The following is a 60065-nucleotide window of genomic DNA, read 5'->3' as shown; positions in this document are numbered from 1 at the left end:
TGTTGGGCTTTCAGAGGCCAGAATGAGCCTTTAGAGGCCGGAATGAGGCCAATGTGGGTGACATAGAGCCATCAGAGTCTAGATCAGAGCTCAACCCGAGTCGGGCCCTGCTAAAGTTAAGGGTAACAGCCCTCAACCAGCGCAAGACACTAAGAGATTGACATCTGCCGGTCCTGTAGCTCAGTTGGTTAGAGCGTTGGACTCCGCGTGGTGAGAGCACGCGTTCCCGGTTATGACAGTCTGGGTTCGAAGCGCGACGGGCGCTCGACATTTATGGGCCTCCTGACAGGTATGGTTGCGGTTGGTGGCAGGCCGTAGCCAGGCGAAGTCAGCGAGGGGACCGGCCGTGCGCGGCTTTGTGCGCACGTTAAACTTTGGACTCTAAATTCTGCCATAGAATCGGAATTACGCGATCGGAGGGTAGAGGGCAGGGTCATCGCAACAAGCTTCGCTTAGCGGTGGCTCTCCTTGTGAATCCTTCCCATCAAAAGGTTCGGACTAAATTTATAAAAAAAAATCTGCCCTTTGAAAAATGTTACAAACGTTAAAAAAATTGACAAAACATTTTGTTTTTGATAATCTTTAGTGGCCCCGGCACCGACCAAAGGAAAAATACTGTATGCCTACTGCTGAAATAAATTGTACACTTCATACAGAGCTATCGATGTCGATGGCTTTTTCACGTTTTTTCTTTTCTTTTTTAGATTGCCGAGTGTGCCTAAAAAGGCTCCCTCACATGGTAAAAGTGGCAAAGAACCGCACCTGGGCGTGGGTTAAGTGCGTCACTACTGGGGCCCCTAAGGTAAGGGTGGGGCCCCTTGAGCAGGTTTGGCCTCCCCCTTTTCAAGATCCTGGATACGCCACTGAGAAGCCACCTAACAGGCGTGTTCGAAACCGCAGGAGATGATGATGAACGGGTTTATCGAAACTTGATTGGATGAGCCTATCGGTAATAGCGATTTTAGTGTGTGCATTTATTGTTCATAGTGGTGTGAAATGTGGTTGGGGTACGACCGACAACCCGTCGGGGCGAATTTCGCACTGGGGTACTCAAAATTTGAAGAATTTAAGACGTTTCCATAAGTTTTGAAGGTATGGATAAGTTCTAAAAATCCGGTTCTCCTTATCCGGGTCATTAACTCCATATGGTCCAGGAAAGCTGGCACACTACCTTTAAAGTTTGAAATGACTCGGCAAGCGGACAATCGGCACTCGGCCTTGACGTGGTGAGAGAAATCGACTAATAGTGATCTGCGAAAGCGTACCATCTCACAATTAACAGCGGATGAGTCACCTGAACCAACACCATGCGGTCAGCCATCCAAGGCTGACTCGTGCCACGAGCAACACAGTAAACTCTTACCGCACATGGTCATTTCTGACGTGGGCATAACCTTGCTCCATTTATGAGTAGTTAAAAAGCGGCTAGCCAATAATCGACAGCTTGCGGCAAACTTTTTTGTCATGGGGACCGTGGGAGTAATTAAATATCAATCATATGTTCATAGTGCAATAGCATCTCGGTTTACTCTGTAATTGACATCCAACGCCTGCAGTGATGATGGCATAGGGTAAACCACACGCGCTCCGTACTCACCCCTAGTTGGATTGCATTGGACCGCTCCGAACTGTTTACGCCTTACGCAAGTTCTGATCGCGTAAAGATTGTGTCACATACGGCACACCACCGGCCGCCTGACCTGACCCACTTATGGCATAAGGCAAACCACGTCCAGCCACGATAACCAAAAGCAGCTAATATCGGTAAAGTCAACTTAGGACCGGCCGGGCTCCTTCCGTGCTGGCTAGTCGGGCGGTGGAGCGGCTCGGGGGGGGGGGACTGGGTTTACATTTACAAGGCTGCGGAGTCGATGAATTTTGGGCAACACCGACTCCGACTCCGGCTTTCAAAAACCCACTCCAACTCCGACTCCGCAGCCCTGGTTTTCAAGGCCAGGTGCGACTGCCATAGCGTACGGAGGCATCGACTGTGATGACACGCAACACCATGTAGGCAAACGTACTAGCACACTTGTATATTGATAAAGACAAGTAGAAAAAAAAACGGAACAAATAGTGCATGGACGCGTAATGCTGGGCTCACCAGCCCCAAACCAAACCATTTGGCCCGACTGGTTTCAGTTTCAGTTGGCCTTGGAAGCGGCGCCACAGGAGGCTAAAATGACATTGAACGATTTGCGGGAAACCTATCACACAGATCGCAGACACCACTGTACGGAATTCATAAAGTTACGCAGAACCTTGCAGCGTTATCGAAACTTCTAGAACCAGAGGCCTCTTGCACCAAACTACCTAGCTAGGTAAAATCGAAAAACCGGTTTCAGAATAAGCTAATCTAACGGTGGTAAATTTGTTTGCAATAGCCCAATACATAATCCTACATGTGCTTGCAAAATTTTGCATGCAAATTGTTACATTTGAGACTTGGACTGGGTATACGATGCAAAATAATCCAAGCATTGGTGCAAGAGGATTTTGGTGCAAGAGGCCTCAGTTGTCAAAATTTAACTTAGGGAAGTCAGGCATATATAAGCTTTGGCTTGGTCACTCCTAATCTAGTGATAAGCATTGGAAATACTTTGCATTGCAGCAGTCATGATCTTCTTAGCATTCAATTGTTATGAATAAATGAAATTCCCGCGATGACCTGACACAATCCACATGATGTGATAGGTAGGCACTTGGAGAATGTTCCCACGTACGAACATACTTCAGGAAAATCAGTCCATCCTTTGAGGCTGCATGCCGACGCCAGACGTACAGAGGCCCCTTACCCTAGGAGAAAAAAAACTTATCCAGGCAATAGGATATCCTTCCGGACAAGCCGAACCCTTCTGACGCATTTTGGACGTAATGTACGCGGTAAACGACTAACGACGATGATTGGTACACTCGGGGGCAGATTGATGTTCCACCATTCCCTACCCATCGGGCTCCCATGGCTCAGCACTGGCAGCTGCCAGTGGCAGCACTGGCAGCACTGGCACGGGCAGGCAGTGCTGAGCAGTGCTGAAGGCAGGCAACACTGGCAGCAGCCAGTGCTGAGCCATGGGATCGCCCGATGGGTAGGGAGTGGTGGAACATCAATCTGCCCCCGAGTGTACAGTAGGTCTATTAAAAAAGTCCCCGGCACCAGTGGGCGCTGCCTTCGCTGAGCCGAACCCCCGTCTGCCTGTCCCATATCGCGCCGGGCTCAGGTCAGGTAGGGTCAGCGGGACCGCTCGGTCCGGCCCGCGGGCGGTGGACGGGCGGCCGGTAACGCTTTCCGCCAGCCAGCTGTAGAATCCAACAAACGGGACGGCCACCGCTCAGCGCGCGCAGCGAAACCGGTGTTTAAGAATGGCAGTAGATGTTCATGGCCACAATTACCGGGGTTACATGAGCAAGTAAATGCGTATCAGGAACGGATTTTCCTATTCGCTCACCATTGTAGTCCGTTTGTTTGTAATGCGTATTAACTCTGCTCATGTAACCCCGAGCAATGATTATAGAGATAGTCATTGTTAGCCCGTGCCCCACAGGAATGCCTAGACTCTAACGCCATGTTGGAGGGGAAATGGGGATTGAGCATCATTCTTATAACTCAGCTTTGGGCATTTAAGTGGCATTCGAAGTAGCGTCAAAAGTAGCAAAAAGAAGAAGAAAAATACTTCAGCCAATTTAAGATCGGGTCAGAACCAGAGGTCATGTCACCAGAGGTCATCGGTGGTAAAATTTTGCTTGGACAGGGTGCGTTGCGCGCACCGGTGCATTGGGTTTCCAATTTCCATGGAAATATCAACAGACTCGGAAGCTCGCAACGCTAGCGTGGAGCCGAATTCATATCAACCGCCGCAACAATGCAGCAGCGCAGCGCAGCGAGCTGCAGCGTGGGGCCGTGAAACACCGCCCAGGCCCCCTGTCTCCCCCTAATTCCTGTCATCCTTCCCACTCTGAAATCGACCGAGCCTAACCTAACACAACAATCAGCTCGTTTACCGCTATGTCTGAATAATATTGTCGGATTTAATCAAGGTGAACGGCTTAGCACGTAAATAACAGCAACTGCCACCATCGGTATTATGAGAAAACCAATTGCTTTTCCACAAACACTTACAAGTTTTTAGCTTAAAACTTACTCGAAATTAATTTTACCAGCCTCGTGTTCCTCTTATCAAAACGCTTCGAATGAATCAAAAGTTAATCTTTAAAGGTCATTTGAAAAATTTGGCCTATGTTCAAAGACATGACCTGACCAGAAATGGTCATGATGCATAGCAGGATATTATATCCGTATCGTGGAACTTTACAAACACTTCAGATGATTTCATAACTTAAGCATGTCTATCAAAAATAATTATTACATGGCTCATATGTAGGCTGGGTGTGTGATCATGCTTACGAGTATGTTGAACGCAACTGATAATTTTCTGTTGGCCACAATTTCTATATTTAATTTATCCTCCCGGATTTCATATTTTTATTAATGACACCTTGACGATGTCGAGAAAAAAAACGCTTAGGAGATTTAACAGCCTGAGATACATACATTCAGTATAAGGAAGGGTCAAGGGTGCTAGATTCCTTCCGTTCTCGTTATCTTCAGGAAAAAAAAAACAATCCGCATCGCCCCTAGTCTTCATGCTTCCCTCTCTGGACTGGAGGTCACCCCACCAGCCAGCCTGTAGTTGATGTCGGATCAATTCCAGGCAGAAATGTGCATGGATCCGAGTGATGGATCTATGATCTCAGTGGATCTCGAGGCAAATTGCAGGTTCGGATCTATGATCCCACAGAATCCGGCGTGAAAAAGTATCCTGGATCTATGATCTCACAGGATCTGACGATAAACCAAGAACATGGATCTTTGATCTGAGTGGATCCCACCATGCATAACATTTGGAACCAGGTTTCCAAGTGTTTTATGTCAATAAGTGCCATAAAACTATGGATTATGACGTGTTATCACATTAAATCACTAAATAAGAACGTTTGTGAGTTGCAACGAGTGATCTTTGGGATTTCTGTGCTGACCAAAAATAAATGAGGATCTGTGATCCCACTGGATCTCAAGCAAAAATACTAGACTCGGATCTATGATCCCTACGGATCTCTCGATAAATTAAAGAGCTGGATCTATGATCCCCACGGATCCGAGATCAGGATCCGTGGGATCAGATCCCAGATCCATTTTCTCGGATACATGCACATGTCTGATTCCAGGACAAATAATCCTCTTCGTGGTGACGGTTTGGGAGACGGCTGGACCGTCCCGACAGGGCACTCGTCCCACGGGAACAGTCTCGGTTCCGCAGATCACTGTCGCTGGCTCGCACAACCTAATTACTACACCAGAGCATAGTTATGTCATAGCTCTGCAAGGGCCTTTTCAGACCGAAAAAGATGGCTCCCAACAAAACAAACAATTTTCTCATTTAGTATTGTATCTCATCAAACACCACATGTTTTCAGAGTGTTTATTATGCGTTCCGTCCAAAAAAGCGCAGTTCAATTTTCTCCCATTGACTTGAACGATCTCAAAATTGACCCGGCCTTTCTGTCAACAATGTCGAACTTGCAAAGTAAACGTTTCAAATACATAGGTATAGTGTTGCCCATTGAAATCGCTGAAAGTTCTAAAGCGATCAGTTAGTCGGTGTATTTAGATTGATGAGCACAGGAACTTTCCTTGAGGTAAGGTCACTTGACGTGACCTGGTGTTATGACCTTGAATTGAAAGACTTGGCCGGGGAAATGGGTCATTAGAAATCTTTAAATGCTAGATTTTAACAATAATTACAAACACTATCCCGGCCAAATAGTGAGTGAGAAGGGAGCGATCCCCCAACCCCATGTTTAGCTCCTATAATTGAGCTAGCTGCTAGAGCCTCGCGGAAAAAACGAGCGTTTGCTTCGTTACGTGACGCAGCGACTGGTACCCCATTTTAAAATATCAGTGACCTCTTAGGGCAGGTCAAGGGCCCCAAGGCATTCGATCGGTTTTTGGTAAATAACCACAAAAATTGTCGCATTATCGTCCTTTCGATACAATCGTGTTTTCTGTTCTCAGACGCGTCGATTTACATGCTTTTTTGTTTAGGTGAAGCAATTTAGGATGTTTACCTGAGGTCAATGTCATGTTAGGGCAACACAGGTCACGAAGCTGTTGAAAGGAGGACATGTTGCATAACATTTGATTCGGCAAGTCTTGCAAAGTCCATTGATGGCTGTCCCGACTGGCTAGCTCATTTTGATCGGGAGTTATTGACGAAGCACTCCTATCACTCTAGTGACGTCAACGCAAGGTGAACAATGCAAAAGTGAAGCATTAGACCTTGCCAAGAATGTATGAAGTCACGATTTGAAGTGCTTGAGAGTTGAGGTATAATTTTAGCTCATTTCGGACGCCAAGATTAACAGTTTCCATATTTCCCCATTATGCTTAGGTATATGACACTAAGTGCATTGTGGATTTGCATCATTTTATAACCGACAACCGTGCAGAGGTTTACTTAAGACGCCATGGTTAAGTGACCTGACCTGAAAACGTGGTTGATGTCAAATGATCCGGCTTGAATCAAATGCAAGGCATATGAAATGTCAGCCTTTTATCATCAGTGTGCTTTGAGCTACCGCAAAAAAAAATACGTGGTGGCGGCATTCACCCCTTCTTCTCGGCCGGCAAGGGTTAAACCTCGCTTCGAATTATTGCAGATAATGATGTGACCGAAAACAAAGCATTTATCTGTGTCTAGGACTCTAGAACGGCCGCTGACTTGTTGGACAAGATCCCCAGTCTTGATTTGCTAGATGGGAATAAAATACTCGGTCCTGCCCAGACCAATGTCTCCCCCTATATCCTATCATCCTCCCGGCTCTGAAATGGTCTCATTGGACCGAAAGGGCCTAACCCAACAAAACAAACAAAATACTCGGTATGTGATACATATATAGTATATACCCCTCGATTTGCCCTCGCGCTAAGTCTATTTTAATCATCACTGTCGCTTTTTTTATCCGATATGATGCCGCCGCTAAACGGGTTGTTTTGTTTGCTTGCTTGCGTTGAATGGTCATTACGGATTATTGAAGGATTGTGATAAAATAGGAATGGGGCGAGGGAGGATATGCACTGCGTCTGCAGGTGTTTAATTTAGATCACAAAGGCATCATTTCCGGCATAGTGCAGAGTCACTATCTTCCCCCTCCTCTGCACTGCGGCATCTCTGCGCCCCACACACGGCGTCCTCACTCCACGGCCGGCCGCCGCCAACTGACCCACTCGCCGGGCGCCGCGACCTGACCCGTGTCGCTGCCGCGGCCTGCGCAATAGAGTCGGGGCTGGCATCCGGGGGTTCGGCCGGCCGGCCGCCTCTGGAGCGGGGGACTTTTTTAGTAGACCTACTGTACGACTCCACATCAGAGCGCCCGCCGTTGCGGCCGACCCGCCTCTACGACAGTGACAAAAGACGGATGTGACGCATGCCAGGTGACCCGAAAACAATGTGCGCCACGGGGCGTGTCGTGACGGGCGCTGGTGGTCGCGGGGCTCGGCCGGGGGCAGAGTTGCCACAGCCTGGTTAGGTGCGTGGGCGGGTCCAACGAGCGTGCATGCGTGTGATTCAGGGTAACTCGGGGGCAACAGCCAGTTTGCCATTTGACGATTAATCGAATGTTTGCTCACATATAAGCCCACATACAAGAGGTCGAAATTCAGTTGAGCCGAGAGAAAAAAGGAATGGACGGAGCGATCAATTCAACTTGACAAACCATAAACTCAACACCAATTCATTCCGCGAACCCCCGCCTCCCCGTCTGAAGACGACCTACACTCGGCGCCGACACGCACACATAATCCACTTTAACCCACTATACACTGTAGTAGACGGCGATAGCCCAGGGCGCGGGCACGTATGAGGTGACAGGTGTGTACGGTGTACCCTCTCCCCCACTCTCCCTCACCATTCCTCTACCCTATACGGCTCGGCCCTTTGCGTGCCGCCGCAGACCGGCATTTCCGGCAGACTGCGTGAGCCGGGGAGCTTTACAGGTGAATCGAGCAGGTGAGCCGAGACAGCGAGTGTGCTATGTCAGCAAGGAGTGCTCAGAGATAGTCGGTACCACTGCTTAGATAGTCTGTGAGTGGAGCAACGAACAAGTGAGCTGGCATTGGTGAGCTGGGCTAGAAAAAACAGGACCCAAGCAGCCTGCGGAATTTCTCGAAATACCGAAAAACAAAATGTTTCAAGTGAGCTGCTCTCATTACAGCCTGCGTCCAATTCAACCAACAGATGCCAAAGCACCATCGCAGATGTCTCCTTCATAACCCAGTTCGCCTGGTTATCTGGATCTAACAGAAGGAACATCTCACAGATCGAGCAGCACACACCGTCACACTATCAGACCGTCACACCGCCACACGGTCACGGCGTCACGGTGCGCAGCCGACGTGACTCAGGGCGGCTGGAGCGTGACGGGCAGACAGGGCGGCGCGTGCGCCCCCCCCCCCCGCCCGCGGCTGAGTAACACCCCCCCCCCTAACCCGGTGAAACGTACCGGGTAGTCAGAAAGACGCACAATGGCTACCGAGGCGTGCGCTGATAGGACTCATAGCTCCATTATAATTGTATCACTGAGGGAGGCGTATAACTGTCAATGCAATACATCGACGGCCCTCACAATAGCAGTTGAACATAATTTGCGCCAGTCAGAACAATGACCAGTAGCATAGCATGCATAGATGCAGCTGGTCGAATAAGCACAAGTGGTTACAGAAATCCCGTCTCCGTGCAGACTATAGACATAAAGGGAAGACGACATCTTGAACCAGCCGCGATTCCAGTGTGGCGCTGTCTGCGGTCGTGGATAGGTACTGGATTGTCCCACACACCAAGCCGGGATCGACTCTGACCAGTGGCGGATCCAGGGGGGGGGGGGGGGCCATGAGGACCATGCCCCCCTTGGGCCTCCTGGGGGGCACCATCACGGCAGGGGCACCACAGACCCACCAAGGGCACCACAGGCCCGCCAGGGGCACCACAGGCCTGTCAGGGGCACCACAGGCCTAGCAAGGGCACCACGGGCCCGTCAGGGGCACCTCAGGCTTGTCAGGGCCCAGGGGCACCACAGTCCTGCCAGGAGCACCACAGGCCTGCCAGGGGCACCAAAGACCTAGCAGGGGCACCACAGGCCTGCCAGGGCACCACAGGCCTGTCAGGGGCACCACCGGCCTCGCAGGGGCACCTTGGGCCCGTCAGGGGCACCACGTGCCTGTCGGAGACACTTCAGGCTTGTCAGTGGCACTACAGTCCTGTCAGAGCCCAGAGGCACCACAGTCCTTCCCGGGGCACCACAGGCCTGTCAGGGGCACCAAAGACCTAGCAGGGGCACCACAGGCCTGTCATGGGCACCACTGGCCTCGCAGAGGCACCTTGGGCCCGTCAGGGGCACCAAAGACCTAGCAGGGGCACCACAGGCCTGTCAGGGGCACCACTGGCCTCGCAGGGGCACCTTGGGCCCGTCAGGGGCACCACAGGCCTGTCAGGGGCACCACCGGCCTCGCAGGGGCACCTTGGGCCCGTCAGGGGCACAACGTGCCTGTCGGGGACACTTGAGGCTTGTCAGTGGCACCACAGTCCTGTCAGAGCCCAGGGGCACCGCAGTCCTTCCAGGAGCACCACAGGCCTGTCAGGTGCACCAAGACCTAGCAGGGGCACCACAGGCCTGTCAGGGGCACCACTGGCCTCGCAGGGGCACCTTGGGCCCGTCAGGGGCACCACAGGCCTGCCAGGGGCACCACAGGCCTGTCAGGGGCATCACTGGCCTCGCAGGGGCACCTTGGGCCCGTCAGGGGACCACAGGCCTACCAGGAGCACCACTGGCCTCGCAGGGGCACCTTGGGCCCGTCAGGGGCACCACGTGCCTGTCGGGGACACTTCAGGCTTGTCAGTGGCACCACAGTCCTGTCAGGGCCCAGGGACACCGGCGGCCTAGCAGGGGTATCACAGGCCTGCCAGGGGCACTACCGGCCTAGAAGGGGCATTATCGGCCTCGCAGGGGCACCATGGGCCTGTCAGAGGCACCGCGGGCCTGTCGTTGGCACTTCAGGCTTGTCAGGGGCACCACAGTCCTTCCAGAGGCACCACAAACCTGTCAGGGGCACTTGCGGCCTAGCAGGGGCACCACAGGCCCACCAGGGGCAACATACACAAAAATTAAAAAAATAAATAAATAAACTGAAAATAGGGCACCATCAAAATGAAGTGGCCGAAATCCTTTGAGTTTTTAATTTTGGGTATAGGTAGGGGCACCACTTCGATTTATGGCCCCCTCCTTGGAGTTTTCCTGGATCCGCCACTGACTCTGACTGAATGAGCTGAAAGGTCAGTCTGTGTAGATGCCCTGTCTGCTGCCTGGAGACTGCCTGAAGGTCCACTCGCTGTTTGTAAATGTAGATGGTCCGTCGTCTGGGACGCCTCGTCTGTTGTCTGGGATGGCCCGTCTCACGTCTGCCGTCTGAATATCGTCCGTCTGACGTCTCGGATAGACTCTGGCGTCTGGGATGGTCTGCCTATCGTCCGTCAAATGGCTGTCTATCGTCCCAGGATTAGGTATTTGCTTGTCTTTGGATCGTCCGTTTGTCTGCGAATGTCCATCTTTCGTCCAAGCGTCCAGCTGCCGCTGTCAAGGTTACTGATTCCTCCAGCGATCACGGACGTCGATCAACCACCGTTTGCGATAGTGCCAAACCACTGCATCCTGTGTACGCCAGCAGATTCCATGAACAGTGAATTATACGTGAGATAAGACGCGCGTTATTCACATCACAGTACTGTCAGTAGTCAACACCATAGGAAAATGCTACAAAATACATACCAAAAGAGTAATACGAGTGAAGGAACGGGAAATGTCCTTATCGGTGTTTCGTTCAGTATTGGGGGCAATCCCACGGTGTACGGTTTCAGTTCTCGGATATTAGTACAATCAGCAGTCTCGTATGCAGCAATCACCGGTGTTTCATTTACACGAAAACACCATGAACTTCCTTTCAATGCTCATCACATCAAATCAGGGGCGGAGTTTCCTATACAGTTTGTAGGGCGGCTGCCCCAACCAGCTTGCCATTCTGCCCCACTGCAGTAAAGCGTCTTGCCCCACCAACATAAGCTCATTTGTAGGACTTTCTTGCTTTGCAAATAAATCGTCTCGCGTTGAGGAGCTTTGGAATATTTGTGTAATGCAATATGTAGATTATCTCTGTTATGATAGGAATTGTTTCAGTGTAGCATTTAATTCAACCAATCGGATATCGTAGGTTTGACGACTTTTGCCCCACCAATTTCTCAGGAAAAGCTCCACCCATGCATCCGATCATTAAAAGCAATGGATTGAACAGGCCGGGGAGCAGAGCACTAACGCAAAACAGCATACCGCAGCGCAGCGCCAAGCTATGGAATGATGCAACAAACAGCTCTGAGACAAAGTTCTGATTTATCATCTAACCTACGTCACGAATGTACCAAAAACATATCACTCACCCCATGGGGAAACAGAGTAAAATTTACCACTTACGTTTGGCACGGCGATGGTTCTCTGGAATGCACCATGATTGTTTGTACCTACGCAATCAGCCGGCTGGCTTGGATATTGAATATCACCTTGGCTCCAGGGAGCCGAAATAAGCGTTAAATGATTTGTCGAGGAATTTTCGTGATTGTCTTTAAACGGTTCTCCCCATTTCCTCGACGTAGCCAATATTCGACACCATCAAATCAAACAAAGCACACCATTCCGAGGATACCTGCTACCAAACTAGTTGCATCAGGTTAGGTTCGATCGATTAGAACCGTCCTCGTTACAAGACTACGATCTTAGCAAGTCCAACGACACACAATCTCGGTCTTTCTACACACGCATTAGCACGGCGTAGTCCGATACCGCTGGCACAATACCGTCTGACGCATCAGCAGAGCTCTCCTCCGCACAATGATGCGATTCTCCGGTCGTAAACCACGCGTGACCGAAACAGCAGCTCCCTACTGGAGGCTGATTCAGAGCTGAGGTTGACGCTACCACGGCTCGGCGGTCGGTGGTGAGACACGGTCAGCACAGCTGCTACCAGCGCATGGTTTGGCCTCTAGACCCTCGGCCTCCAGGGGCAAGGAATGACCACAAGGGAAGGTCAGTCTGTTACTGGACATGACAGCTGGTCGCACTGTGAGGTGTTAGCTAGAATTAGACAGAAGAGACCTCACTTCACCCATCTGGTAAAAAGTGGCCATCGCGCCGGGCGGTGAGCGTCCAGGCGTGGGCGGTGTGAGCATTCGGGAGGAGCTCACCCGGGAGCCAGCGCCCATCGCTCACACAGCGGGGTGTCGCACCTCTAAGTCGCACCCATCGACATGGCCCGATTCAGGCCTTACAAGGTGAGGAATTCGAGAGTTCAGGGCCAAGTGGGCACCCACAAACGCCATCAAACACCATCAAACAAAGGATGCCGTCAGCGACAGTTGAATTAATTAAATTTGGCCTAACCAAGATGACATCGCAGGGCATGTTTTGGGTCTAGTCAACCCACAGGTTGCATAATGCATATCACATGAGCGGACAACGAATAGCTTTTTAAACAGGAAACAGAAAAGCAGATGAGTCTCGATCACCGTCTGGTCGCGAGGTGTGAATAAAAGAGTTAAGTCTAGTTAAAAAAGTATTAGCGTGTGGTACACAAAAATAAGCGGTGAAACGTGGATTTTCATTGCTTTCCTTACGTAGTTCCTTACGTATTTTCATTGCTTTACGTATTTCTCTCATACGCTTGATCGCCCGCTCCGTGTCACAACTCATCAAAGCAGCCAGCTAAATCTCTAGCCCAGGCGTGGCTCGGCGGCCGCGGACAGTCCATATATGACGTCAGAGTGGGCGGGGACGGTCCATATATGACGTCACTGGTGGACTGAGCCCCATCCCTCCCCAGTTCGCGGAGAGCTCCAGAGTCAATATCCATTAGTGACGGTCGTGCAGCCGGCACAGCCCACGCAGAGGGCCGGATGGACAATGTCAGTGACTGCTCGCGCCGAATGAGCGGTCACGAAGGGTCACTGAAGGTCACTGATGGTCAATGAAAAGACTGCTGGAGTTCAATGAACGGCCACGAAGGGTCAGTGATGGTCAATGAAAAGTCTCCGAAAGTCTCAGAATGGGCGGTAGAGAAAGGTCAGTGATGGTCACTGAAAGACCATTCAAAATCGATGAAGGGTCACTTGGCCAATAACGGCCAGGAGCGACCACTTACGACTACCAAAGGTCACTGAAGAATCACGACTGACGACGAACGCTTTCGGCCAGTTTCAACCACTGAAGGATCACCAAAAGGACCATCTCGTAGAGGACTGACCGGAAGGGGTCGTCTCGGTCGATATTACCACGATGAACATTTGGACAGTAATGGATCTGACTGGCATCGTACCACGCAGAACATGACAGCACTGTCACCTCGTTGGACAGCGGTGTCGGAACTGGGTGTCAGGTGTTAGATGAGTGGAGTGATCACCGGCGTTCAGCACACCGGACAGCCGGTCACGCACGCTAAGTCGAACGGTGGCGGTGAGACCCAGTGGCCAGTTCATTATCAGCCGTGGAGACTGCAGAGCCGTCGCTAGCTATTGGAAATGTGTCAAATTACATTAAATCAGACATGCATTACAAAACACGTGCAGTGATGTCCAGCTCATGGCTTTTACATAATGAACTGATAACATGTGTCGCATATTTGAAGCCGAGTGATTGCATCATCCGCACATAATAGTCGAGTTAATTTGGCCGAACACAACCTGTAAATGATGGAACTTCTAACTATGTAGTTGGTATATTCCTGAGTGTCAGTCACTACCTTTCATAAATGCACTTCACGGAATATAGCCAACACCTATCCATTGATAAATATAACTTAGTCTGGAGTGGATACTGGAAATTGAACACACCAAATTATCAATCCAAGCGCCTCATATTGCTCTCATCAGTCTTCAACACGCGCTTTTTCATGCATCTCAACCTCAGGAAGACAGCGAGGTCATCGGACGTCGGCCGAAGGAAGAGGGGGGGAGGAGGTGACTCGGACAGGGCACGAGGGTGGCACGCGCACAGGACAGGGAGCAAGGTAACCGCAGCCTTATCGTCCAGATGGCCACAGCGCCGACAGCGCCACCACGCGGCGGCGCGGCGAAACACGGAGACCGGGCCTTGAGGTCAGGCTAGCTAAGAACAGAGGGCGCTGACCTAACGAATGGTGTCAATCGAGCCGCTATATTCCGAGGACTGTGATTCAGAAATATCGACAGGATGAGCGACACGTCAATTACGGATGTGAGCAGAGTATATAGACCAACATGTGAGCACATGTCTGGAGATGGGATGGCAGTGGTGTGGACACGAGTGGAAACATTCGCTCCTATCAGACCCCCACATAACACTTGGGACTAATGAGCTCTATTGCGTCGAGAAAGATACCGAAGCCGATTACCCCAGTGAGCAATGAGTCGCATAAGATGGATATTGGAAATGCAACCGCTCTTTCGCAATAAGTCCTGTATTGGGTGCCATCGTCAGTGGACAAATCAAGTGCGAATGTCATTATTTGCGACACTTTTGCGTGAAACGAGGCAAGACAAATGCCATTTTGTTATCCAACAAGAGATTGGCAAACGGCGAGCCCATCTCCTTTAGAGCATTTAGAGTAGTCACTAGACCAGCAAAGCCAGCAAATCCGAATATGATATCCATTTCCTTAGGGACTGGCAGTACTATCCACTTCCAGCAACGTCTCCTGAGTTTTGCGGTCCATATTCCATTGCCCGGAAGGGCATCGCCCCGCGGTGGTCATCCCACTGCCTTTGTACACCACCGCCCGTCCCTGGAACGTCCATTCATTGTGCGTTATCTGTCCCAGTGCAGCTTCCTTCCGCTGACTCAGCGGCGCCGGAGTCCTCGTGGCCGGTCGACGACGACCGCCAGCTGCCAGCCGCGTGACCCGTGTGTGACCCGCCCGAGACACGTGGACACACGGGGACACACGTGGCATCGAAAAGACGACACGTGACGGGGCACTTGTCTTTGGAACATGGAACTGGATATAAAATACGATTGTTATTGAAAGGTTTGCAGTGGCATACCGAACCGTTCAAAGGATGGGAGTTTGAAGTACCGACTTTGAGCAGAATGGAAGACAAAGACGTCGCAATAAAGGAAACCACCGAAAGCTGAGTTTTAAAAGGCTCTCCTTCAGCCATGGAGTTGTGACCATGAATTTGAACGAAGACCCACGACTGAGGGGCTAGCCAGCCCGGCAATATCCATTAGAGGTCATTGATCTATGCCCACGAAGACGGCGGCACGGGCATCCCCCATTCCGTGACAGTACTTCCACGTGATGCTGGCTTTGTGCTGAATTCCGGTGTGTTCATAGGCGAACTTTCGTGCTCAGAGAACCAAATACGGCCATAGAACAAGAACTTATCCATTAACAATGGATGAAAACCGCAATGTCGAAACAAATTACCGGAATGATGATAACGGATTCGCACAAAACAAGAGTAAGAACGGCTTAGAGCTGTCAGACCAGTGTTTCCTCAACCCAAAGTACAATAGCGGACTAGTAACTGAATTTCATTTTCTTTTCATGATCCCTTTTGCTCCCAACGAATACCGGTCAGCGTCTTATATGGTCGGATTACAAGCACCCTGTAGAAAAAGGGCAAAAGAGAATTCGCAGGTAAATAATCAGCATATGAACAAACGCCCATAGTTTTCTTAAAACGTGGCTTCGTTCGAATGAGCTACACGAATTGTCTTTTGTTCGTCAGGGGTCAGAAGAAGTCAATAGTTTAAAATGGCAACAATATTTGGCGAGAGGTGCGGCATGGTATGCTACAATTTATTGCTTTAATATTATATAGCATATGTTCGTTGTTAGTTAGTTAGTTATGCAGCTGCCAGCTACCGCAAAAAGATGGACTAGTTATACTGTTGGGTTGGACTATTCAACTGACAGAAATGCACAATGCACATTGCATACATATCTACGCCATCTATTCATATGCAAACAAAAAATTAAATGTACAAACCCTGTATTTTGCAAGTAGGTAGAATCGATGCTTCGATCAACCACGCACTAGACCTTTGAATCTCCCTGAACACCCACTAATTATCACAGAGTATCACAATGTGACTGGCACTATGTGAATCAAGTTCAAGTACTAACCAATATTTAGCAACGAAGATGATTGGCGCTGCTCGCTCTTGCTATTCCGTGCGCTTTTATATAAAAAAAATACATCACAGCCAAACAAGTCGAAAACAGGGACGTGGTGCGGTGCAAGATGTCAGATGTTGTGTCACTGAATGCGATTCCCCTGTCGGCGTTTCTACTAGGCAATTGGCTGCACCATCGTGATGCAATTCTCAGCCGTCATGAGCCCAAAAAGGTGTGCCCAAACCAAAGTACCACCAAACTAACCGAAGTCAAATGCTTCCTTATCTCCTATTCTTCACGAATCCACCCGGTGATTCCAAAATAACAAAAAGGCGCAAATAACGAGAAAAACAATCCAGCGTATCTCCCAGAAAACCATTTCCACAGCTGATCACACCATCTGAGGAAACCAGCGCCATACAAGCTGCATTACTGCTATCAGCTGGACAAGAGATCTGCCACGTCGGACACAGCAGTATCAGAATAACTCCGGTAAGAACCGTGTGCTACGTGGCCGGTAAGCATCATGTGTCATCTGACCGGCAACCAGTGTTTTATCTGGTCGGTAAGCACCGTGTGTTACCTGTCCAGCGCGGTTTCAGAGCGACTGGTCCAGTACAGACGAGTCCACGGGCAGCCGACCCGTCACCACCGTATAGAGCGCCGGCGGACCCACGTCGGCCAGAACGGCCGCACACAGGGGCACTCTGTCCGTCGGCACGGCAGATATCTCGGCCACTCGGTCTTCCGGCCTGTCAAACAGGAACAGAGACATAAATTAGATATTGTTGATTATGTGCATCAGATGTTTACATCTCTGTTATTCAACATACTTGTGGTAAAATCAGGTCAGACAACACGCCATAAAGCCAATAGCCCAGCTGTCTAATTCTAGCCATGATCAGACTGGTGGAAAAATCAAGCCACGTAGCTTAACAATAATGCAGTCTATAAGCCGTCCGAGACAACAACATATTTTTTTTTACATAAGTAAGCAAGGAAACATTCCATATAATAAGCCAACAGTTTTGCTCCAACGCGAATCAGTCATGGTAAAATCGGGCCGCGTAGCACGCAATTACTGTAATCAATAAGACAGTCGATTCGTCCTTACGCAGTACAACATTCCACCTAACAAAACACGTGTAACAAAATGTCGATTATGTTACGGAATAGATTGGTCACGTTCAAAGAAGGACCCGCCGCATAACTGCGTGCCCTGGCTTCAGAATTAGAAAGCATTACATAAGCACATACACACACAGACAGACTGACAGACAGACAGACAGACACAGAACCTTGAAAAACACCCGGACATGCTGTAGATAGCCCAAGTCGAAAGCAAGGCGCTACCATCAGACGATAACAGAAACTTTAAAACAGCAAGCCGCATCACCGTGTGATAATCGCGATGCTATATGCCCGTTAGTGATAACTTTCACCCGCCAGCTCGAGTCCGGTATAGCCCTAAATTGCAAGGTAATAATGGAACTGTTCACAAGCGCGGCTAGTGAACTTGGTAAATGCAGCGCATCCTTCAAATGGGATCAGTGCAGCCAGCACAAGTCCAAACCAGGCTCATGGTAGAGTACAAGTTTTACTGACAGTTATGTAATTTTTCACCGAGTGAGGATAAGTAAGTCAGACCATTCTCAATTTTCTTCTATGTATGCTTCAGTCAAGCTTACAGCGGCTTATGTGTAATAGCCCATCAAATTTGAAAAAAAATCGGAGGCTTTCTTACGCAAGCAACTCAACTTCAATACGTACCACCGCAAGTAGTTACAAGGACGAACAAAACATGACCTAAACCTCCCGAAACTGCACCTTCACAGCACGAAAAGATATATAACCACACCTCGTTCCGTCACCAAAAGACCGGCGCGGCTTGCCGTGTATTTCCGGCCTCCTTACCTGACGATGAACACCCGAAATTCCGGGAGCGGGGGCGCCGACTTCCGGAACGGAGCGTCCGACGGATACACGTCATAGACGGGCTCCGGGCCCGGAGCCGGGGGTGGGGGAGGCGGGGCCAGCTGCAGCCGGGCCAACAGCTCGGCCGGGGAGCCCCTCCAGCCGGGAGGCACCAGCGACTCGGAGGGTTCCTCCGCGGACGCTGGTGTTTTTGGCGATGCCGCCAGTTCCGCGGCCTGCAGGCAAAGGACAGTCGTAAGCGTTTCGTTCAGGGACTCCAGAGCCTCTGGGGAAGAGTCGACCCCAGAAGAGTCACATCTACAGCCGACAGCCATCAGCCGAGCATCAGAACATTTATCGTAATTATCCCATGGAACTTGAGGTCGAACGAATATTGTTTTTATGGTAATTAAAAGGTATCTTGACATGATAACAAAACATATATTATCAATGCAGAAACTATAGCGATTTTCCTTCCAACACATTTCAAGAAAACTACAGTACTTCTGTTGCATCCGAATACAAACTCTAAAAATGCTTCCCATAATACATAAAAACGTGAATGTCACTGGCTCGATGACAAACATTTACCGAGGCCGCATGCAAAATCCTAATACTAGTAGAACGGAACTTATAGCACAATGGCTCACTTATTAGAAATCAAAGTCAACAAACCACAAAACTTCTTCGTGGCGATATAACTGACTCAAATATGGTAACGGTGAACGGAACAATGGCAATTTATGCCAAGAATCAGCTTCACAAACCGCAGTTTCCATAAATTGTACACAATTGATATTAGGTAAGCGGCAAGCGGATCAGCGAAACAAAGCAAGACAAGATTACTTTAAACTCGTAGCTAACCGTAGTATACTACTGACAAAGGTACTGACGATTCAACACATTTTCGGATCACAACAGGGCAGGGCTGGTAGCTAGGGTTGGCCTTAAGGAGAGCTAGGACTGATGCTGGGATTCTGGTTGGCATTATTGGCGTCTGGACTAGGTTGTTCACCGGTTCTGCAGTCTGCTCTGCATGCCACCTTGAAATCCAACACGGTATTCGTCTCCCCGCTATTGTGACCCCATCCGCCCGGCCTTTACCCGCACCCACCTTTTGTTTGAACTCTGCCCAGTTGCGGACGGGCGTGCCGATCACCGGCAGACAGCTTGGATACCGGTCCCCTGGTCTGTTCTTCTTGGAAAGCTCTAACAGACGGCCGCGCCGCGCTGCAGCCAGGTCAAAGGTGTACCAGTGGTTCCGCGGCTGCACACCAGGCGGCAGCAGCTCCGCCGGCGGCGCTCGCAGCATATAAGAGTCTGCGAAGATCGGTACGTGGGGGAACAGACAGCGTTCAGCGCTGAAGTCGAGTCTCTTGAGCGCCAATAGAGTACTATTTTCCCTTGTCGGTGAGGGAGGAGCTCTCTGCTGATGCTCGGGGGTGACCACCGCTGCCGGACTATCGCCGATTTCCATGGCAGTTGCTCCTGTGTGGTCCCCGCCAGTAAGGTCCATTCCATCCACCATTACACTGTCCAGCCTGTTCTCCGGAGCCGTGGCCGCTGAGGGCGGGTCACTGCTCTCTGCATCAGCTCTCGGCTGCTTCGGCTCCGGGGTGACCGCTCCGCTCGAGCTGCCACGCTGATGGCGCTTCGAGCTGCGATTGGCGGTATACTGATCGAGCCGGATTTTACGTTCGTAATCTGGAACAGCGCAGCAAAACAGCGATGACTCAATGAAAAAAATGTGGATGACAGCTATTGTGAGTAGCTAGTAAAAATGATTAAAATCGCTGAAGAAAACACACGATTGAGCACCAGGTAAACTCCGATAAACGCAATCATTGCATGATAGGCGAATCAACAATGGGGGCTTTCGCAACACAAAAGGCCGTCCTAGTGGCATTAGGAAAAATGTTTGGTCGCCTGCCATGTAGCTGCTGACTATAAGCAGCGTTCGCTGGCACGGGTACGAGCCGGGCCGGCCTGCGGTGACCGCCACCGTCCGTCGCCTTACCGGTGGCTCGGTTTTGCCGCGTGCTGGAGCCGTGTCGCACTGGCCGGTACCCAAGACGGGTCAGGTGCGCATACAGACGGTACTGCCGCTCTCTGTCGGGGTCTGAGGAGAGGACGCGAGCGCGAACCTCCTGTAGACTGCACGGCTGGCCGTCAGAGGTCATCTGGATCACTCCCTGGGGTAAAAAAAAAGAGACGGGAATTGGAGTTAGACGGGGTCGGTTTATATAGCAGATGTGGGGGATTCAGTACCATCTCCAATAGAGCCTGTTTTACACATCCAGCCTGTCCTACCTTCACTTTAAAAGAACACTCCTATAACAGACATTGTTTGTTCTCAGAACACTCGCCCAACCTCTCTCGATAAACTCTCATTCTCTATACCCCCAGACCATCTGGCAAGAACAGACATCAGACAGAAAAAAAAAGAAACGAAAAGTGCCATGAGGCTCGCAAACTGTACAGTCCACAGCAGAAGTAATGTTGGGTTTCAGTCATGGGTATGTTCTGCTTCTGAAGCTTAGGAACGATTAGCCAGACTACAGTGAAACTTTGAATGTAGCTTATATGTATCGTCACCCTTGCAGCTGCAACTTTAGCTATTGACATCTTCTTTCCGGTCACTCCGCATTAAACAATCGCCAGTCAAAGCCAACCGTTGAGATTGGTAAAACCCTACATTACTTTAGCGGTGGGCTGTACCTCAACAACACCTGCTCGTGTATAACGCAATATCAGGGAGCGCAGGTATGTGCCTTGGCGCAAAAATATAGGCGCGCCTACTCAAACATGTCAGATGCTTTGCACTGACCACTTCGCCATTGCTAAGGAGTGGTGAAGCTGGCTAAAAATGCTCAGCGAAACTAAGCGATGGGCGCAGAGGTTCGGGTCGAGCCCTGTCCGGCCTTTCCCGGTGAAAGTAGTCAGTGACCAGCGAGGACCGTTTGACCTTGAACCTCCTGTGCCTATGAGGGCCCCTGTCTAGTGGCGCACTGGGGTTGGCATGGCACACGCGACTGGCCGGAACAGCCACAAATGTGGACAACAATCGCAGGTAGCCCGGGGACCAGGACAATGCGGGCAATGACGCACCACGCGGTACCAGGCCGTGCCGCAAATTCTGCCCCCAAACACCCGATCAGCAGTTGACAGATTCGACAATGCGAGAGGTTCTTTGAGATTGTTTGGAAAGCGTGTCGGAATGCAGCCCGCTCGTACAAAAATCCGATCAGAGTGGAGCTACTTTGGGAGAAACGGCGCATTCGTGTTTACTAAGAAAACAGGTGAACTTAAATGGCATGGAATCGATGAAAGTACATATGCTCTCCCTTCCACGCAAACCCACAAACCACAGAGGATAAAATTGGAACATTTCCCATACGCGGCCACAGATGAAGAGCATGATAAGGACGACGTAACTAAGTGCAACAGTCGTTATTCGACAACCGGAATCATTTATTTAGCCAGGGTAGAGTTCAAATATCAATTTGACTAGCAAGCCAAATATTTAGTTACCGGGCTCCTTATAGTCACACAAGCAAAGGCCAGAACTTCCCGACATAATCAAGCGTCAGCATTAGGATCATCTTACCATTTCACAGAGCATCACGGCCTCCTCCCAGCGGAGGAATTTGCGTCGCTGCTCCTCGTAGCCCATGTACTGCCAGAACTTCCCCGGGACAGCGCTCAGCTCTGCTCTGTCCTCATCCCGGAGCCAGGCGGCCGTCACCAGCTCTGACCTGGGTCAACAGAGGTCAGCACAGGTCAGATGAGGTCACAGGACACACTGACAACTGAACTGGAACTACAGGGGTCGGCACAGGTCAGCAGCAGAGGACACTAGAAGTCAGGGCGGAACATATGTGAAAAAGAAATATTTGTACTTTCTACTTTCTAGACATACCGATAAGCCGATAACGATGCACTATCTAGCGGTCAATGCATGTTAGAAGTACCAAGTCGATGACAGGTGGTCGCTACACCATGATTTCTAGCACACATAGCCTTTCACTGACGCACACTGACAGAACGGATCGGCATTCAGTTTGAGTCATTTGCACGCACCAATTTCCTCACCACGTCAACATATTCAACCGGTGATTGCAGTGATTGTTGTGCAAGCAAGCCTATTATTACATTTGGATCCTCTCTAGTTAGCATCCATGTTTGCTTAGCTGTGTAACTGGTTTTAGCTGGCCCAAAGTCCCGACGCTGTCCCGTGAAATGTCCCCGCAAGGAGCGAAGCAACCGGTTGCATATTTTCGGTGGTACATATGGCACAGGCGTCCAAGCCGGAATTAGGAAAAGTGATTAACTTGTTGATAACGGCGGGCGGTGCCATGTTCTCCTGAATCTTAACGGTGATCATCGCCATCAGGTTACAGTGACTCACGTGGTGTCCAGCTGTCGCGTCGCGGCGGCTCAGTCCCGGCACAGTGGGCTGGATACCGTTCAAATATGGCTAACAGAGCACCATCATTGGTATACTTCATAACGTTTTATCATGCGAATCCGAAGGAAAAGTCGGCGCAAATTTATCCCACCTTAAACTGCAACAAGTACATTCAGCGGTGCCCTTTCTAAAAACGGTTCAGTTTTCCGCTATGGCAGACACAATCTAAATAGGATGCATTACTTTTAAAAAATGCCGCTAGTCATGACCTGACTGGCAGACCGCGGATATGATGCTCATGCAATGGCGGACATGCTCCGCTCATCGTCCCCCCAGCGGTATCCCGTGTCCGGGGGTAGATCCTGGTGGTTGCATGCCCACTAACAGCTCCGCTAGGCGATAACAGCCCTACATGCCACTCGGCGCATTCCGCGAGCATCCGTGTGACGAGTGTGTCCCAGTGTCGACATGGTTCATACACGCGCGCTAATCCACGTCATTTTGCGAAGTCACAATATGGCATGACTGGGAGGACAGGAGGCAACAATACATTGTTCAAACTTATAACTATAGGTTCCAATTTTATAATAAAACGATTTTAAGTATCATGAGTGATAGACGGGTCGCAAAAAGGTCTTCTTTTACAGGCCGCTCCCTGGCCGCTTTGAACAGCATGAGAACTATACCTAGTTAGTAGTTAGCACTTTAGATATGGTGCTCATTCCAAATCGTTATTTTAGGCATTATTCATTTTTCCATTAGTAGCTCAACAGCTGCAGCTCCTGACTCATCAACAAACAATGACAAAAAAATGCTTACATGATAAATCAAATGACTTCAAAAAACGTGAAGAAAGGACCGATGATGCACAAATTGTATCACAGAACTGGCCTAAAGGAAGCATTTCAGAAGATGACAATTTAGTGACAATTAAATCGTTAAAAATATTGGCATGAAACTTAACCAAAGTTTAGGTATCTAATGAAACAAAACCAACTCATCAGTAAAACCCATGAAGGCACCAACACTGGCAGCAGCCCCAAAACAATGTCATTACCAGATATGCAGAGCCTGCCTTCAAACACTAACCGTTTGACGACCAGCGGCTCGGCCAGCAGGCTGAAGAGCTCCTCTGTTCTGGCCCGCTCCTGCTCGGCAGCCAGCCAGCCGTCCTCTGGTGGGGGCGTCTCGCTCCACTTCTCTCCCGACTCTGGCAGGCTGCGGGACCCGCCCTGAGCCATCCGCAGCAGCACCTCTGGGCTGGCGGTGGAGACAGGGATCTCTGTGGTAATCCTGGTCAGTCATAAACAGAGGAGCTGGCTGAAAAATGTGCATCAGATTTAATGGGAGAGTGATGACAAAAGCAATAGCCAATAACTGCAAGTTAATCTCTAGTTGTTAAGTTTTCTCTTTTTTAAGTGTTGAATATGTTGATAATACACACCTTTGCCTTAACTGTTCAAATAACTTCTTAACCCGGCCAGGCCCCGGGGGTTATCCCACCCACCGGAGCCCGGGGGAGGGGTCGTCCCTCGTCTAAATTCGTAAATAAGGGAGTCACGGAAACAAAAGTAGTACCAAACGAAAGGTCCCTACGAGACGATTCTAAACCACTTAAAATGTTTGACCTCAGGTCCATTTTCAAGGTCAGATGTCAAGGTTAAAGGTAAAAGCCGGCAAATGTGTAGCGATCTTAAAGTGCCCATTCTACATAGAGGACAGCGGAATCCATACAACCGACTTAAAATGGGTGTGAAACGAAAGAAGAGAAACAGGGGATTCCCAAAATCCAAAAATGAAAGGTCAAGGTCAAGGTCATGCTCAAAAGTGACCTCAAACTTTTCACTTTTCGAAAATCTTGCGTAATAAATTCTAAGGTGTTTTGAAATGTTTTGAGGCTTATCCGGTACCTATTGGTGCTTCATCTTACGATACCAGGCTGCTCTAAGTTCAAGGTCACGGAAAATTATCCTTTCTAGAGGCTATTTCACTAATTCCAGTTAGTAATAATAATTAAGAAAAAAAATTATCCAGAGGCTCCAAATGAATGTTTCGAGGAAAACAAATGTCATTTTCGTGATCAGCGGCTACGAATCCATCAGAATAGACCTCTTATGTGTCAAGGTCAATCACAGGTCATTCGAGGTCACATGAGGTCAACACAAAACTTGACCTATTCTAAGCAAAATATATATCATTCGACGCGGATTGACGAGGCGAGTGCGTTGGTACCATTTGCGGAGCTTTAAGATTATTTTTTGTTGAAATTAATTGTAAAAAACTAAAACAACAGACTCAGGGTCATTGACCTGACCTCCGACCTCAGTTAGGTCAAACGCTACACAACCATGCTCGAGATTTGTCTTTATCTCAAACTATTTTGGCAGCTATTTGAAGTTCACGTCTGTGACGCCGAAATTTGCCGTGCAGGGGTCTAGCAAAATTGACCCTGTGATGTCATCAAGGGACCTAGGTCTAAAATTTTTGCTTCGGAAGATGCGGAATTGATGGGAGAAAAGGTACTGAAAGTTTCACTTTCCTATTCCTAAGCGTTCGGGAGCTATCGCAAATATTCCCCGGGGGGGAGGGGGCTGGCCAAAACGCCCCCTGGGCCCGCGAGCGTTTATGACTGGAATCAGGCATCAGCTTCTTCATATCAGATTTCACATAAATGGACAAATGGACATAAATGGACATGCCAAAACTCAACATACTTACCACCAAATTCCACTTATATAGGGTTTCCCTGCATTTCCTTACCATTATCATAGCCCATGGCAACATAACACCATTTATCATTTACCATATGCCAGTTATGTAATAGAAGGGTTGAAATTACACCAAAATAGAGCAAAATTTATAAGAAAGGTTGTAGGTGGGTAGGTTGCCCATTAGTAGGATGTAGGCATAGATAAACAGGTTTTAGGTATGTCATAGGTTAGAAGGTTGTAGGTCTGTGGGCACGTTAGGTCAGGTTGGAGTAAGTTTTGGTCCTCAGGAGACTTTATATAAATTTTATCATCACATGAAAATTTGTGGTGTTTTTGTCGCTCTTCTTGAGTTAAAATTCTGCAATGCTTCATAGTTTCTTGTGCAAACATTGAGACAGCATCATTGTGTTAGTGCATGCACATATCAAGGGAGGGATATTAAAGCTTAATTTATCATGACATCAAAAATAATCATCCATTTGAGCAGTTCTGGCATTTGTTCAGAAAAAGGTCTGATCGTCAGTTGTGGCACAGTTGCTACAAATATGCAACAGCAGAAATTGTAGCTTGTAGATTGTGTTTTTAGGGCCTTGGTAGGTTGAAACTTGGTTGGTTGTAGGTTGGTTGGTAGGTTATGGGCTGGTAGGTTGTAGGACATAGAGGTTGTCGGTTGGTAGGGCATAGACTGTAGGTTAGTAGGAAGGTAAGGTTAGGCCAGGTAAGATTTTTTGTATTTGCACCACAAGTAAGGATCATATTTAGATTCAGGATGTCAAATAATCTAGAAATATGCCAAATATATGCTTGAGATTTTTAATTAGCATTTACCTCCTTTTCAATTTAGTTCCCACGTAATCGGTTTGGTATATACTGAAATAGGTAGTCATAAAGCAGGCGTCACACTTGTTTTTTGCAGCCAGGCGCTATGCCTAGAGATGCTTTAAAAGCAAACTAAACCAAACCTGACCAAACTTGACCTAACCTTACCAACAACCTACAACCTATACCCTAAAACCTACGATCTAACATACAGCACCTGTCCTCGGTTTGGTTGCAAAAACAATTGTGATGCCGGCTTTACTGCTACCAAGAAATGGATTCAGAAAGCATAAAATATTCATTTTGATAGGTAAGGGTTTGTATGGTCACCTTGATTTGATTGCTACTATCCTCACCTTGCGATGACGTCTTCATCCATTTCAATTTTAGATATTTAACACCTGAATGTTTTGACTCAATGACTCACTGGCCACGGCATAATCACTTTTCAGTCCAAATTTATTCAGATTATTGCTTCTGATGATGTTAGGAAAAGCCCACACAATGTGCCCGTAGATGACTATATCAGTTAGAATTATTTTTCATATGAATCATTAATTATTTGATAATTATTTGAAAATGAAGAAAAATGAAATCACCACGCGGCTACACTCTGCAATGTTTGTATGGATTTGCACATTTAGGATACTATTGTTCTACTATTCTAAATGGAAGCAAATGATTTCAAGTTGCCAGGCAACCGTGAGGAAATCGCCAGCCAAACAAAAATACTGGCTAATGATTGGTCTATTTTTGCTCGTTCGACTTATTTACAAGCTAAAGAACAAGAATACTTTGTCAGCAAATGTCTCATATGAACTGTTTATGTAGCAGTTCTAGAAGATTTTCAAATAAAGGTAAGCATTCAAACATTTCAGTTTTTAAAGTATTCCGTGAACAGTGAGACATGAGACAATTTTTTCATCAAATGTTACTGTGGTCTGTGCATATGATTAAGGCGATAGCCGATAAAGGCATGTTTATTGCGCAGAGTCATCAGCCCCTTCCATCGCTGCGCTGCTCCCGCGGCAGTGCCCGTTCCTCAATCTTCCGTGGCACTGCCCCCCCATATCTAGGTAACCGAGAGCTCGCACCTGTATCCCTGACCCGGTACGTACCCCGACCCCAGTAACCCTACCTGGAGGCCCCGTCACGGTACCGGCTACCGCTGCCCCGGTACCCCGGTCGGCGGTCTCCTATGTCCGGTCTTCCGGGTCCCTGTAAGTAGTACCAACCCCTACCCACCTACCCCTGTCCCACTCCCGGTAGCCTTGCCTCGTAACTCGTAACAGGTCTGTCCCCTGCTTCAGTACGTACACCTGCCTTAGTCAGCACCTGTCCTGGTGCTCCTGCCCCTCAAACGGTACCTCTGCACTTTAACCCACCCTTTGCCCTCGCATCCGCCCGCAGTGTCCTTGCCTTTATACCTCTCCCAGCCCGTCCGGTGGCTCAGTCGGTAGAGCGTTGGACGCGTGGCGAGAGCACGCGTCCCGGCATAGTTCGAAGCGCGACGGACGCTCGATGTTTATGAGCCTCCTTGTGGGTATGGTTGCGGTTGGTGACAGGCCGTATCCAGCCGAAGTCAGTCATGGGGGAACGGTGAACCGGCCGTGCGCGGCTATGTGCGTACTGCAGTACGCACATAAGCATGATTAACGTTAAACTTCGAACTCTTAATTCTGCCATAGACCAGGAATTGCACGATTTGGAGGGTATACGGCGGGGCTAACGCACAAGCTTTGCCTAGTGGGGGCACTGCCCTTGTGAATCCTCTATTCAAAAGGCTCGCACTAAATTAAAAAAGTAGGTAAGTACCAAAGCTTGGTACCCTTCACGTTGACCTGGTACTGCAGGTGTCCCAGTGATTGCAGCTCTCTGGGCTGGCGCCCTATATGCCAATGATGCCTTGTCGGTCCCCTGCCCGGGTACATACTTGCCCAATGCCCTGTCTGGTGTTCAGCGCCTTGATGTCCCTCGCATCTGGTGTCCTCCCTCATGCTCCTGCCGATGTCTCGGCACCCATTACAAGCTTATCTGATATAACAGGTGCCTCCTGCTTCTGCCTCGATGACCGACCGGCGACCGGTGTCATGCCCTTGACCGGTGTCTCCTGCACCTCGGTGTCCGGTGACGGTGTCTGGTGACCTGTGCCTCCATCTCTGGTCAGTGTCCAGTCATGTCTTTATGTTGTGTGCATGTCATCGTATCGCTCCATCGGCATTCAACGTCCCATGTGACCAGTGGTTTCCGCATGCGATAGGATGAGCGATAAACGATTAACGATAATTATCGCTGTTAAGTACCTAAATCGGTTATCGTTATCGTTTATTGCTAAATTTTCAAAATTATCGCTCATCCACTTATCGCAAGTTACAAAAATTATGAACGATAAACGATGAAATGTAAAACGGGATGGTGGAAAAATGGAAGACAATCGACAGTGTATGCCGCGCGACAGTATGTGTGCGCAACCTGTTGCCATCTGCTAAGTGTATAGATCTGCAAATAAACTTTAAGTACACTTATTTAAGCTGTATTTCTTATCGCTTTTGTTGTCGCTGTTCAAGACAATTATCGTTATCGTTGAATCGTTTATCGTTTCGTTACCGCTGTTAAAAACAGATACCGTTATCGTTTTATCGTTTCGTTATCGCTGTTAAATAAACAATTATCTTTATCGTTTCATCGTTTCATCGCTATCACTGTTAATTTTTATATTTTTATCGTTTATCGTTTATCGTTATCACAAACCTGTCTTATCGTTTTATCGTTATCGCAGGTCCGAAAATTAGTTATCGCGGAAAGCACTGCATGTGACGTTGTCCCACGTCCCTATGTCTGCCCGTATAGGCAACTAATTAAAAATAATTTAGTGCGGCAAATTCGTCGGCCCTCTATTACGTTAAAACTACCCACTGCCTTCACTTTTTTAGCTTTCCAGCCCCTCGCCTATCAGTCAAATAATGACATGTGATGGGTTTCCAAGTCCCAACGAAAAGTCACCTATAACCGCTTAGAAAAAAAATCACTTCATACCTACCTATCTTTTCATTCGTGGTTTCCACCGACCTATCTGTATTCACAGATGGCTCATACAGCATTGTGCGCATCGTGCACCCTTCTGTCATGACCGGTCGAAGTAAAACCGATACATGTCAGGCATCAGTCCCACGGACACCTCGGGCGGCGTGCCGCGATAGCCGTGTGTCGAGCAGGAAAACAGCGCCGTCCGCCGCTCCCGACCAGGAAAGTTCCCGGTCGCTGCCAGTGGATCCTAGGAGCTCCTCGAGCGGTGCGGTGGGTCCATCCCAGGGCTGCAGCCACCTGCAGTTAATTCGTTGGGTAGCCGCACAGCACAGATCCCGTTGCTATCTGGGTCCCTCGGATCAATCAATGAATCACCGTTGTTGCGGTGATCAAACTTGACATTTAAAATTTAAAGCTTTTTGGTGAATGTGCTTATGTATAGTCTCTCTTCAAAGCACCACAACACGGGGAAAAGAAGTATTGGTGAACCAACCAACGGTTAAAATCGGTTCGGCCTTCTCTCCCCTTCGCCACCCCGATATCCTCATCTATTATATCGTCAATGTAAAGTGGCTCGGTGACTCAAATTTAGCAGCCTTCTCTCGGTCGGCTTGATGGCACAAGTGTACAGTGTACTTAGAACTTAAGGCCTGGCTACACTATGCGTTTTCTGCGTGCGTTTTTGCAGGTTTGCGTGTTTTGCGTAATATCGTTCTAGGAAAAAAGTTATAAACAATATAATTTTTTCTTTGGTTATATACAAAAGCTAATATAACTCTTATGTAACTAAAATTTAAGGTGAAAAACATCACAAAAACGTAATATCGTTCTCTTTTCTAGAACGATATCACGCAAAACACGCAAACACGCAAAAAACGCACGAAGAAAACGCATAGTGTAGCCAGCGCCTTTACACTGTATGTGTTATGTGTAACCAATAGACCATGCTTATTGCTTATATAATGTTGATCGTCTTTTGAGATGTACGGGGTGTCCCAAGAAAAGTTTACCCAGAAAATTCCTTCGAATTTTTTGTTTTTAATCCGACCATTATAAAAATTGGCATTTTTCATAGCCAAAAACACGGCAAACACGAAAAACATAAGAATTATCATTCAGGATATAAAATATCTTTGGGAAAACGTTTTGTATTAACACATTTAATTTCGACACATCCCGCAGACGTTAACGTCTGTGTTTCAAACCAGGACTCAATCATCATCGAACTGATAATGATAGGTATGGTTCACATTAAACAAGTAGGTACTAAAAAAAATAATGACAAGAATGATGCCTGCAGGGCTGAACTGAGTCGCACACTACTAAAAAATGTCACCAACAAGGTCTCCCCATGGGAGGCTCGTCGGCCTAAGGGCAAATGCCGACTTAACGCCTTGCTGAGGCTCTGAGGCCTCAGAGCCTCAGTCCATGCTATTTCTTCACAAAAAAACGGTCCAAGCAAGATCAAAAGTATCCGTCTAGCCCTAACCTAAAGCCAGTACCTACAAACAGAAAAAGGGAAAATAAAAGTGAGGGCCATATTGCATAATAACATTTGGTGTGTCTTAGCAAAACGAATATTTTTAGAAAATTTCATTCACAGGACATATTTTACATTTGACTCCTTTGAGTTCATGTTCGGCAGTTCAGACCACACTCCGTCTAAAAAGATCTGAACAGAATGGGTAGTCTCTCGAGCGGGGTTTCTGAAGATTTGCTGAAAGAGCGTCTTTGGCTGCCGTGCCTATTTTAGTGGGTCGACTAGTCGTCTGTGCAGTTCCGCAGGCGTGCCATGCGTTCAGTTGTGTGTGAGGAGTCGAGGGCTGACTGTTCAGCGGAGCCTGTCGCCTATCTCGACTTGAGGGTAGGCTGTACCGCAACACGCGGGAGCGCTGCGGCACAGTCCGGCATCTCAGTCAGATGATACTCGGCTCTCTGCGACCGCAAGACCGTTCCATTCCAGGCTCTGCGAGTCCTATAGTTAAAGGGACCCTCCCACCTTCAAAAAAGTTAATGAATTGGCATGAAAGTGATGTCGCTCGGTTCAGAAAGAGCAAAAATGAATATCTACCAAATTTCATCGAAAAATATTCACCGGTTTTCAAGATATTAGACTTTTACTTTTGTTTACTTTTTGGGATCTCCGCTGTTCCTAGCGACTTTATTTGAAAGTGCGGCATTTGTTGCGCGCAAAGCAGCATATACCACCGCGTGCTGCCAAACGTTTTAGTAAAAGATTTAAAAATCGTTAGATCTCCGCTGACGTCACAAATTCTAAGGGGGCATACCAATGCATTAGCCCCTTAGAATCCGAAAACTGCAAGTTTGAAATTCCATATCTCCGAATTAAAGCATTTTTCGATGTTGTGAATGCCCAAACCGGTATTTTCAGGCCATGGCCACCAATTTGGCTATCTCAACTCAAAACTAATGTTAAGGTGGGAGGGTCCCTTTAATTGGTTATTTTTCACTTATGGTGGGTAATTGAACGAGAGTACCTATTGCTTGAAAGGCTGGGAAATGATGAAGTTTCCTTGTGCCTAACTTCGATAATAACCAGCGCCTAGATTCACCAACGTTTTTGATGGTTAGCTAAATTTTATTTGCATTTTTAGCATATGTACAGGGAGCGGTCATGTTTACCTAGGCGTGTCATCTTAGAAAAACAATGTTTTATGTCGTTGCAAAACGACTTCTGCTTCTTAAGGCATGGCTAGTTATTAGATAACGCATGAGCAGAACTGTTTGCAACAACCAACAACGTGGGCTCATTAGTCGCTAGGCGCAGCATTCACCTCGGAAGCATCGGACAGAAGTTTATTTTTCCTCCTATTTCAGACGCCCTAGTCTACTTGCCCAATGCCCCATGTGTCCATATGCTAGTTCAGCCTAACCTATAACTGCAAGTGCGTCCTAACTCCTACGGAATCGTCGTGTGTATCTGTTTTTGCGTATATGGCCTCCCTGTTTGTCACCGAATGAGAACTACCAAAAAAGCACTTAGATTTAAAATATATTCGTGAAAACATATTCATGAGCACAATTACATGCATACAAATGACGACCATCAGCCGTATGGCATCCCGCATACTATTTTAAATATAGCTTCAACAGAAGAGACACACATCCTCAGTGATGCAAAATAGGCGGATACACGATGTTGTCAGGGATGCGGCACTCGTGGGCCGAGCTGGAGCGGACCCGTGTCGGCGGGGTGTGGGTACAAATTTACAAGACATTGCCGTCTGACGCGGCTGCGCACAGGGCGCCGACTACCAGACGACTCACAACAGAGTCACGGGGCGGTGCCTCCCCTCGCGGCGCGGCACCATCAACCGTGGTAGTAGGAGTGACTCCTCAGGCCGGACAGCGCCCTCCACAGGGAGCCGTGAGAGGGCGTTCGCGTGTAGTGGGGGTACTGCGCCGGCGCCGCGGCTGCTGGCGGCGGGACGGGCGCCGACGTCGCGACGGGCGACGGCGTCGCGACGGGCGCCGGCGTCGTTTTAACGGTCTTCCGGACGCTGGCCTCTGTGGAGTAGTAGACGACCTCTGCGGGGACGTCTTCCGTCGTCGTATCTGCTGAGGAGGACTTCCTGGACTTGGAGTTCTTAGACGAAGATTCTGAGACGGGCTCGGCTTCAACAACAAAGGGTTCAGGCTCGGTTGTTTTAGCTCCAGTCTCATGCTGGAGCTCGGACTGAAAGTTCTGCCCGTCCTTTTGCGATGATTCGGTGGTGGGCTCTGGCTCACCTCTTCTGCTGCTTTTTGATTTTCTTTTGGGCGCCGCCTCGGTCGTTGTCTCTTGCTTAGGCTCAGGCTCTGGCTCTGGCTCTGGCTCCGGTTCAGGCTCTGGCTCAGGTGTGTTGGTCCTCCTATTCTTCTTTCGTTTTCTCGAGGACCATTCCGTGCTGGGCTCCGTGGTAGGTTCGGTCGTCGGCTCGGGTTCGGGCTCTGTCGACTGCTCAGGTGCTGCCTCAGTTGTCGCCGGCTCAGACCTGGACTTATTCTTCCTCTTCTTTGACTTTCCGGTCGTGGTTTCCGGCTCTGGCTCAGTCGTCGGCTCTGGCTCAGGCTGGGGCTCGGTAGTCGGCTCTGCTTCGGTGGTGGTCTCTACCTTGTTTTTGCGGCGTCTGGGCTCAGGCCTGTTTGAAGATGCGCTCGGACCACTGGGATCTGACGTGCTACTTTCGCTTTGGATGGACTCTTCGGTGGAAGCGCTGCTTTTGCTTGCTTTGCCTTCTTTAGTAGTTTTCGATTGATTTTCACCTGCCTTAGATGCATCAGACTGGGTAGCTTCAGCTGGTTCTTGCACTTCAATCACAACGGGTTCATAGTCGTAAGCACTTGGAGGAGGTCGTGCGATAACTTGGAAGCCGTATCCGGGGTAGAACACTCGTGCGTCGTTTTTCAGATTGAAAAGCTGCCTCCAGAGATGTGAGTGCATTTCGCGGAAAGCCTGAACTTCAGGACGTCGCTGCACTGGCGTCGTGCTCTTTGATTCAGCTTTGCTGACCTCGAACAGAGGTAGTATCCCTTCTTGGACATGGTCCTTGGAACTTTCAGTTTGGCTGGCATCAGCACTTACATTTTCAGGCGTGGTTGTGTCGGTCTTAGTAGTTTCTTGTGTTCCAATACTGATTTCCTCGGCTATTGGCTTTTGATCCTGCTTTCCAGCATTTGGTGTTTCGACGGCCGCTTCGACAATTACGGGAGGAATCGTTGGTGCAGCAGTAGTGAACTCAGTGATCAGAGGAAAATGTTCAGATAGGGCACTCTGTCCCACATCAGCAGGCAAATATCCAGCGATGGGCTTCGGCCTCTCTTCAAGTGGACGATCACCTGCGATAGGTTTCGGTCTTGCAGCAAAGTGGGGAGGTGCTTGGACTAGCTCTTGGCTGGGGACAACCCGTCCATCACTGGAGGCTTCCGTCTGCTCCAATGATACTCCCGCAGCACCCAGCCGACGAGTTGCCAGAGACGGTTTCAGTATTTCCGCGGCAGTTAGTTGGCCATGAGCATGTCCTGAAATACTGTGAGATAGACTAGCAGGAGTTTGGCCAGTGGCGAACACAGAAGTTAGAGGGTCAGGCGCGGGCGTCGACTGTTCGACTGCTGAAGTCGTGTCCCCCTGTCTCTCTTTTGCTGCCTCAACCAGATCAAACACACTTCTCAATAAGAGTTCATGAGCTCTTTTAGCGGCAACTACTTCGGGAAGGTTGCGAATGTTGTCAGGCAGTTGTTTGAAAATGTCGCTGATGCCGAAGTCTTTCGCAGCCTTCATGAAGGCCATGTCTTGCGATGAAAGTCCAGCAAGCTGGGCTGCCATATTGGGTTGGCTGATATGGGTAACAGCTTGTTGAGGTTGTTGGAAGCTATTGGGCAGATCGCGGTGTGGTGGCTGAAGAGTTTGATGAAGTGGTTGAATCAGTTGACCTTGATGCTGTTGGGTTTGCTGATAGAAATCAGCTGTTCCTTGAGTAGACTGACTGGGCTCCTGAGGCGGAAGGAAAGGTTGCTCTGGGCGCTGGAAAGGAGTATGTGTAAGAGCATCATGAGGACCTTGAATGTCTTGCTGACGAGGTTGAGATGGCAGGAATTGTTGTTGGGACTGTTTGTCAGTGCGCGAGTCAAGTTGTTGTTCAAAGCCAAAAGTCTGCTCAGTGTTCTTGAAGGGGTTAAAAGTGCTCGGTAGCTGAACCTTACGCTCATTAAAGACAGACCCCAGTGCAAACGGAACGTCCTGGAGATCTGCCGGCAGATTAAGGTATGCTTGATCAGCCTCAGATAATCCAGCCTGAGAGGTTGGCTCCCCTATCGCAAGAACATCTTCACCCTGAAGCTCTGCCGCCTTGTCGGAAAGGCCAGCAGCACTGAGAAGCTCAAGAAGAGAGAAGCCTGGTTTCTGGGATAGCTGTTCTTGATGCTGCTGAAGAGGTGGTACGTCAGACGATACCGACTGTTCCAGGGTCGGTGGCTGCGTTGTAGTTGGCGGCTCCATGGCCTTTTTCATGGTGGCTTTCATGGTGGCCTCATATACGTTCTTTGCTCGGATGAGCTCCGCAGCAGCGAGGTCCTGAGCTCGCTTTCCAGCAGGACCCGCCACTTTAAGAGAATCTTCATACGCGGCATGCGCTTGAGCTAGCTCAGCAACAGCCTTCGCATGAGCCAGCTCGGCGTCGTCTATCTGGCTGCCGGAAACTTCCTGACCTGTGAGTGCGTTTGGCTGTGATACATCTTCAGCACCGCCAACGGTGGAGAGAGACAGCGTGTCCTGGGTAGCCGGTGCCACTGGCTGCGACACTGCTGCATGCTGTTCTGAAATAACATCGGCTGCAGGCTGCTCTTGCACCACGTCCTCTATGGGCTGCTCGACAGGCGCCTTGAACGCTGGGAGCTGGATTTGAATGGGTTCTGTGCCTGAAAGGGTGGCCTCAAACGCAGCTCTTGCCTTATTCAATTCGGCAAGGGTCAGTTCCTGTACTCGTGCACCTCCAGGACCCGGCACCTTCAGAGATGCTTGGTAGGCTGCATGTGCTTGAGCTAATTCAGCCAAAGCCTGCGTCTGCTCAATGCTAATCTGGCCGTCAGCAATATGGGTCATCGCCTGCTGAACGGTTTTCGAAGAAACATCAGATCCTCCTTGTCCAATGACAGATTGAGGAAGTGTTTGACTTTGTGGAACATCCAAGGTTGCTCCAGCAGCAGTCTGCAACTCCACCGAGGACGTTCCAGGGGTAGACTGCGCTTCCACTGGCGTCCCTTCTGCCTGAATTCTTTGACTTTGACGTGCTTCGTCAGCAGCCTTCAGTGCAGCTTCATATGCCGCTTGTGCACGAGTTAACTCAGCCAGGGCAAGAGATCTGACTCGCTCACCGGACGGGCCAGTTATCTTCAGTGCGTCTTGATAAGCTGCATGGGCCTTTGCCAGTTCAGCCACGGCACTGGCCTGACGTTGATCCTTTGCTGCTGAAACGGCCAGAGAGGCTACGTAGGCAGCCTCATCCTCTGTGGGCTGTGAGTCGCTGCTGACTTCGGACAGAGCGGATGGTTCGGCATCCTTCGTTACCGCCCCACTGGGCACACCAGGGAGTGCGCCTTCGATGGAAGCAGCGGGTAAGTCCAGCTCCTCTGTCGCTTGAGGTCCCGTTTGAGACAAGGTGGCTGTGGATCCCAAAGAAGCTGGAACGGGAGCCTGTGATTGAGGTGTGGAAAGGCCTTCCGGGGCATCAATTGACTCAGGAGCTTTCTCTACGGGTTCTCCGGATGTTTCCAAGATGGCCTCAAAGGCAGCCTTAGCCCGGAGCAGTTCAGCCTTAGTCAAAGCCATAACTCGCTGTCCTTCAAAACCAGTTGCTGTCATGGCAGCCTCATAAGCTGTTTGAGCCTGAATTAAGTCAGCTGCAGCCTTCGCTTGTTCTTTGTTCTTGGGAGCTCCTGTTGCCGAGAAAGATGCCGCGAAGGCAGCTTGAGCCCTGGCGAGCTGTGCCTCGCTTAGAAGCGGACTCTCTTCAGGGGCATCTGTTGGTGCCGGAGCTGTTGGGGCAGCCAAAGCTGCTTCATATGCTTCTTGCGCTTTTGTCAATTCTTCAAGAGCCAGTTCTTGAATTTGTTTTCCTGCAGCTCCTGAGGCCTTCAATGATTCCTTATAAGCAGCATGGGCCTGAGCCAGCTTGGCAACAGCCTGTATTTGTGCGAATTCGGCTTCAGCCGACAAGCCACCGCCTTCTTTCTGCGATTCGGGTTTCGGTACAGCCTGTTGGTCCCCGGGAACAGTTGGAAGAGGAGCCGGTGCGACAGCCGGTGTAGGTGGCTGCTCGCTTGGACTTGGTGAAGGAGCTGTAGTGGGCTCTGGTGCTGGTGGAGAAACTTCTTCACTAGCCAGCTTTGCGGCAGCTTCATAGGCCTCTTGTGCTTTTGTAAGATCGGCCAAGGCCAGAGCTTGTATTCTTTCGCCCGCTGGACCAGGAACTTTGCGCGCTGCCTCGAAAGCAGCATATGCTTGGTTAAGCTCAGCCTCTGCCTGTGCTTTCGCCAGCTCAGCGTGACTCGGCCGGGAAATGACTGGCTCAGGAATGGTCGGCTGTTGTGCCTTCGTGGCTGGGAACTGATCTGGTAGGCTTGTGTGCTGAGAGGGCTCGGGAGTTGGAAGAAGTGGGTTGGTATTGAGACTGATCGCGGAACCAAGCGAAGATTCCGTCGGGGCAGGTGCTGCTTGGCTATTGACTGGACTGGGACTGTCACTACCAGTGACAAGTGCAGCGTTCTGCGTCTGTTCTTGGTTACCTTGGCTTAGAAATGCGGCATAGGCGGCTTGTACGGCTTCCAGTCCTTTTACGCCCTCTAAGTCTGCTAGAGACAAATCTGATCCAGACGACCCTAGGAATGCCTCGAAAGCAGCTTGGGCAGCATGGGCAGCCTCAGATACCTCGGGATCTGCAGAAGCAGGCTCTTCAACAGCTACAACAGCAGGCTCTTCAACGATCACAGCAACGGGCTTTTCTACTGCTACCACGGCGGGCTCCTCAACAGCTGCAGGGGAACCCATTGAGGCGAGGGCAGCCTGCATCGCTAGCACGCGCTCGATTTCGCCCCTTGTGGACTCCGAAGCGGTAGACAAGTCCAGGACGATGCCGGTGGACTCGCCTGACGTCTCCGGTGCCGCGGCCTCGGGTGCCGCCGACTCTGGTCCGCCGGCAGTGATCCCCAGCGACTCTGCGTACGCGGCCAGGGCCTCCTGAGCGCGCTGGATGTCCTCAGCCGTCGGGTTATCGACTTCGAACAAACTGAAAGGGGGCAGGCTGAGCTCGGATGGCGATGAGGCAGCGGCGGGGGCGGCTGGCGCCTCACTGGTGGTCGGGGGACTGGGGGTGGTTGCACTGACGAGGTTACCAGCTCCGGCTCCGATGGCCCTGGTGCGGTGCTGAGAGCCCTCGGCGGTCGCTCGCTGCAGCTGCGCGAGATAATCAGCCTCGAACTGAGCATACACGCTGGGGTCGGCAGTGTAGGCAAGCGGCTCCTCGATACCCGAAAACCCAGCCTGCAGGCCAGGCACCGCAGCGCCAAGGCCGGCGAAGAAGCTCGGGTCGAAGGGCCCAGTAAAGTCCTGTCCTTGCGCTTCAGGCTTAGGAGCAGCCGTCGTAGTAGTCGTCGTTGTCGTTGCAGTAGTAGTGGTTGGTTCTTGAATGGCGAACTCTGTCAGACCGGGAGCTTCGGCTGCGAAGAACTGAGCCAGCGCAGAATCCGAGAATCCATTATTGGCGGCCCAGGTCCAGATGTCTTCAGCCCCACCTGCAGCGGCCTCGGCTTCTGCGGCGAGAACGTCGGTGCCATCGAGCGCCCCCGAGGCTGCGGCTTCAGCCTTCGAACCCTTCAGCGTGGGGAACGTCGGCTTCTTCTTCTTCAGTGGCTTTGGTGCGAAGGCGCCGATTTTGGTGGCAGCGGCGGCCACACTGCCGGGGTTGTTGAGGGCGTCGAGCTGCGCGAAGGTGAGGTCCGCCGCCTCCTGGGCGGCCTGCGGCAGCTGCGGAGCCGTCAGCGACGGCGGCGTGGGATTGCTCGACCAGGGCCAGTAGAGCACCGTGGAGGTGCCCGGCCCGGCCGCTGGGTTCGGCGCATTGAACTGGCTGAGGTCGAAGTAGGTAGAGGGGCTGAAGGGCAGGAACGGGTTGGCCAGCGGAGAAGTGGCCGGCTGCTGCTGTTGCTGCTGCTGTTGCTGTGGCTGCTGCTGCTGCTGACCAGGAAACCTGAACGGCACCGCCCGCGCGGTGGCTAGCAGGCACAAGGCCACCTGTAAAAGGCAGAAACAAGTGTCAAGTGCCTCTGTTTTCCTCTGATCAATAAACGAGTGCGGCATCATGCCTCTGACTGGCCCTTCCCACTGCTATTGTTCCAGGCCTTATGAAGACCGTTAAAGGAAAACACTTTAAATGATTCCATAATGGGTGAAAACCATCACATTATTGTACCTACGATAGCCTAAATAAGTACACAAAACTTGATGTGTTTCCCCACCGGTCTATAGGCGAATGCATAGTTTCCTTAAATTCAATCGTTGCTCATTCTTCCTATTCATGAAATGTCTTAAATAATTGACAATGATAAAAAATAAGATAAAATAGATAGTGCACGCATTCCTACCGACGAATGCGTCTTATTACATAAAGCGTCGAGTGATCGCCTGATCCACTAGGCGCTGTACGGAAACAGTGCGATCGATTCCCGAGCCGTCTATGTGCAGTCGCGTGTCACCAGGAGGGTGCCCGTTCACCTTGGTTTGCCCGCCGATACCATCTGTCGGCGGGGCCGGCCGCCGCCGCTGCCGTCCGAGCCGGATTCTCACCGACAGCCTGGCCAAAACAAATAGTTCCCGGCGGCCGAACGAAAAATACCACAAAGCTTTTGGTCCATTTTTTGGATCGACTGTGGCGGACAGAGCCAGCCTGCCTTATGGCGCCGTCCGGTGTAGCGTGACACGGCTCCTATTGTCGGCCGCATTTTGAGTCCATCTTTCCTCGTCGGTCGGTCGGCCAGCCCGTTCCCGGACCCTGGCGGCCACCGGCGGGTTGTGTCGGACCGGCCGCACCGCCGCCACCGAGCCTCATCACCAGGAAGGTGAGATCACCAGGAATATGCACCACTGACGGCCTTGCTACGCATCAATGGCACTCGGCGTGCGGTCAATTCGGTACAATCCCGGAAATTTGCAGGGTAATTAGCATAGTACGCACGCAATGCCACATATGGTCAATTGTAAATGGCTGGCCATGGCCCGGGTGACCTTCGTCAATCAAGCTAGAGTCTTGGTATTTTCCTAAAGTACGTAAAATAAAGACTTCAATGCGTTAATTATTCGATGTATGTGGCTTCAATTTAGCAAAATGTACAACCCGACGGCTCAAACTTAAATATAATGTTATATGTTATGTCATTTTTATGTTTTCCATGCTAGTTATATAAAGGTCAATTACACTAGAAAAGCGTCTGAATAAACGAGCAAGCTGAACATTTTCATCTTTCGTAATCAAGATTTGTATGATCTTTTATATCTCTCATCCTGAAAACAAGTGATAAAAACTCAAGCTTACAATATTGTTGACTAACCAAAGCTTTCACTCAAAACAGTTCTTACTTTGCTAGTCTACAGTCCTCTGGGCATGGGCAAGAAATATTTTCGAATAGACGGGCCAATTTGGAGAGTGGTGCTTAATGTGCTCAAGCATTGCAAACGGTGGCCCATTAAGCCAGAGTTGTACAGTCTGCCACCGAACATCCTCGTAGATCATTTTCGTCAGGAGAAAGCAGCGAGGGCAGAAACGGCTCAAATGGAAACTTCGCCACCGTTCGCCACACGCTTCCTACTAAGCTGCATAATGAGTGATTCACATTAAAGTAGCCCTTTTGTCTTCTATTTCTCTGACGTAACGAACACAGACGGAAACATCAGTAGCTCACAATTGTGTTAGGTTATTTCCTCGTTTCTTCTCTCCGTTAACATATTTTTTAGCATTTGCTTTCCTTGTATTTACAAGACTTCATTGCACAACAGGGCACAAACAATATAAACCATGAGTTGTTAACAGTGATCCAATTTTATACAATAAGGTGTGGTTCTTCAAGGATGGAAAATCAGAAAAAAGGTGATTGATTGATGGTTAGAACCGTTCCCACGGATAAAGCCTTCCGTTCGCGTTAGCTCAACAAATGTCGCAATCAGTGAATATCTAACAGACAACTGTTAACGACACTACGCAGGCCAGGTGCCGTCTGCGTGGCGCCGGGCGACCATCATGGAATAGGTAAACTTCGATTGTGAATATGGCCACAAAAATAAGCTGGCACCCGTGACTCCTACCCCTACACTTAACCCGTGATTCTGTATACGGCCACTGCTGGTTGACCATAAATTTTAATTTGGATGATTTGGAACATCTTTAAAATTCATTGAGCATAGGTCAATGAATTTTGTGTAACGAGTTCAAATGAAATGCAGACAAATCAGTGACGAAACAAAACTTGGATTAATTTGCAAGAAACCACTATCCTTATTCTTTTTCAATTCTACCCAATCGAATATCTATGGCGACAACAAGCAAAAAGCAGGTGGGATTTTTTTTTTTTGCTTTAAGTAAAACCATTATACCTCCAGTCCAGATGTTTATAAAAATATCACTTACTGAGAATCCAACAATACGCTAAAGCAAGTTTATGTTCGTATTTTTCTTACCAAAATGACCGATTCTCACATTTGCTTACACATTAGGGAGTCAATCAAATAAACTGGAACTGCAATATTCGCTTTCTGAGATCTGCTTATTTCTGATAACTGCCTCAGACATGAATATTTAACATTAATTAGAGCATATATTCATGGAACTAAACATGAAACTTGTATGAAAAAGACATACGTATTACACAGCAGTAATGTAAAAATACGTTAATCTAATTGAAGTTCAAGTAATATCGGCAAAAGTAGTAGGTACCTAATTAAATGCAAGCATTGCTAATTTTCAAAAATGAGAACAAATATTAAAGTGAACTTTTGCGATATTCGATGATATTCGCACTGACATTTCTTTTCATACGAAAATTAGAGAGGTAATGATATTAAAATGCCTCGTTTGATCCATTCTCTTTACTGAGATTTCATTTTGTATTGCTGATTGGTATGTTTTTTTATTCATGCATCTAATTTGATGCAATCAGCGAATTATTGTCTGCTAAATCAAAATCACATAGACGTCCATACATATAGCATAGCATAGCAAGCCTCCAACGGCTCCACTAGCTTCGCATGGCTTTCCCACGCCATCGCTCAGTATCTGGCCTTTCTGGATGCGCCTCTGGCGTGTGCCGCTCTCCGGGAGCGGTGATTGGTCATCTGCCGCCACTCTGGGACGCTGATTGGTCACATCCGGTCACGTGCCGCCTCTCCGCGCTGTCACACACACTGCACACGGTCTCCGAGGTGCCACGGGGTTCGCGCGCGCGCGGCACTTACCGCCAGTCGCATGGTGGCTGAGGATGGCGAACTGACTGCGGCGTCGGCCGACCGGGCCGTCTATATATGGCCTCGGTAGCGTGCCGCGACACCCGCGAATCCTCCGGCCGTCACTGGGCTGATGGCCCCCGATAGCCAGTGGCGACTCCAGAGCCAGGAAAACGGACAGACGGAGCACTCCCGGATCAGACCGAGGTCCTCGCGCGCTCCGTCCTTCCCCACAGAGAGAATATCGTCCAGCGCGAACTCTTCAGCCAGCCCATCTTCTTCTCTGGCCGAAGCGCGCTGGTCAGCTGATATGGTCACAGAGTCGAGAGCGTCACACCCCTGTTGCAGGTCCGCGCGGTACCGGAGGCGCCCTGGGAGCGTCCTGGTCCGCCCGGTGTCCGGTTTTCCTCCTGTCCACCCCTGCACGTCCTGACTGGGCAGTGTCGACGTGGTTTGGTCAGGGCGACCGACACCCACACTAACTGATACTGGACACACTATCAGGGCTTCATGAAAGGGAGGCAGCTGAAACACAGTTCAGTCGATTAAAACTGCACCCGACCAGTCGCACCGTAGCACCCAACTCAACTGATCAGCCACAGAAAGAGTAAACGCAACCGACCAGCACCGCAGGGGCAAACTCAACCGACCATCCACAGAGGGAAGTAAGTTAACTGATCAACCCCAGGAGGAGACGACTGAACTGGCCACGGTACCAGTCTCTAAAGGATCCAACTCAAAAGATCAACCCCCAAAGAAAATTATATTATTCGGCCCAGGAAGAAAACCCACCCAACCGAATCACCAGGAGGCAACTCAAACGACCAACCACAAAGAGAGCAAAGTCTCCCGACCAGCCAGAGACGAAGCAAACTCAACCGACCTGTTACATAACGAGTAAGCTCGGGCGATTAATTCCAAAAGGATCCAACTAAAAAGACCAGGCCGCTGGCTAACTCAGTTCGAAACCTCAGTTCAGAGCACACCGCTCTCATCCACACTGTTCTATTGCTCAGTATCCTTCGTTGTTACATGCTGTCCTTAGGACAGAAGTTTTAATGCTAGGAGCGCTGTAACTTATAGTATATCAGAACATAACGAATTAGTGCTAACAGATATCACGCTTAGTTCCCTTTCATGCATACCGTTCTGATGCTAAGTGCTTTTATACAGAGTTATCAGCAAAGACGCGCGCGGCTCATCAGGCAGAAGATATCTATCATCATGCCACTTTATGCGTTACCTCTGCCACTCTGTGTACGAAAGAACTCTTACTTCGCAGAGGTAGGCCTTTCTTTCTTGCTGAAACAGTCGATGTTATAAAAGAAGCTTTTTGCCGCTCCAGAGGGAAATCGCCAATCGTTAGCAAAAGATAAATCGCTTCTTTCAACCAAACCAATCAATACTTCTTTACAAGTTTTGCTGCAAATGTATCAAACACTTTTTGTGTCGCCGTATGTTTATTACTTTGTTTATATGAAAATTGCATTTTATTTAGATCAAAGTCATTTCAGAGTAAAGTTTCGTTCATTTTATGAAAAGGTAACTGGAAGATGACCACCTTGCCTGTGCCATGTCTAGTTAGCTCTTCAACGGCACCACATGTCTTTAGGGACGGTGCCCGTTTTCAGTCGCGACCTTCCTTTGCACGGTGTACAGGCCCACGTTAGCAATAAGCAAGTGGTGAGGCTGGTGACAACCACCGACATCTGTGAGACTGTCCGGGCTGGGTGATCCTGTGATGTTAACCGATACTCAGCAGTCGCCGGTGAGACTGCCGGTACTCGTCTGTTGTTGGTGAGACTGCCGACACCTCTCATTCACCGGTGAAACGGCTGACACCCCTCGGTCGCCTGTGTAGGGAACGACGACGGCCCGGTGACGGGACATCCGCGTCCCACCACGTGCTGTCAGCGGTGGCTAAAGGAAAGGACGGGGCACTACCACGGCACACCGGGAAACAACCGACCTCGTTTGCGTTTGACAGTGCCGAATCAGATAACGCAGTTCCATTGCGTGGAATGAGCTCATCCGTTAAAATATGTAGCGTAGCGGTATCTATTCGGTATGTGTGATTGGGAAATCTAACTGTTCAGTTATCATAGTATTATGCTGGTACTATTGAGCATTGTTTAACGACATCAAATGAAATGTTTTGATTCAGACTTTTGTTTTCTTTCCTCTCCCAATGCATGAGCAGATTCAGGATTAATCTATATTTACATTGAAAGTGAAGCATAAGTGTCTATTTGTCTAGGTGATAACGATAACATCTACTTGCCAATTATTATTTCTTTAACTCTATTATTAGATACAAATGATACTGATAATGAATATTCTGCAATCTGCACGAGCAGGTAAGAAGATGCTAAAAAGCGGAAAACAACTGACCCCGTTGATAGCCTGATGCCGGTGGTTTCGAATATTCCAGCAGGGCATTTGTATTGTCTGGGCCGTTATTGTTGTGCAACACCTTCTCGTTTATCCAACCTGCAATGCCCACTCGTCCTTCCTTTGTTCACATTCTGATTGCATTTCTCGGTACTGTCGCTATCATTAGCTGTTAAGGCACTCCTTGGAAGAAGGAAGGGGAAATAATTGAGTCGTTTGACGCATCGGTGACCTTTGTATTACGCTGAGGGCTCAGAGCGTCAGCAGTCGATTGTCAAGGATAATCAGTAACCCTATCAAATGCGTCAGCGCTGCTGATAAGTGTGGTATCATTGCTGATCAACAGACATTACTAATGCACTCTGGGAAAGGAGTACATGCACATTGGCTGGAGCTGCTGCAGTAAGTATATTTTTTATGCTGCATCACTACGGTGAAACATCGGTCGGTGCCAACCGCCACGTAATTCGAGCATTACAAGTGAAAGAGAAGTTCCGTCATCAAGGTCATCATCACGTCAAAGACCGGAAAATAGAAAACATTAAGCATGCCTACTGTGTCTTGAGAACGTCTCATTAGATACCGGTGACTTTGAACATTAAAAAAAAAAACTTAACATGAGCTGGTTAGCTTGAAGAAACACAGCCTTTCATTTGCTCTGGGTTGATGACGAATCTCGTATTTTTTCACAATATCTAGCATGTGTGATTGCTTTCCAGCATTTGCTTCAATGCCATTTACGCTCAGTGATACCTACCTAGAGGTCACCCACGGTTGAATGTTCGGAATATCCGGCCTTGCTTATGATAACTCCATCAAAAGTTTGTGAGGAAAGCGGGATTGTTACAATTGGGTCGTAGCAGGATAAACGTACGTTGGATTTTAGATACGGCTCTTTGGCAACATGCAGCTTGTGCACGTATTTACGGACCTCTTGCTTTGCTCTAATCTGTTTCGCTTTCCTCTATCTGGCAATCTTCATCGATAATCTTATAGTAAGCACTGTAAGTCATTAAAAATATTCATGAAGTCGAACTTTCCGCTGTGGTTGATACGGCAGGTCTGGGCATCATTCAGTAGCTAAATGACGGGCTGGTATGTACGTAGGGGAGAGCGGGGCCAGTTGAACCACTTTTTATATATTGACATGCACAGCGAGATCTAGTTGTCATATCGAAAAATGCACAATGCCATGAAAAAATATGTTCTTTTGGCTTTATTTTAAGATATGTAAAACTATGTTTCAAACATATTTTGCTGCCAAACGCACGCTTATAAAACAGCTCTACACCCGTTTCAAATGACCCCGATGCGAGGGTCAATTGAACCAGCCCATGGGGTCAATTGCACCTATCCTTAACAATGGGATGTTTTCCTCTTTAAGGCCACTTTCTTAAGGAGATATTTTGTCCGGTTTACTTTTCCAAATGCTACATTCAATAGGTCGTTGGAAAGCTAAAAGTGCAAAGTTCCTCATAATAGGTGACATAAAGTACATAGACTATGGTAAAATGGGCGGATGAGGAAAATGAGAAATATCTCAGGCTATAGTGTGCTTTCAAGCAAAAGGCTGGAGAAAAAGGGGTCAAAAATTGAGCTCTATTAAACTACTATTTCATTTTAAAAGCTCATTTCAAAGGTGGACTATTTCCTTTAATGTTTACAGCCCCTGAACAATAACCATTGCAAAGGTCACCGGGGTCCATTGAAACGGCCTGTGGCCCTGTTTCAACTGACCCTCAGAGAAGCGTTTCAATTGACCCCATCCGCTCCCGCCATCTCGCACGCGCCGTAAAGCACCTGTCAAACGAGCTGGAGGGACGGCATCATGCTGAATGAAGGGCCAAATAAAGTGTTATTCCGGAGCCAGGAGTTCTTCTTTCAGCAAACAAAGGTATATGAGATATCACAAAATATTCATAAAAACGATTTCTCCCAAACGCCCCTCAAAAACACAAAAACAAGTGTCAAATCAAAATTACCGTCCGTTTGCCGCCTAAACGCCGTTGACAAAGGAAGTGGTCGAGCGCGGATGCGCAGTGGTGTCGGCAACGCCATATGTTGCATACTGTTGAAAATAAAGCCATGTTTCATCTGACCCCGTGTTTCAACTGGCCCCGCTCTCCCCTATCTTCACATTAGTGTCATGCGGGGCAGCTGATGTAGATAGCGCAGGTGTAGTTACCTACCACCTACCTTGGTTGTTTTCTCTTTTGGCGGAAACACGGTCTCGACTTCCCCTCCTCGCTCGCCCAGGTGTCTGCGTCTGCCGATTCCTTCTTGCGTAGCTGAAAGACGCCCCGAGCGGAGGGGAAGGAGACTTGGGAAGGAATGGGGTGACGGTGGGGCGGTGGGTGGGTCTGTTAGGATCCTAGTTTTACTCTCGCTGATGCACGTTGGTGTGGAACTCGTTCGGCGTAGGAAGACTATGGTGGTGATGTTTGCCAGCGTTGCCTTTCTTTCACGGATTTGTTTTCTTGTTGGATTTTGCTGCTCACATATCGATTCACACATACATCACTCGCACTCAAGACTGAACAGTGAACATTCAACTCGACTAATGTGCCCCGCGCCCTTGCCGACGGCTCGCCGGCGGGCACCCGACTCCGTCTCCCGGCCGGCCCGGGCGCGGCGCCGCGGCGCGGCCGTCCCGGTTACCTGACCCGGCCGGCCAAAGGTCGGACCGGCTCCGGCCGCCGCTATCAGCCCGCGGCGGGCCCGGGGAGGGGTGTTGTTCTTCCTAGGGGTCGCCGCAGTCTGCCCCGCCGCAGTCTGCCCCGACACTAATGTTCCGTGATTATCGCCGGCTCTAATACGGTCCCATTAGTGTCATGCGGGGCAGCTGATGTAGATAGCGCAGGTGTAGTTACCTACCACCTACCTTGGTTGTTTTCTCTTTTGGCGGAAACACGGTCTCGACTTCCCCTCCTCGCTCGCCCAGGTGTCTGCGTCTGCCGATTCCTTCTTGCGTAGCTGAAAGACGGCGTGTCTGTCCCGTGGCAGCGCATATCCATCGACGTCACCCATCACCGCGGACAGAACTACCTCACCGTCATTGACTGTGGGCCATCGCGCTTCTGCGTGTGGCGCTCGCTGCGTCGCGCCAACGCCAACGAGAGCGTTGGCCACCTAGAGCAGCTATTTCTCGAGCGCGGAGCCCCTGAGGAGATCCTGACAGACAATGACACGGTGTTCCGTGGCCGTCAAATGGCTGTGCTCGCGGCGCGGTGGAGAGTGTCTCTCAGATTCCGAGCTGTCCACGAGCCAGGCGGGAATGGTGTGGTGGAGCGGTGCCATCGGACAATCAAAGTCATCGCCGCGAGGCGCCAGTGTACCGTGGCCGAAGCGGTTCACATTTACAACGTGACCCCGCGCGATGGAGTGACGGCAGAGTCCGCCCCGGCATCCGGGGTGTATCAGTACACCGTGCGGGATTGTATTCGGTCCGCGCCGTCTGACGCCGCTGAAGCTAGCGAGCGGCACTCACTCGTGTCTGACGACCGGTGTCGTGTTAGGCCGCCGCTATCTGACGCCACGGAGGCTGTGGGGTCACCCCCACTTGTATCTGACGGGGCGCGTCTCAGAGTGGGGGACAGGGTGTGGGTGCGCCGACGTGGGACACGCTGCACAGATATGTCACGGCGCGGGACGGTGACGGGCTTGGTGTCGCGACGGGTAGTCGAGGTCGATGGGGTCCCATGGCACGTCAGAAACGTTCGTCACCGATGTGACCGGCAGGACAGCGACGGGGACAGTGACAGTGTCGATGACGGCGACGGGGACAGTGTCGATGACGGGCCGCCATTGTACGTGGACTGTCAGTGGGAGGCAACTGAGGACGGCGCTGACGCGGTTGTAGACAATGGACCGACCGTGCGTGCTGTGCCTGAGACACTGCAGCACGCTATGGAGCAGACGGGGACTGAGCCCCCTGCAGCCGAGCCGGCTGTGGCTGAGCCTCCTGCAGCCGAGCCGGCTCAGGTCGAGCCGGTGCTGCTGCGGCGGAGCGCCCGCCTGCAGAGTCGGATGGTGCGTTAGTGGTGCGTACTGCAGTGTGGTCCACTGAAAATGTACTAGTATGATTCTTGAGTATCAGGTGGGGTGGCCCCGGCTGCCGCCTGTCCGCGGGCGCTTATGACTCCGTTGCTCTGGGCGGCGGGACGGCGACGGCCCGCCCGCAGAACGCGAGGGTTCGGAGTCGGACCATTCGGAGAGGCCGGAGCTGCTGGGACTGCGCCTCCGTCGGCGGCGGCCGCGGTTCTCAGACGAATGTGACCACCTCCGGTGTGGGGGATCCGCAGGCCGGGAAGCTTGGCGGAGACCTGCCGGCCCGGCGGTGGCGCGGCCTGCGATGGACGGTCGACGGCCGGGTCTCGGGAAGCATCCGCCCGAACTAACCGAGATGTCTGCGTCGGCGGGAGAGCCACGGCTGTCGGTGTCGGCTGCCGTAGCCGGCCTTGACACGAGAGCGGGTTCACTGGCAGTGGGTTGAGGCGGAGGGGGCGCGGCCGTCTGTCGCCTGGATAATAAACGGGAAGAGGGAAGTCGCAGTTGGTGGCGAATGGCGAGCCGGCTGGGCTGGCGGGCCGAACTAGCTGTGGAGTGAACATTTATGTTAGGTTACCGCCCAGCCCCAGCGACAGGTCAGGTGCAGGGTGCACTGCCACCTGGTGGCAGCACAACTCGAAGTGTATGGTGGCATTCTGTAGTTGTCGTAAGTACATATCGGGCACTGGTACTTACAGGCTAAAGGATGTGTAACGGGCCACCCCACTGAGGGTGTTAATTGTGGAGCGCCTAACGGATAGTTTTTTGGCGAGAGCCAGACTGTGAGATCACAGTGAACGGCAGTGAATGGTCACGAGAGCCGTAGGTGACCAGGTGGGTTATGCGGACAGCCTCCATGTCTAAGTGGGCAATCGCGGACAGCCTGGTGTAGCACAATGTGGGGGCTATCGCGGACAGCCGGGCATGTCTACAGGTGGAGCTATCGCGAACGGCCCTGCATGGATGGATGTGGGGCTATCGTGGACGGCCCGGGGCTATCGCGGACAGCCCTGCATGTACGTAGGTGGGGCGATCGCGGACAGCCCTGCATGTATGTAGGTAGGGCTATCGCGGACAGCCGGGCAATTTTTAGGTGGGGCTATCGCAGACAGCCCTGCATGTATGTAGGCAGGGGGTAGCGCGGACAGCCTGACCTGTCACAATGTGGGGCCATCGCGGACAACCGTCCACGTCTGCAGGTGAGGCCATCGCGGACAGCCGTGCACGTCTGCAGGTGTGACTATCGCGGACAGCCGTGCAATGTGCATGTCTGCAGGTGAGGCTACCGCGGACAGTCGTGCCTTGTAGCCTCGCTATCGCGGAACGCCGGGCATGTCTGGAGGTGAGACTATCGCGGACAGTCGGGCATGTCTATAGGTGGGGCTATCTCGGACAGCCCTGCATGTATGTAGGTAGGGCTATCGCGGACAGCCTGACATGTCATAATGTGGGGCCATCGCGGACAGCCGTCCATGTCTACATGTGATGCTATCGCGGGCAGCCGTGCACGTCTGCAGGTGAGACTCGCGGACAGCCGTGCATGTCTGCAGGTGAGGCTATCGCGGACAGCCGTGCCTTTTTGTAGCCTCGCTATCGCGGACAGCCGTGCATGTCTGGAGGTGAGGCTATCGCGGACAGCCGGGCATGTCTATAGGTGGGGCTATCTCGGACAGACTTGCATGTATGTAGGTAGGGCTATCGCGGACAGCCTGACGTGTCACAATGTGGGGCCATCGCGGACAGCCGGCCATGTCTGCAGGTGAGGCTATCGCGGACAACCGTGCCTTTTTTTTTAGGTGAGGCTATTGCGGACAGCCTGACGTGTTACAATCTGGGGCCATCGAGGACAGCCGTCCATGTCTGCAGGTGAGGCTATCGCGGACAGCCGTGCATGTCTGCAGGTGAGGCTATCGCGGACAGCCGTGCCTTTTTGTAGGTGAGGCTATCGCGGACAGCCGTGCCTTTTTGTAGGTGAGGCTATCGCGGACAGCCTGACGTGTTACAGTGTGGGGCCATCGTGGACAGCCGTCCATGTCTGCAGGTGAGGCTATCGCGGACAGCCACGCACGTCTGCAGGTGAGACTATCGCGGACAGCCGTGCATGTCGGCATGTGAGGCTATCGCGGACAGCCTGACGTGTTACAATGTGGGGTTATCGCGGACAGCCGTCCATGTCTGCAGGTGAGGCTATCGCGGACAGCCGAGCACATCTGCAGGTGAGACTATCGCGGACAGTCGTGCATGTCGGCATGTGAGGCTATCGCGGACAGCCGTGCCTTTGTAGGTGAGGCTATCGCGGACAGCCGTGCACGTCTGCAGGTGAGACTATCGCGGATAGCTGTGCATGTGTGCAGGTGAGGCTATCGCGGACAGCCGTGCCTTTCTTATCCTCGCTATCGCGGACAGCCGTGCATGTCTGGAGGTGAGGTCTCGGACAGCCTTGCATGTATGTAGGTAGGGCTATCGCGGACAGCCTGACGTGTTACAATGTGCGGCCATCGCGGACAGCCGGCCATGTCTGCAGGTGAGGCTATCGCGGACAACCGTGCCTTTTTTTTTTAGGTGAGGCTATCGCCGACAGCCTGACGTGTCACAATGTGGGGCCAACGCGGACAGCCGTCCATGTCTGCAGGTGAGGCTATCGCGGACAGCCGTGCATGTCTGCAGGTGAGGCTATCGTGGACAGCCGTGCCTTTTTGTAGGTGAGGCTATCGCGGGCAGCCTGACGGGTTACAATGTGGGGCCATCGCGGACAGCCGTCCATGTCTTCAGGTGAGGCCATCGCGGACAGCCGTGCATGCCTGCAGGTGAGGCTATCGCGGACAGCCGCGCCTTCTTGTAGGTGAGGCTATCGCGGACAGCCTGACGTTACAATGTGGGGCCATCGCGGACAGCCGTGCCTTTTTGTAGGTGAGGCTATCGCGGACAGCCTGACGTGTGACAATGTGGGGCCGTCGCGGACAGCCGTCCATGTCTGCAGGTGAGGCTATCGCGGACAGCCACGCACGTCTGTAGGTGAGACTATCGCGGACAGCTGTGGATGGCGGCATGTGAGGCTATTGTGGACAGCCGTCCATGTCTGCAGGTGAGGCTATCGCGGACAGCCGCGCACGTCTGCAGGTGAGACTATCGTCGGTATGTGAGGCTATCGCGGACAGCCGTGCATGTCTGCAGGTGAGGCTATCGCGGACAGCCGTGCACGTCTGCAGGTGAGACTATCGCGGACAGCCGTGCATGTCGGTATGTGAGGCTATCGCGGACAGCCGTGCATGTCTGCAGGTGAGGCTATCGCGGACAGCCTGACGTGTGACAATGTGGGGCCATCGCGGACAGCCGTCCATGTCTGCAGGTGAGGCTATCGCGGACAGCCACGCACGTCTGCGGGTGAGACTATCGCGGACAGCCGTGCATGTCATGTCGGCATGTGAGGCTATCGCGGACAGCCGTGCCTTTTTGTAGGTGAGGCTATCGCGGACAGCCGTGCCTGTTTGTAGGGGGGCTATCGCGGACAGCCGTGCATGTGTGTAGACGCAGCTATCACAAACAGCCCTTGATGTCTGTAGGGGAGTCTAAGTGGACAGGTGAGGGGATGGGACAGGGCCACTACTGCAAACAGGCGCCGCCGGAAGGGGTGTCTGCCGACCCCATATTATTTCTCAGCCTTGGCGCCGGGTCGGAAATGCATCTTTGCGTCACAGTCTGGCGCTGCCAACTGGTGTCAGGTAGGTGCGCGTTCCGTGTAGGTATACGGTCGGTGTACAGGCTCATGGCGGCAATGCAGCATAGCAGCAGGCAACAGTGTGGCACATTGCCAGCAGTGATCTGACCCCCAGTCGGTCCGCTGCAGACCGGTGAAAGGCAACACCCCCGATCAACGGCAGTCCGACCGCCGGCCACAGGCCCGTCATGGCCTTTTCAAGGGCAGCTGACGTCACGCCGGATGAGTCACCCGGCCGCCCCCGGTGCGGAGGACGGTCGAGTGTCACACGCCCGCGCCTGCGCCGCTGGCAACCACGTGACCATCAGTAGCTATTGTTGCTGCCGCCGCCCGCGGCGCTACCAGCGTTGGAAGTGCCACGTAGAGCTGACGTCACGATCACGCTATGGCTGGTCGGACCCGCCAAGATGGCGTCAGGGCGACAGAGCATTGGGCGTAGCCCATGGACATCAATGCTGATGCCAGGCAAGCAAAGAGTATATAGGGCTAAAATGCATGGCAGGCTAAGAAACGTCAATGACTGGGGCCAGGCAAGCAATGACATTGGTGGAAAGAACCATTGTAGGTACGGAAGAGGAGGTCATCCTGGTTGGCCGGGCACAAGATAAATGTACAGAAAGTCACAGGTTCATACACTGAGCAAATCACACCGGGGTGAGCTGCTCCCCAGGCACATTGCAGGTGGTGAGACACCTGATTGCAGTCAGTGTGGGGCTCGTTATGGTCAGTAATGTGGCGCACGGCGCCCGACCTCGGCTAGGGGGGGGGGGGCGCGATGGGGGCAAACTCTTATCATGTATGCTATATTGAATCGCCGTTAGCGATCACGTGAGTGAGTAAGGTGCAAGTGGCAATCACCACCGGCGTGTTATGGGACGCGGCGAGGAACGGGCGAGACAAAATGGCGCCCGGCGCCGGGGGGGGGGGGGGTAATCTCCCCATGCACGCGGTGAAAGCCGTCGACAGACCTAGTTAGGTAGCAGGGAATGTCCAGTAACATACCTGCAGTTTTGTGCGCTGGCGAGGGGCCATCGCGACCACAGTAGGATCCTAGTTTTACTCTCGCTGATGCACGTTGATGTGGAACTCGTTCGGCGTAGGAAGACTATGGTGGTGATGTTTGCCAGCGTTGCCTTTCTTTCACGGATTTGTTTTCTTGTTGGATTTTGCTGCTCACATATCGATTCACACATACATCACTCGCACTCAAGACTGAACAGTGAACATTCAACTCGACTAATGTGCCCCGCGCCCTTGCCGACGGCTCGCCGGCGGGCACCCGACTCCGTCTCCCGGCCGGCCCGGGCGCGGCGCCGCGGCGCGGCCGTCCCGGTTACCTGACCCGGCCGGCCAAAGGTCGGACCGGCTCCGGCCGCCGCTATCAGCCCGCGGCGGGCCCGGGGAGGGGTGTTGTTCTTCCTAGGGGTCGCCGCAGTCTGCCCCGCCGCAGTCTGCCCCGACACTAATGTTCCGTGATTATCGCCGGCTCTAATACGGTCCCATTTTTGTTTTTGTTTTTGTCCACTAGTCTGCAAATTGCAATCATTTTTGGCTATTCACTCGGCGACGAGCTGTTATAGACCGACACGTAGGTATGGTTAGGAATTTCCCAGGTCCCTCTACCCACCGGCCAAGATGCATCACCAGACTGCATGTGTAACCTGTTTTCTCCAAAATAAGACACGATGTGTAATGTGTATCCTGGACATGCAATGGCGAGTATTTCCGAGAATGTTGACTAAGTAGAAGGGTGCATTTGTGCTTTTTCATCACCTTGCCTTAGATCGTGACTGAAGAAGTTGCACATACATGTGTCCTATCGTTTGAATGAAAGTCGAAACTACATTTAGTTTTCAGATAGATAGCCGAGCTGAAAAATAAATTCACGTAATGGAAATGAACGCATCACGCGTTACTCGACGTCAGTTTATAAACCGGTTTATTGTATCATTGCTTATATTGATAATGTTGACTGATATTCTCTTCAGAATGTTGTTAGCTTCCTGTTCATGTTTTTTAATGTACCTAATTACTTTATTGGCCTATATCTTATAGGTATCTCTGTTATTAAGCGTCAGATTTGATCTTTGCAGCTTTCCACATGTTAAGTTGAAATTCCCCATAGAGCTTCGAGCATCAATCAGTCAAACCTTGGAATGTCTTTTAAAATCGGACAATATCAGCCAGCTCTGAAAAATTGCGCGATGTCATTCGGTTTCCCCATTCTAGTGTGACAGTCCGGACCTTGACACAAAGATGTGAGTCGTCCCCAGTAATTCACGGATCAAGTGAAACCGATTCATCAAATGTCCTGTCAGTGGCATCCCATCGCGATAACGTCTTCGATCGTATCTTTCTCGCGAAAGAGAGCGACAGTCATACTCCATGCTGCTGTCGAATACAGTTTCGAGGACATGGTTCCATTGCTTCTCGAACTTCCTCGATCGCTAGCTTGTATACGACTGTTCCATTTCGAGTTTTATCAACCGAAGCCTAGACAATATGACAAGGTTCTCACGGTCAGCTAGCAAACTGGATCCTTGACGTGAGTACTCGACAGTTCGAAGCTGACGATTTATGAGAACAGTGATAGGCTGTACCCAAGTCCGCCACATTGATTTCAAATACACATACACAAGAGAAGATATCACATGTATTTTGCACTTGGCGGGTTTCACCCGTTCTTCCGGCATTCCTATTTCCGATCTATGTTTCAAACCGAGTCAATGCCGTCTTCCCCTTGTACCGATGAACACCTCAGACGGAGTCCTTTACGTCCTCTCCGTGCTCCGGCGACCTCCCGACACGATTCGTCCCCTTGTGGTCCCTCCAGACGACCATTAGCGTCTGGCTGAGCAGCATCACTGCCGCCACCATCCCGTCACCGCGGCCAGCGCGGCTATCCAGTGCGCCACCCGACGCCGGACCCATGAGCGTCAGAAGGCGAACGCCGTAGCAAACACGCTGGGGACGAGCGTCTGCCAGGCTCTGCCGCCACGCCGCCCCCGTCACGAGTTTCAGACAGGGTGTTAAAGCTCCACCGAGTGGCGAGTACAGCCTTGTGGAGTGTCATGGCGCCGCACAGCAGCCATCAAGAGGGCTGCAGACCCAGCGCCGACAACCGACAGCGGCCGGTTTCATAAAGCTTGGTGGTATTTTACCGTTGGGCGTGCGTCATTCGCCCTTTACACCCTTTTATGAAATCGACAGCAGGGCTGCATCAGCAGATGCACCGTTGCGGCCAATAGCAGACAAACGCTCATCACAAAGTACAGATTGCCACACGGCTCAAAAAGACGTTCCCACACGAAATCCGTGGTGATTACGGAGCGAGCGAAGCGAGCGTAGTCTTTCCTTAGATTAACGGAAATTTCTGAGTATGAGCGGCCGGCCGGCCGGCCGGCCGTGGTCACGCTTTTGCGAGGCTTATATCTCAGCAACCACTTGACCGATTTACACGCGGTAATTTTTGTAGGGTAGCTTCATTCCTTCCACCAAGTATTGGACTATTCCTGATGCATGTGGGTGACCCCTTATGCACGTGCCACGTGCAAAACGAAGAGGTGTCCGTTTTGTAATTGTTGCAATATCTCGGTAACTACTTGGCCGATTGCGCTGAAAGTTGGCATGTAGGTAGGCACCCACTAGGCACTGCATATCCATGTGCCAGAGTTGGGGTGCTGCTGCACGTGCGCACGTGCAGGGGTCGTTTCCAGATCTCGAGAACGGCTGGACCGATGGCGCTCAAATTTGGTACACGGTTAGGGACCAGTTAGTAGGGTGCCGTGCACAAGTCAGTTGGGACCCATTTTGCACGTGCGCACGTGCAGGGTGCCGCTCCCAGATCTCGAGAACGGCTGGGCCGATTGTGCTCAAATTTGGCACATCTCTAGAGACCGGTCAGTAGGGTGCCGTGCACAAGTCAGTTGGAGGTACCCCCTCGAAATTTCGCACGTGCAAGGCCCACCCTTTCGCTCGCTCCGTTAGTCGCCCCAAAAGGCGTTATACTGGTGTAGGTGCTGGAGGCTATAAACAAGAAGAGAATCGGAGTTCTGTCGCCATAGCGCTGACTGTCGGGAACGCGTACGGAACGTGTAGAAACCTTAAAGTAAATGATTATTTGTACGTACATCTCACGGAGCTGTGCGAGCAATCGCCTGTTTGAAGGTACTTACATAACTCTGACAGGAATTGTTTCAACTCATTATCGGTCCCAAGCGACCGTTTATAGAACTGGGAAAACGGTGTACAAAGAAGGGAATGGGTGCGTCCAGCTTATAAACGAGACGGATTACATATAACTATTCCACAGTTTACACAGCATGCGTCAGTTTCGTGTTACACTTGTTGTAGTTCTTACGACACTCCAGGATCCACGAGTGAGTCATGGCACGGCTGTGTACTGCTTAGTTACGGAATATCCATAGTCGTCATCATTTAGTTCAGTCAACATGCTCCAGATGTTTGTTACTGCTATTGTTTTTAGGTTTCTTTCTGTCTGAGCCTTTTTTGCTATCATCGGATTTCCCTACTCCTCAGGCCCGTCGGAATATATTGTAGCCATGTGAACCATTCCATTTTCTATTCCATTCCAGAATGTTTATTGCGCATCGACAACCTAGTAAAACGATCGGAAAATGAACATGAATAACAGAGATAAAGCAAAATAATATACCTAAGAGTGATGCAAAAGCACATTAAGCTTGACTCTAGGCACCACCTCTTGTAACATAATCAGATAGACATCATAAACATAAAACAACATGAACATAGCCTTCAGATCAACGTCGAATATAACATAAACATACAACGTAATGAAGGTAACGTAGCGTAATGAAACAAAACTACCACTGCCGCCGCCACGACAGGCCACCGACCCAACCCGCGCTGACGTCACTCAGCCCACCGGGGACGCCGCCCACAAAACTGAATGAGGTAGGTAAATTAATAGGTAAATCTGTGCGAGCGAAGCAAGAAATTTTGGAAATGCTGAGCCACCGCACGACAGTCCCCGCCGCCAAGATCGTCGCCATGCAAAAGAACACGTAATAACCGTGAAGTTGACATTTGCCCAAAATTTTCGCCAAAAATTTGCAACATGTCCCGGTAAAGTTCCTCTTTCTGCAAATTGTAGTTGGAACACGCGAGAATGAAATGATGAATATTTTCTGTTTCAAAGCCACAAGCACATTCAGGTGTATCGTGCCTTTGTATTTGAAATAAATGTGAATTTAGTTGTGACATTTGCATTCGTAGCCTAGAATGGAAAATATTGCCCATTTTAGTGTCAATTTTGTAAAAGGGAGAAGGCCCAGGCACCCCCACTCCCCAGTCGCCTCGAGATCTCTCGTTGAAAGGAACGAGGAGGAAGGGATGAAATGATGAACCATCTGAACCATCTGGGTTTAATATATTGTTTTGAAACGAATATCTTCTAGCTTTGACAAGCCATTAATCTTTTTGCTTTATAAAGTATTGCAAATTAATGAACAACTTCTTATGACCGGTTCTTTTCCGTCATGGATAGACTCAGTTCAGCGATATCAGTAGGTATACTACCAAACTTGTACTTCTAAACTAAATTTGTGGTTGGCAAGTGTGCGCCTAATTTCTCTTCCGTACATTATTGCATTGTCTGACGTCCATCAATCGTCCACCAGTTCACTGTCGCTGTTCGCTGGCTCAATGCTGTGAGGGACTATCGTTCATTTGTTCGTATGTTCGCCCATCCGCCAGTCTTTCCATATTGGTCGGTCTATACGCCCATTTGTTCGCCTTCCCAGCTGACTGCCTGTCCGTCTGTCCGATCAGTCTGCCTTTCTGCCCAACTGTCTTCCTGTCTGTCTGTCCGTCTGTCCGTCTGTCCGTCCGTCCGTCTGCCCGGCAGGCCGTCAGTCCGTCTGTCCGTCTGTCCGTCTGTCCGTCTGTCCGTCTGTCCGTCTGTCCGTCTGTCCGTCTGTCCGTCTGTCCGTCTGCCGTCGTTCCCGCAGTCGACTCAGTGTGAAACGGTACTAAGCCAAACCACAAGCCGACTGGCTGCAGCCTGTTAGTGCAGTTCGGTAATATCATGCAACGATCGTGACGTCATACGAAGCAGTGACGTCATATCTGGTGAATGTCGCTGCCGCTTAACTGACCATGAAATCAGTGGGTGAACTGCAAATGCACTTACGTATGATTATTTGATCTAGCGGTGCATTAGCATACGGTTGCGTGCATGTTTCTCCAGACTGCCGTCAACCACATCGCCCAGAATCGCATTTGGTGTGTGTGAATGGGTGTCCTTGGACAGCCGGTTCCGTTGCGTGCTGTTGAATCATGAAACGGACTTCCTACAATGCAGGCCAGTGAGCGGTAAGTCTATCTATGTAGAGGTTCTTACAATTACAAGAAACAAATTTAGATGTTTATAAATAGACTCCGAATGCACTTCTTACCTATCTAATTCGCCTTATACACAATAGCTAAGAACCTGGCCGATATTTTAGTGGTTGTCGTGAGCACGAGCGTGAGGCGAACAAGTAGGTGTTCTTTGGATTTATTTACAAACAAGGATTCAACACTGGTCTCTTATGTCACCAACAACGGCTAAGTTTATATAGCAAAATATCTCGGCAAGACAGATCATTAGCAGCGTCCGTCTCGTTTTCGTTTTGCTAATTTGAAATTTTACGCATGCCAAACATCGGCGTTTTGACATGGTAATTTATAAATTAAATGCAAAGAACAATAACAATGTACCAGGAAACATACCAGGATCCATCTTTTTGGTCCTTAACCCCTGCCATGGCCTGCTAAAAAGAACCTACAATCACATTGTTAAGCGATGCTGTTTCATGCCGCCAGGCCCCAACCTTTGACCGTGATGAATTTACCTCATTCTTTGGCAACTCAATTAAAATACAGGCAATAAGCAATTAAAATACACGCATTATAGTACGTAACGTTTTTCAGGACGGTTATCATTGCAGAGTGATTGCACTATAGTTTTAATCGATGTAGCTGTTTAAAATCAAAATTATAAGCTCATGACCAATGAATATCCTCTTAGCACTCCAAGCCATCCTTCATCAATACTACCCAAAAGCATTGGCAATCTCCTATTTTTTTTTCGCTCTCCTCCCTGACAATTGTATTTCCAGTAAATGCAAGGAAGTCAGGCAAACGATGCAACCGAGAGCGATAGGTACTGCTGCTTTTCGCAAAAGCACCGATAAACCATCGCTGTCGTAGTACATTTTCTAAGCATAACAGGAGCCTTCAATATAACGGTATGCTGGTCAAAATGACTTGAAAATATTTGTATCTGACTGCCTGTTGTGTTTCACCATACGCTTGGGGCATGGTCATTGTTCCGATCACATGCTGCACGACTTTTTGAATAGGAATTAGGATATTTGCCGATGCAAGCTATCAAATTTGTGCTGATACAAGTTTTAAATGCATACCATCAACGAATATGTAGAAAAATAAATTATAGCTTATTATCTTCACGAAACACTGATCTATCGCTAACTAAATGTGTCACAGATAAGTATCGATGGTTTCCACGGAGGCTGAGCTGGACAGTTCGTTCACTGGATCCAGGTGGCGCCGCAGTCGCCCAGATACTGTGCAGATGGCGCTGGCTGAATGTCGCCGTAGCTTAGATCGGTCGCCACAGCCGACAATCTGCCGAAATGCTGCGGCGAATTCTGCGTTTTTCCAGCCATAAACCACCGGGTTGATGGCTGATTTGGCGAAGTATAATGACACGAACATCTGTGAAACGGTAACACTTGTATCAAAGGTTTGACGCT

The 60065-nt window shown here is 50.2% G+C and overlaps 3 protein-coding genes across 5 annotated transcripts in view; all 3 read right to left on the bottom strand.

The window, feature by feature from the left end:
• Positions 1–16104: 16104 nt before the first annotated feature.
• On the bottom strand, positions 16105–26870 carry LOC122385974 (tRNA-splicing endonuclease subunit Sen54-like). Of its 2 annotated transcripts, none has more exons than XM_043374729.1 (7): positions 26455–26870; positions 23658–23828; positions 21768–21915; positions 20178–20352; positions 19275–19864; positions 18161–18396; positions 16105–16998 (listed from the first exon to the last, which is right to left on the bottom strand). In XM_043374729.1, the coding sequence occupies exons 1-7, from the start codon at positions 26475–26477 to the stop codon at positions 16845–16847; spliced, it is 1497 nt and encodes a 498-aa protein (XP_043230664.1). In that variant the 5' UTR covers positions 26478–26870; the 3' UTR covers positions 16105–16844. The 2 variants fall into 2 exon arrangements, with proteins under 2 accessions (XP_043230664.1, XP_043230665.1); XM_043374730.1 differs by having other exon boundaries at positions 19275–19480; positions 26455–26727.
• Positions 26871–32125: 5255 nt separating this feature from the next.
• Positions 32126–42162, bottom strand: LOC122385990 (mucin-19-like). The gene is made up of 2 exons (XM_043374752.1): positions 42123–42162; positions 32126–38912 (listed from the first exon to the last, which is right to left on the bottom strand). Exons 1-2 carry the CDS (start codon positions 42132–42134, stop codon positions 32457–32459), a joined length of 6468 nt encoding a protein of 2155 aa, XP_043230687.1. The 5' UTR covers positions 42135–42162; the 3' UTR covers positions 32126–32456.
• Positions 42163–59369: 17207 nt separating this feature from the next.
• LOC122385978 (adenosine receptor A2b-like) overlaps positions 59370–60065 on the bottom strand; it is a 6599-nt gene continuing 5903 nt past the window's right edge. For both annotated transcript variants that reach the window (XM_043374735.1, XM_043374734.1), the window contains exon 3: positions 59370–60027. In XM_043374735.1, coding sequence (XP_043230670.1) covers positions 59791–60027 — 237 coding nt within the window. In that variant the 3' untranslated portion in view covers positions 59370–59790. The remainder of the gene's footprint in view (positions 60028–60065) is intronic.

This window comes from Amphibalanus amphitrite, unplaced genomic scaffold, assembly GCF_019059575.1.
Source record: "Amphibalanus amphitrite isolate SeventyFive unplaced genomic scaffold, NRLGWU_Aamphi_draft 000236F_arrow, whole genome shotgun sequence".
Classification (NCBI taxonomy): domain Eukaryota; kingdom Metazoa; phylum Arthropoda; class Thecostraca; order Balanomorpha; family Balanidae; genus Amphibalanus; species Amphibalanus amphitrite.
The sequence above is the reverse complement of the archived record's forward strand: the minus strand, read 5'-3'. Positions and strand labels throughout refer to the sequence as shown.

Excerpts from the sequence above, each read along its gene's own strand:
- LOC122385974 (XM_043374729.1), bottom strand. The coding sequence starts at position 26,477 with ATGGATGAAGACGTCATCGCAAG. Across the intron at positions 23,829-26,454 it reads GATGAAGACGTCATCGCAAG|CCCAGAGGTGCTGCTGCGGA; the intron begins GTGAGGATAGTA and ends CTCCACCGCCAG. Across the intron at positions 20,353-21,767 it reads CCGTGATGCTCTGTGAAATG|GGAGTGATCCAGATGACCTC; the intron begins GTAAGATGATCC and ends TTTTTACCCCAG.